The following is a 68,563-nucleotide window of genomic DNA, read 5'->3' on the forward strand; positions in this document are numbered from 1 at the left end:
TATGTGCTAAACACTAAAGCTGGTGACGACAAAATCGCAGAATTCGACTGACTTCTTTGGTCTGAAATAGATGAAACATGATCAAGATTCATTGACAACGGCTGGCAATTAAAAGGTGAACATCAGAAACAAAGAGGAAGACTCAGACTCACTTGAATCAGCATTGAGTTGACTACAGCCTTCATCAACCCTACAGGGCAGGCTAGAACTGCCCCGTGGGATTCCAAGGCTGTACATCTTTATGGGAGCTGAAAGCCCCATCTTTCTCCCTTGGAGCACCTGGTAGTTTTGAACTGCTGCCTTGGCAGTGAGCAGCCCAACTCCGTAACCCACAATGCCTCCAAGTCCCCAGAGGCAAAGCGTTGGAAAGTTAGTCTTGGTGATAGAAATCAAGCTGGAATTGCATGGTAGAATTTTAGCCGAGCAATGACTTCTTCATTGCAAATACATTTTTGGGGGGTTTGTTTTCAACCACATAAATGGTGACCTTGCACACGCTTTTGCCAGAAGGAACGCACAGGACTCGAATCCACTCCTCTGTGGGAAGAGGGAGGAAGAAGCTGAACACAAGCAGTGGAAACGAGACGAGGGACCGACTGTGACACAGAACCACTGCTCGTACGTGAGTCCAGGTTGAAGTAGATTAAAGCTAAATCATGACCTTCACTATACCCAACCTGAATGTCAAGAGACCCTCCAGAACAAACCGGATACGTGGAACACTAGTGACAAGACCTGACCAGCTGTGAGGTGCTATCAAGACCATCACCCATGAAGACAGCAGAAGGACATTAAACACACACACACACACACACACACACACACACACAGCAACGACAGACAAGATCAAAGCAGACGTCAGGAGAGACTCTGAAACTGGCTCTGGCACCAGGAATGGCTAAAGCCAAGGGGTAGAAAAATGATGAAGTGGAAGAGCCGAACCGAACATTCCCAGCTGGAGCGGATAAAGGGTTATTAACTAAATGTGATTAAGTACGCAAAACCTGGAGTTAGAAAATCAAAAAGGTAAAAAAAAATAAATTAAAAAAAATGAAGAGCACGCTCAGCAAGCATGAGCTAAAAGGAAAAAAATTCAAACCTTGAGTTGTGATTCTGAACGATCCTATGGGCAACACATGGCACGGTGCAGGAAGCGGCGACGGACGAGAGAAGGAATACACAGTCACAGTGCCAAGAACCAGTCGCCCGCCATGCCGCCGGATCAGGAGGAAGCTACAGGATCAGGAACCAGCGGTGCTGAAGGACGGGGTCCAGCTGCACTGAAGGCATCCGCCGAAAGCAAGGCTCCAGGAATTGTCGGAACACTCTCTGAAATGTTTCAACCAATGAAGAAAGCACTGGAAGGACTCACGGTGTCCAGAAATTTAGAAACAACTATAGTGGCTATAGATATAGCCACTATATATGTGTGTGTACATATGTCCACCATATATGTGCACATATATATCCACTATGTGTGTAGTACGTATATCCAGTATGTGTGTGTATCCACCATATATGCATATGTATATATATCCACTATATGTGTGTGTCCATATATATATATATATATATATTTGATCTCATGGAGGCAGCAGTTAAGAAATCAAAGGACGCATTGCACTTGGGCAGATCTGGTGTGCGAGACCTCTTGAAGGTGTTGAAGGATAAGGAGGTCTGACCCAAGCCCAGGTATTTTTTTTAAATAAATACTTTTATTGGGGGCTCTTACCACCCTTCTCACAATCCATACATGCATCCATCGTGTCAAGCACATTTGTACCTATGTTGCCATCATCATTTTCAAAGCATTTTCTTTCTACTTGAGCCCTTGATATCGGCTCATTTTCCCTCCCTCCTCCCCCACCCTTTCTCCCTCCTGAACCCTTGATACAGTATAAATTATTATTTTCATATCTACATCATCCGCTGTCTCCCTTCACCCACTTTTCTGTTGTTTGGCCCCGTGGGAGGGGTTACATGTGGACCCGCGTGAAGCCAGGGTATTCTTCGTCCCCGGCGGGCACACCAAAGCTGTGCGGCCGTCAGGACTGCAGGTGAACTGGTGCCTTTGCAGCGTGGTGCTGGTGAGGAACAGCGACAATACGGGAGGCTGCCAGAGGAAGGGAGGCTGCCAGAGGAAGCAAGCCATCTGTCTTGGAAGAGGGACGGCCAGAGCAGCTCATCTCCCCTGCTTTGGATGGTGGTCAGGAGAGAGTTGAACCTGGAGAAGGGCACGGTGCCCGGCCAAGCAGAGGGTCAGTAGAAAGGAGACGGACGGACACAGTGACTGCAACTAGAGGCCCCCAGATAATGAGCACTGTGAGGATGGGGCTGGATGAGGCGGACTTTTGTTCCGTTGTGCACGCTACCGATGACGACGACAACTATCACGTGACTTGAGGAATTCTGACTGGGGTCTGGCCCTCTCAGTCTCATGGGGACTCAGCGTAGCCTGTGCCTCTGTTTTATTGACACAGGATCCACATAGCTTACAATTCAACAGCTCAGTCATATCAAGAGTGTACCCTCAGCACCACAATCAAGTTTAGAGCACTGTACTCACTGTTTTGACGCCCCCCTCCCCAATCCCCAGCCCCTCCCCCGCCATATACCTAAGAAACCATTCATCTAGTTACAGTCTCTATTGGCGCACCTGTCCTGGATCACAGACACAGAAAAGCATATACCAACGACCAAAACCTAACAACAGTAACAAAGTAAAACTGAGAAAAAGCTCAATCGAAAGGAAAGAAGAAAATATTAAAAACCAGAACAAATTTAAAACGGGCCAAAAGGGAGATCAAATTGATAGTTTGTTTTTTCTAAGTGTTGCATCTGAACCTATACATCGGCAGCAGTCCACTTCCCAACGCAGTCTGCGTGACAGCAAGGCTGCCACGGGCCCTGGTCAGAGGGGATTCACCTGTTTCCTCCTCATTTATTAAAAAAAAGTTCTTTAATGTTTTTTCCTTCCCCCACCCCCTTTTTACTTTATAAAAAAACGGAACGAAACTTTTAAATGGGTCAAAACGGAGATCAAACAATTTTGTATGTTAACCTATTTGTACCATAATCTGCTTTACCATGCTGTCTGACAATAAGCGTATTCACATCTCTCCAGAGCCTCCTGTGAACCAGGTGCTCACACTTTAACCTCTGATGCCATTCATTCCCACCTCCAGATATGGATTTTATTATTTACAGTCCATGGGTCGCACAGGCTGGTGTGCTTCTTCCATGTGAACTTAGCTGACTCCTTCCTTAGAGGGCAGCTCTATTTTATTTTCTTGCTTGGTTGTCACTCGCTGTCAACTCCAACTCCAGACGAATGAATGCGCTGGCTTTAAATATCTCATCATGGTTTCAACAGCTGACTTCCCCCCAGCATAGGGCCAGGCCTCTCTCTCACTGCTGAGAGCCCGCGACAGAACTCTGCTTTTGACAAGCTCAGGCCAAATCCCAAGCCAGTTTCTTGGCTCACCTTAAAATATTGGTGATTTTGTTCATTATGAACAAGTTAATTTTTGCATTTGTGTTAGTCCACGTTGGCTAGAGAAGCAAATTCATACACGCTTATATATGTACAAGAAAGAGCTTTATATAAAAGAGTAAGATCTATTGAGAAAACATCCCAGCCCAGTCCAGATCAAGTTCGTAAGTCCGATATTAGGCCATCTGTCTGCTACCAGTTTATAAATTCCTCTTCAGACTCGTGCAGCCATGCAATAACACCAAATGCAGGAAGATCACAGGCCAGTGGGAAGATTGTCTTGTGGATCCAGTGGCAGGCGAAGCATCTCAACTCTGACGTGGGTTTCTATGTGACTCCTCCAGCTCCAGGGCTCTGGCTCCATCAGCATAGCTCCAGGTGGCTTGTCAAAAGGAAGACGAAGCAGAGTGTGTCCCACCTCCAGGGAGGAAGACAGGAATTCCCAGAATCCTCAGAAGGCCACGCCCACACACAGAAGCCTCATTGGCTATGACCTGATTGACAGGCTAGGCCCCGCCCCTTTGCAAGTTGACAGGATCTTATGTAACATGTATCTTGGGTTTTAAAAATGTACTCTCATATTTATCTCAACTCCAGAGTTGTTGGGGTTCCTTTTTTTTTTTGGTTTGCTGTTGGTGAAAGAATCCACATCAGATAAGGTCCCATTCAACACTTTCTACCCATCTTATTCACAGTGACTTGGGTTCGTTAGCCTTCACATTGTGTCAATATTCTCCTTTCGTCTCTAGCCTTTTCAGACCCATGAATTTAGGACATCTTGTTTTGTGAAGTAGAGAGAGAGGGTCAGTGTAAAGGAAGTGTGTTAGGCAGGGTTCTAGAGCGAAACAAAACCAGGACACTTATGATTATATATGTATATATAAATATATACATTTGTAAAGCACAAAGGAATATAACAGCTAATTAGTCCACACAGAGGGCTCAGTTTAACTCACTTCCGTGGAACAGTTAATATACTAAAAGTCCTTCAACTTGGGCTACACGGTCTAAGGTCAAGGAAGCAGACAGCTGAGTCTTCCTTTGGACAATGCAGGCAGTCTGCCCACAGGCAGCAAGTAGCAGGACGGGTCACCAACAGTCAGCAGCTCAGGAGCTTAGTGAAGTAGGCCCTGAAGGTTATCGAAGACAAGCAATGCAAGACGACAGGATCCACCAACCTCAAGCTCAATCGATGCAGCAAAGCAGGTCTCAAAGGAACCTCAAGCTCTAGCAACAGAATCCACGGGTTGACTATCCCACAGGTAGTGTAGCTCACAAGTTGAGGCAGAAAACTAGTTAAAGCAGCCATAGGTTGGTCAGATCACCAGAGAGCAAGAGAGAGAGGGGCAGGCCTTGCCGAGTAATTTATCTCTTTGCCCTCCAATCAAACTGCGACCCTGATTAATCCCACATGTTCCTACTGAGCAGGTTGGCACAATAAACCTACCTATCACAGGGAGCAACATGACTCTCAATAAGATGGATTGGCGAGGTGGCTGTCCTGAGCAACTCAGATCTAGCAACAATTTCGGGGGATGGTTCAGGAGCCAACAATGTTCTAGTAACATTCTGTTACCTAGAGTAGCTATACAACGAAGCGGGATCTATAAAAGCAAACTTAAAGCCACGGAGCCCATGAAGATTCCTAGCAACCCCATAGGGCCGGGTAGGACTGCCCTTGAGAATGTGCCCTCTTTCTCCCGAGAGGCAGCTGGGAGTTTCAAACTGCTGACCATGCAGTCCAGTGTGTAAGTACTATGGCACCAGTGGTCCTCGCTACACCTGCCCTAAGACAAACTTCAACTCTATGTCTTCATGTTGTGATTATCTGTTGGGTTTCATATATATTATATATAAATATATATATATATGGATGTGTATATAGATGGAAGACATTACTTACTTTTTGAACTAGAGTTTTTGTTGTTGCTTAAAAAGTGACTTCGGGGTAGTTTCTAGGTTTGAGGAGTAGATTCCAGGGCACAAGTCCCAGGTGTCTCTCTAGCCTGCATGGGTCCGGTTCATTATTTGGGAAAGTGAAGTTCTCTTACGCTTCTCACTCTCTCCCCCCACCCCCACCCCCTTTCTTCTATCAGGATCCATCTATTGTGTCCCAGGAGGAAGGCTTTGGTAACAGTAGCAGAGCACCACCTAGTCATGGTCTCACCTTAGAGGAAGCAGTGATTCCAGGTACCTGCTTAATTCGGTGACTGAGAATTAGACTCTCAGGGGGCAGGTCTAGAGAGAATACAGTTTTGTCCCCGTTTTTTGGGGCGGGGAAGCATGAGACCCACTGCCTATGGGCACCGGGAAAAGTAGGGGTGGGGGTGTCCAGATTGGACGGGGGCTGGCTTGCAAAGGGATGCAGGTTGCAGGAGCTGCGGGTAATCCGGGCCGGGGTCCAGCTTTTCTCAGGCGAGGCAGGCCCTGGGGGCCGCAGAGCCCGCCCCGCGACCGCCTCGCCAGGACCCGGATGTGCAGGGTGTGGGGCTCCGGGGTCGGGCCCGCGCGGCGAGGACAGGCGCCGGTATCATTGAACCACCGTCCCTTCCCCCACACTGCCGGGCGTCCGGCCACGAACCTGGTGGTCGGCCTGCGCGAGGCGCCCCAGCCTCTGGTCGCATTGTGATCTGCGCCGCCGCACCAACGGCCCCTCCGTCCCCACATGGGCAGATGCCTCGTACCCGCCCCCACCCGCGCCGTGCGCCCGTCCCTTTAAGAGCCCAGACACTGCCGGGGTGGGCGTGGCCGCCGCGGGCGAAGGAGGGGCGACTTTGGGCTTCTCTGATTGGTCCGAGGTCCGGGCGGCGGTTCTGCGCGCAGGCGTAGCGCGCGGGAGCGCGAGCCCCGGGGCAGGAGGTCGCGCCGCTGCTCATTGGCTCCGGCGGCGGCCCCGCCCGCGAGTGGCGGGCGGTCACGTGACGCGACGGCTGGGGGCTCCCGGCGCTGGGGACGCTGGTGGCCAAGATGGCGGCGGAGCTGGTGGAGGCCAAAGTGAGTGAGCGGCGGCGGCGCTGGCCCGGGCGGGCGGGCGAGGGGGCGGGGCACGGCGGGGCGGCGGACCCGGGCCTACATCTTCCGCCCCGGGCCCCACGACGCTGCCCGCCGCCCCGGGTTCCGGCCCCGGCCCCGCCCCCGCCTCCGGCCCGGGGCGCTGGGTGCGGGCGGGGGCGGGGAGGCCGGCCGGGGGCGGGGCCCCCAAAACCTCAACGGGCTATCGCGCCGGAGATCGGGGTAACCCCCACTCTTCCACCCGCCACGATCGGTCGCTGTCCTGGGCTCTGGAAGCTCGGGGCAGGCCGCACCTCCCAGTTCGGGGCAGGACCCCCTTGGGAAGCGTGACCGGTTGGGGTGCTGGGCTCCTCCTTATCGATCCCCGCCGGGGCCCATGCTCTTCGCCTGCGTCTCCCCCAAACGCCCATCCCCATGGCACAGAGCTGAGTCTCATCCACCCGCGCAGTGACCCGCAGCTCAGATGGGTCCCGGACCCTCGGCTGCTGTCACCACTTTAGGCCGGGGGACCGTGATTTAGACCACCACAAACAGTTTAAACTGGCGGGTTTGGTTCTCGAGCCCCTGCTTGGGCTACGGCCTGGGTCCCAGGGCCCCGCCCCCTTGTTGGTAGTCAGCCCACCCTGTTGGTGGTCAGGTCTCCTAAGATTCCTTCTCAACGTCCAGTCCCTTTCTGGGACGCTTCGTTTCTCTGAGGACAGCATTTGGGAGATTGAAACCCCAGCTGAAGCCATCGAATCCTACTTCTAAACCGCCCCCGGGTGCTCTCAGTAGCGAGCAAACTTTGGGGCCACCTGGAACAGACTGGCCCCTCCCAGCCCTAGGACTGCCCTTCAGGGGGTTCACATGTGGCATCTGAGATTCTGTGTCTCACATCCATCCTTGGAAGGTCCCAGCTGGTCCCAGAGGGCCCGCTCCTCGTGGCTCATGCCTTGAGCTGCTTCCCCTACACTCTTGGTCCAGGGGTGCCCTCAGACATCCCTCTCTGCGATGGAACTTAAGAGTCTTGACTCTAGCAATCTGACTTATCCCAGGGCCACGCTAGGGCCAGGCTCTAAGACACATGCCTGGACTCAGGAGGATAGAGTTCTGGGCCTGCCACCTCCTTGCAGGCCAGTTGCCCTCTTTTGTGCTGTCCCCTGCCCCCGCGTCCTGACCTGCAAATGCCCGCTTGCTCCTCATCACTCCTCCGATTCTACCTCCTTCCCAGCTGGGGTCTCACTACAAGTCTCCTGTCCTGGGATTATAGCCTGCATGCTCCCCCTCAGCAGATTGCACCCAGACCCCACATGTTCCTGCTCCTTGGGGTGTGTGTGGCAACTGAGCGATTTCCTTGCCCTGGAAAGGTGGCATGCACCTTCTCATCAACCCCACCCCCCACCCCAGAGCTTTGAAATCGAACTGCCTCATGGGGCCATGGAGCCGTGACCCTGGGCCCCTCTGCAGCCAGAGGGTGGGGTCTGCACTTTGGATGTGTGCAGGGCTGTGAAATGTGATCTCATGAACTCTGCTTGACCCTCTGCTGGCTGGGGTCCCCAGGCCCCAATCAAGCCCCATAGGGGGGCTCCCTTGGGGAAAGGGGCTGCCACCAAATTGCCCTAATCCCTTTCTCCTTAATCTGGTGTGCCCCCCTGCCTTAGTGTACCTTAGGTGCAATGGCAGTGCCCCCCTTTTTTCTGGAGCCCAGGGCCTCCTGAGACTGCACCCCTCTGCCTAGAACTGCTTCTGGAGTGGGAGACTGGTTTGGGGGTGCCTTGTTGACACTCTTTGAAACCTGAGCCCCTCGGAAAATTGCAAGGCTGAGTGGGCTGGGGTGGCAGGGGTTCCTCAGCAGTCTTGCTCCGCTGTTCTGTCTTCCTGAGCGAGGGCTCACTGCTACCCGGGTTGCTCAGGAGCCCAGGCTCAGCCCAGGTTCAGTAGGACCGGCTCCAGGGGGCCTGTCTACGAGCCTCGCCTCGCCCCACAGCCTCCCCACCCAAGCCGAGTGGAGAGTACCCAGCAAGCTGCGTAAGGGCACAGCTGTGGCTGACAGGCGGACGACGCTCAGGATGAAGCTGCAGCCGGAAGTACTTTCACTGTGGCCTGTGGGCTTCTTCCTGAACTGCCGTCCCTCACCCCACCCCCACACCCCCCACCTGCACTTAAGTGCAGGCTGCACAGTGGCTGCGGCAGCAGCAGGGGCAGCTGCTGGGAAATCTGAGTCGGGAGCATATGGAAGCCCGAGGGGTGTGCTGCAGCCTGCTGCGGCCCTGACCCTGGCCAGCCTGACCTCGACCCGTGGGTAGCCGCCGGGGCTGGGGTCACACACTGTGCCTGACTTCTCCCCTTCACTGGATGGCTTCCAGGGGAAGGAAGCCTCAGCTCTCCCATGGCCAGCAGGTCATCCCGGAGCCCAGATTGGGCATCCTGGTGAGCCAGGGTCCCACAGTCCACAGGCAGGTGGGGAGCTGCCTCAGGAGCCACTTGGATGCGCCTTCCTGAGTCTCACTTCCTCACCTGTGTAGTGGGTACAGTTGGTAGGTAAGGGGGCCAGACCCATGCCATTGGAATCTGCCCAGACACAGGAGGCCCATAGGATGCAGAACCGCCCAAGAACATTTCCGAAGCTGCAGTCTTCATGGCCACGGACGGACAGGGGGTACCTCTCTCTCCCACGGAGCCTCTGTGCGTTCACCCTGCTGGCCTTGCTGTTGTCTGCCCAGCGCTTCACTCATGGCGCCACCAAGGCTCCACTGCCAGGGAGCAGTGGCGTCAGAGGGCCCGTCCTGGGCCGGACTGGCTCTGAGAGAGGGACCCAGGGTAGCCCCTGGCTAATTTTTGCAGTCAGCCCTGGGCCGCTCTGCTGGCCTGGCCCTGTCCTTGGAGACTGTACCTGCAGTGGACCCTGGCCTGTAGAGCCAGCGGACTCCTAGCCAGACTAGCAGACTCAGGCCTGGCCTCCAGCTGGGGGCCAGCTGATTGGGTTGGCTTGTAATTGGAGCGCAGGACTTAAGATCCTCGGGGTCGTGGTCAGTACATAAGCAGCCATGTGGGGTTGCTGCCTGGCCCCACTGTCTGTGTTTCCGAATCTTCCCAGGGGAATTGACTCTCTGCCTGGTCTGCCGGTTTTCAAACCTTCCATTCCCCTACCCACCCCTGGTGGCATCATGGTCCTGACTGGGGCCACTGGCCGCACGGTCAGTGCTCCTCGGGGAAAGGTGACGCCTGCGGCTCCTGTAAGAGTCCCTTTCTTAGAAGCCAGGCACCCTGCTGTCCCCTATGGAGTGACGGCCGTGAGTTTGAGTTTTGTCCTGTCATCGCCGGACTAGTTGGGCACCCAGCCTGGGGTCCTTGGGACCATGCTGGCCCATTCCTCTTGGAGGGGTGTTCTCTTGGCTTCTGGGGGTCCCCCGGTGGGCAGACCCCCACCTGAAAACCACAGCCACTGCCATTGGGTGGGTTCTGATTCATACAGGGTTTCTGGCGTTGTTAGGCTTCGTGGTGCATTGACACCACCAGTCGCATACAGTTAGCCGTGAAATTTTTAACGCACAGCATCACCCCCACCCCCTCCTGCACCCCAAATCCAATGTGGAGAGTGAGTGCTGTTTGATTGGGGTCAGGCGGAGGGGTCCCGTATGGCAATGGATGCGAGTCCTTTCTGTCCCTCACCTCCTGCCTCTTGCCCCCAGACTCCCCTGGGCCTATGGTGCCAAGGGACACTGCTGGTTGTCATGGTTTGGGTGGTGGGTGCCCCTGGCATTGAGTGGGTGGAGACCACGGATGCTACTCACCTCCCAGTACACAGAATACCCCATCCCGTGTCAGCAGCCGAGGGAGCAACCCTGCCTCAATTCCTTTGGAAAATAAAATAGGGTCCCAGCTCAGCCCATCCACCAGAATAAACCCCCCAGCCCCTGGGATATCCCCCCTCCCCTCTCAGGGTGTGGACATCAAGTGAGTGGTGTCCTAGGATGGATATCAGGAGGCCAGGGGACCAGGGGATGCTGTCTCCCCGGGGCCAGTTGGAGCCCCTAGCTCAGGGCTCCTCATGGGGGGGCTCCATCCCACTGGGTGGTGCATTTGCAGTTGTTACAGAGGGGAGGGCTTGCTGCAGCCATAGACCTGGTGGAGACCAGGGATGCCACCCCCAAGCCCCAACCCTGTAGTGCTGCTGCGCTAGAGATCAGAAGATAATTCAGAGGCCGGATAGGGGCCCATCCTGCCTCCTCACGCTTCTGCGTCCTCCCAGAGCGTGGCGCAACACTGGGCTCGTAAGGGGGCTGTGGACTCAGAGCCGAATGCACCTGCACGTGGCCCAGGCCTGCAGGTCTCATCACCCAAAGGGGCCTTCACGGAGCAGTGGCTGAGCATTCAGCTGCTAGCGGAGAGGTCGCTAGTTCAAGTCCATCAGCTGCTTTGTAGAAGAAAGAGGAGGCTCTGATCCTGTGAAGACTGCTCTGCCCTACAGGGTCGCTCTGAGTCAGCATCGACTGGACAGCTGTGGGTTTGGCTCTTGGTGGGGGACTGTCACCCAGTGGTGAGTGATGGTCTGGTCGGTGAGCACTCTCTGCCAAGTGCTTCGTGTGTGTGTGTGTGTGTGTGTGTGTGTGTGTGTGTGTGCGCTATTGTCACCCACGGTGGCCCAGGGAGAGGTTGAGGGTCCTGAGGCTTCTGACAGGAGCTGTTTATGGTCCAGCCTGATGCCGAGCTTCTGCCCCAGGGATGCTTTCGAGCTGGAAGATGGGAGCCGAGAACCGAAAATAGAAGCCGAGGGTGGGGAGGGGAGGGGAGCCTGGCTTTTGCTGTGTTGGCGTACTGAGGAAGGCTGGATGGGAGGGGGGAGGAGGAGGAGGAGGAAGGCAGGCTGAGTGAGGAGGGGGAGGGGTGCCAGGGGTAGCCTGCGCCTGGAGCCTGTGAGTAGGGAGGGGGTGGGCCAGGAAGACTGTTGACTACTTTTTCAGGAATGGGAACCACTTAGGATCTCTGGTGGTGCCAGTGGCAAAGTCTACGGCACCTGGGGCCAGCGCTCCAAACCTCTCCTGGAAAAACGCAGGCGCAGAAACCTCAGGGCGCAGCTCTGCAGCCCTGCCATGCTGCCACGAGTTGGCATCGACTCGCTGGCAACACCGGGTTTCTGCAGGTGGGTGCAGCTAGGTTCTGGGGAGCGCCTTGGGTTTGTCTGTCTTTGACGACTGTTCTAAAGGTGGACCGTTTTCCAGCCTGCCCAGGGACACAGCAGAAGTCAGGCCTGGTGACCCGCATCCAGAAGGACAGCTGGGAAGGGTGCACAGGGGCGCTGGGTGGCGGTGGGCATTGGCGGGTGGGCGAGGCATCCCAAGGGGGCCTCTCACACTGGTGTGTCTGTGTGTGTGGTTGCCCCCTGCCCCCCCAGAACATGGTGATGAGTTTTCGAGTCTCCGACCTTCAGATGCTCCTGGGCTTCGTGGGGCGCAGCAAGAGCGGACTGAAACACGAGCTGGTGACGCGGGCCCTGCAGCTGGTCCAGTTCGACTGCAGCCCCGAGCTGTTCAAGAAGATCAAGGAGCTCTACGAGACGCGCTACGCCAAGAAGAACGCCGAGCCAGGCCCGCAGCCCCACCGGCCACTGGAGCCCCTGGCCATGCACGCGGCCTATGAGCGGGCCGGCGCGCTGCCCCGGCCGCCCCTCACGGGGCCCAGCCTTGACTACCCCGTGCTCTATGGGAAGTACTTGAACGGACTTGGGCGCTTGCCCACCAAAACCCTCAAGCCGGAGGTCCGCCTGGTCAAGCTGCCCTTCTTCAACATGCTGGATGAGCTGCTGAAGCCCACCGAGCTGGGTGAGTGCTGCCTCCAGCCGCCCTCTAGGGGCCTCGCGTTTGTCGGCTGTGGCCTCGCAGTGAGGAGGCCCCAGGTTCACCAGCTTAGAACGGCAAGTACACGGGGTATCGCGTGGTTCCTGGGTCAGGCGGCCGCTGGGGACCCGGGGTTCGGCTTGGGGTCTCTACAGGTGCGGTCGTGTTGTGGCCCCCTGTGTCCCCGTCTCATCTGAAGGCCTGACTCGGGCTGGACCAGCTGCCTCCAGTGCTGTCATGTGATATTTGACTACTCTGTTTTCTGGGTGGTTTTCCCTTTAAGTGGGACTTTGCCACAGATGGCCAGAGTGGTGGGAGGCCTGTCTCACGGACAGACAGACAGAACACATGAGTGTGCACAGCCACAGTCTCTTTATGACCGCTTATCGAGGCTCAGCTGCACAGCTCTGAGTTCTGATGATTGATACCCTGGCGCCTGGGCGAGGGGCTGGTACAGGCTCTGTACCCAAGAGGCAGGCAGGGGTGGGGTGGGGGTGGGGCTGCTGGATGCTGCCTGTTGCAATGGAGTCAGCTCTGGATCTCGGAGACAACCTCCCCCACCCCCCAGTGCTGAGGTAGACCTATGCTCCGTAGTGGACTGTTACCCGTGGCTGGTTTGGGTGCTCCCTGGTGCCCTGCACCTCTCTGTTAGCAGCCAGGCTTGCTCCCCATTTGCTTCCCCTCCTGCAGACTCTCCTGGGGAAAGGGACTGAGGATCCTCTCTAACCTGGCTCTTATGTGCCGGACACCTCTCCCAAGTTGGCAGGTCTGGGTGCTGCTGCCTCAGGCCCAGGCACAGACAGGGAGGGCAGTAGACACTGCATCCCCTCAGCTCACTCCTTCCCAATGTGGCTGAGCACCTGTTGGGTGTCGGGACCAATGAGGGCAGGCCACCCGGGTGAGGAGGCCAGGCGTCAGCTGTCAGGGTTCCTGCGAGCGAGCATGCCCTTGTTCATTCACACATGCATGCACGCGGCATCCGTTTCAGCACCTGCTCTGGGACACGGCTTCTCCCCCGACACCTCCATGGGAGCCAGCTCTGTGGGTTCTGCCACCCTGCAGCCACCAGAGGGTTCGCCTCTGCCAGCCCAGCGGCCGGCCCAGGTGTTTGGGGCTGCGGCTGGCCTGCGTGCTATGGCATCCCAGGGGGTCGCGGGGGGATGGTGGTGGCAGAAGACACAGTCTCTCATGCCTGTCCATGACCTCCAGCCCACGTGATAAGGTGGGGGATGCCGGGGCCCTGGGCCATGCTCTTGAACTCCAGCAGCGCCCTCTTTCTTTGTGGCTGGCTGTTGGGTGTAGTTGTCAGGGACTCATGCAGGCAGGTCACCCCACCCCATCCAGGGGTGGATTGCATAGTCCTGACCCTTGAGGCCTTCCCTGACACCTCCAGTGGGTCCCCCCACCCCTGGCCTTTGGGACAGCCAGAGTTCTGAAGGCCCAGGGCAGGCAGAGCCGAGGATGGCACTGCTGTGAGCTGCCAACAGGGGTGGGAGTGGGGGCGGGGTGGAGGTGACTTTGAACCTGGGGCTGGCCAGCCACGCCCCCTCCACCCAGAGCAGCTTCCTTCCTGCCCAGTGAGCAAGCATGGAGGGCCTCCTGGCCCACAATGCCCTGCGTCATGCGTGGACCCCCGGGACCCCAGTCACCTGATCTCCGGGAGCTGCCCTGCCTACACTGGGAGCCACTGTGCAGCTCAGAACAAAGGCACAGGCCCCACCCTGCCCCCAGCCCCATCTCTGTCCCCTGGCCCCATCCTTTTGGGGGCTGCTGCAGACCCCAGTGATCTGATACCCAGTAGGAGGCAGCGAGACACCCCGCCCCTCCTTGTCTTGGACTAGAGACCGGACCCCAGGTCGCTGGGCCCGACATGACACGCTTGCCTGCTTCCCTGGAAGCCGAGGGCAGGCGGTGGACAGGGACATAAATCACAGTGCCGGCATGTTCTGCTGGGGGAGGGGCGGCCCAGAGAAGCCACTCGGCTGGGGTCGGTATCCCCACTGGCCAAGAGATCTGCTCTGCTCATGGTCACGTGGTGGCTCCATGTCTCCACTGCCCCCACACTGCCTGCACCCGCACCCTGTAGGGAGGCATTCATGCTGAGGCGAGGGACCTGTTCTGGGCCCCAGGGAACTCGATAGTCCTTGCCCCGAGGCTGCCCACCTGCCCTGCTGACACCCGAACCAAGGGAAGAGAGGCCATCACGTGACAAGCAGCCAGCCACTGAGGGGCTTCCAGATGTTGGGGTCACAAGTGTTAGGGGGCAGGCCCAAGGCTGGTGGGGCAGGGCGGAGACAGGAAGGCTTCCTGGAGGCAGCAGCATCAATCTGGTCCTCAGCCAGGGCCTAGGCAGCAGTGAGCTGGCAGGGGGTTGGGGTGCGTTCCAGGCTGAGGCCAGGCAGCGAGGGAGGCTGAATGGAGGGCATTGTGACCCAAGGGTACTGTGCCTGGAGGGGGGCACCTCAGAGCGAGTAGAGAGGCCAGAGGACCCAGGGTGCCATGGGCCACAGGGAGGAGGAGGGAACAGGCTGTCCCCAGGGCCCAGCAGACCTGGCACTGAAGTGCCAGGGTGCCGCCTATGGCCTCATTGTGGCTTTGAGGAGGATGTTGTGCCCCATGTTGTCAGGTGCCAGCGAGGTGCTTGCGACTCAGAGTGACCCGCCCGTCCCGTGCCATCCTCTCCGCCGTTGCTGTGCCTGAGCCCCTGGTTGCCGCCACTGTGTCCCTCTGCCTCGTCAATGCTGTCCCGCCACTTCACTGAGTACGCTGTCCTTCTCCAGGGACTGGTCCTTCTGGGGCAGGGGTCCAAAGTGTGCCATCCTTGCTTCCATGGAGCCCTCTGTTTGTCCTTCTGCCGGCATAGGTTTGCTTGTTCTCCGGGGAGTCCACGGACTGCCTCGTCTTCCGCTTCAGCACCGTAGCAGCTGGGCTCCCACTCTTCCGTTGTCTTCCTGTCACAGCACGTGAAGCGATCGGAAGGCCCTGGCTTGGGTCAGGCGCATCTCAGCCCTCCCAGTGCCATCCGTGCCTGAGCAGATGGCCCAGTGCCGTCCCTGGCTAGCACTTCCGGGCGAGTTGATGTGGATCCCAGGAAATTGACCTCCTTGACAGCTTCCGTCGTCCTCTGTTGACGGTGGTCCTGGTGTGAGGATTTTGGCTTTCTCCCTGTGGAGGTGTGGCCCCTACGGCAGGCTGCAGGTGTCTGTCTTGCTTGGCCAGCGCTTCAAGTGCCCTCTGCTTCCCGCCAGCAGGGTTCATCCTCTGCCTGGCACAGGTTTCCACGCGCCTTCCTCCAGGACCTGTGCTGGGCCCTTCAGCCCACCCAGCTTCCTCGGGCAATATGCCCAGCAGCCAGCGGCCACACTGAATATGTTTGCTGAGAGGATGCCGCCCCAACACGCGCCTGTCCGGTTTTAAACCCCGAAGCGACCCTGGTTCTGTTCTTGCTGCCTCCCTCCTGGCCTCACGAAATCACTTCTCCCTCCGTCAGAGCCACCGTGCCCCGTGCTGCTCCCAAGTGGAGGTGGTCTCACATCTGGCTGGGGCCTGTCTTGCCCTGTACCATGTCCCTGGCAGGATGTCCCCACGGAGGGGCCGTGTCGGGGCTGCTGCCGATACTGGGGAGTCCTAACAGGTGCTGTGGGAGGGAAGTTGAGCCCTAGGGGCTCAGTCAGCTCCCATGCCAGCTTTGCTGAGGGGGCAGGTGGGTGGTGCTCCTTCACAAAGCCCGCCTCCCTGCCCCATCTTGCCCACACCTGGCTTTCCCGCCTTTCTCTCCTCCGACCCTGCACCACCCCCTGCAGGCCTCGTCCTGCCTTCCTGGCACCGGAGAAGGCGGCCTCCCGTGTGCACTGGTGCCCAGGAGCAGAGGGACCTGTAAGGGCGGCGAGGACAGCCCGAACATGGACCTCTCTTCTCGCTCTTGCTGAAACTTTGGTCAAGTGCCGGGTTGGTCATGGGATACAAGTCTTTGGCAGCACCGCCCCCAGCCTGTACCCCAAGCAGACTGACAGAGCGCCCCAGTCTCTACCTAGGCCTATACCCCAAGCAGCCCAGCCCTGATGTGGCCTGCCACTTGGCACGTGACTGCAGGATGACTGTCCAACTGGCTGCTGAGCCCAGCACCACCGTTCTCTGGGCTCCTTGTTGAACCTCAGCTGCTAGGAGTGGGTCTCTCCCCTCGGGCTTTGGGGTGCCCGTGGCCTCCGGGTGGACATGGGGTACCTGTGCTAACGTGCTTGCACGCTCGTTGCCTGGTGAGCCGGGTCCCATCCTCCTGCTCCACCTGACAGGGCCACCGTGGCGGGCACCCCTTGGTCCTCGAGGTGGGAGGAGCCAGAGGAATTGGCAAGACCTCCAGGCTGGAGGGGAGTAGCACGTTGCCCGCTGTGTAGTGCCTGCTGTGGGCCGGGCCTGGTGTTGCTTTGGGGTAAGCGTTGGGTGCCACTAGCCTCAAGTCAGCGGTTCACACCCACCAGCCACTCCGTGAGAGAAAGATGTGCCTGCAAAGATGAACAGCCTCAGAAACCCTCTGGGGGAGCAGAGTCAGAACCCCTCAAGGTGGTGGGTGGGTGGCTCAGGCGGCCCGCAACACCGTGTCCGTCACCTGAGAGCATCTGCTTCAGTGGGCGCGGTGGCGGAGACAAAGCGAAAGAAGGTTCTGGAAGGTGATGGCAGTGCAGCAAAGTCCAGCAGAGTGGTCAGGGGCTGCAGCTTGTGCTTAACAGCTGTACTGTGGCTGGAAGGCAAGGGACTGGATGCCATGGAAGAAAGGCTTCCTTGTGGGTGTGGAAAGGCCATGAATCCCCAGCTGCCTCGGGCCGAGGGAGGTCGACAGGCCTTACAGGAGGGCATGTCCCTGCGGCATTTTACCCAGGACGCTATTTTAGAGTGCTCTAGAAGGCCCTGCGGCCGGTGTTTTGGAGGGCGTGACCATCTGAGGCCGGCAGGTGGGAGCTGCACTAACAGGCCACAGAGTGGGCTAGGGGAGCGGTTCTTTACGGACTGGCTCTGGGTGGTGGGCTTCCAGTGGGCTTGGGGTAGGCCTGGTTTTGAAGGAGGTGTGGGGTTTTGATGTGAGGGCTGCCCGCCCAGGTTTGGGGTAGGGGGCAGTTCTGATGGTGGAGGTGGGAGGGCCACATCTCTGGTTTGCTTTGGGGAGCCTGCTGAGGACCCACCACCCCCACCTCCCAGACCCTCGTGTACACTTGCAAGGCTGGTGATAGAACCTTCCAGGCCCAGTGCAGAGAGATGCCCCACTGTCTCCCCAGAAACCCCTCCCCCCTATCATGGACACCCTCCTGGGCAGCTCTTTGGCCTGCAGTCACTGAGTGGAGATGCCTGGACAGTGACAGGCTGGTGACCTAGCTCTGAGGTTTCCTTGGTCCCCACCTCCCTCCCCATAATGACTCTCCAGGCCCCGGGGGCACATCGGAGCTGTCTGTGGGCTGCCCAGGCACACTCCCCTCGCCCCAGTTACGGCTTCCGCAGGGACGGCTGCACGCAGCAGCGGCAGCCCCCAGGGACCTGCCTTCGTAAACAGCAGCCCGCCGCCCAGCTAGTGCAGCAGTGGTGGCTCTGCTCAAGCATCGGGGAATCGGGGTTCATGTGGGGTGGAGGGTGCGCTGGTGGGGCCTGGGCCACCTGCCTCCAGACCCCCTAGTTTTCAGTGAGCCAGTCTGATGGCGCACCCCACTCGCATTTCTAAAGCAGGGTCTTCAAATCAGGGCCTGAGGACCAAATCCCAGGAGCCACCTGTTAATAAAATTTTATCGGCACGCAGCCATGCCCACCCGCTTACTGAGTTCTCAGTGGCGGCTTGTCTGGCTGGCTCTAGAAGTATAGAACACTTACATTCTGGCCCTTTACCAAGCCTGCACTTGCTCACGCTCACACACACAGTTCCACAGCCGGTCCCCAGGCACCTGGAGGCTGGCACCACCTGAGCCCGCGCAGCTCCCAGGGATATGCTACACCCATGTGAGCAGACGTGCAGAGGCCTGGCCTCTGTGTGTGTTGCGCAGGCAGGACCTCCTTTGCCATGTCTGTGTGTGTGTCTTTGCGCCTTTTATGTTCGCCATTGCTGGGAGCAGACACAGAACATGCAGCCATTCACGCTTCTGCACACGAGTCCCTGACCACACGGGCCACCCTCCTTGACCTTCAGCTGCCACCAACCTGACATGACATCGTTCACACCCTGGTGTCATTCTGTCTGTCTGAAAGAGCTCACCTGCTCCTGAGTCTAGACTCGGGGTGGCTCGAAGGGGCTTCATGGGGCTTTGGGGTGGCCTCAGGGCATTAGTTTCAGGGTACATCCTGGAGGTGGTTCCTTGGCTGGCTGATTCCCTCCTGTCTTTTCCTGGGCGTGCTAGCCTGCTTGTATTTTGCTTGTTCTTTTTCTTTTTCACATTTTAGTTTTATTGGAATACAATTTGCATTCCGTGCAACTCAGTGCTTCTAACGTAGTGGCGAGAGCTGTGCCATCCTGTCCAGGGGTTCTCGTCCATTTCTTACGGGCAGAGGAGTCTGTGTAGCATGCGGCCTCCAGCCTGTGGCCTCGCACACGTGTGTGAGTGTGTCTGTGGTGGTTGTGCCGTGGGGGGGTGTGTTCCAGCTCACAGCGACCCCACGTGCACCACTGTCCCCACGGTCGCTGTTGTGTTTGAGCCCACGGCCAGCCCTCCTGGCCACACACGCCATCATCCCTCCCCAGGTCTTTCTACCATGACGCTGTCAGTGGTCTCAAACTGCCACCCTTTCCAGTCGCAGCCGAGCCCTTGACCCTGTGCTTCGTGTGTGTGTGTGTGTGTATGTGTTGAAAGTGACCAACTACAGCCACCACAGGTCCCTTGTTCCAGGAAAGAGACACACACACCACACACACACACACAGTGGTCTTCATCAGTGGCATCTGGGGAAGCAGACTTCTCTCTCTCTCTAACACGCGCACACACACACATACACACACAGTAGTCTACATCAGTGGCATCTGGGGAAGCAGACCTCTCTCTCTAACACGCACACACACACACACACAGTGGTCTTCATCAGTGGCGTCTGGGGAAGCAGACCTCTCTCTCTAACATGCACACACACACACACACACAGTGGTCTCCATCAGTGGCGTCTGGGGAAGCAGACTTCTCTAAAGTGGAGGGCGTCACGGCAGTGAGTGGAAGTCCGACCCTGCAGGCAGCCACCGTACTGATCGCCGACCCACAGGTGAGTTTTAGCAAGGCCTCGTGGCGCCGTGTGTAAGCAACATCCAGAGGTGGGCAGTGGAAACCCACCCAGCGGCTTCATGGGAGAAAGGTGGCAGCCAGCCCCAGAGACCCCACAGGGACTTTGACTTGTCACGTGGATGGCCGTGAGGCTGAACCTTCCTGACATCCCCCCCAGACAACGAGCGGCCCTGCCTGTCCCAGAAGCAGGCGTGGACGCAGGAGCTACGGGCCCGCTCCCCTCAGCCTGCATGTGTGTGGGGACAAGGGTCACTGTTCTTCCTGTGGGTGGGAATTCAGCGGCTTTTCAATGAGGACCCCCAGGAATACATTTTCTATAATGTTCTTTAAATTCTTAAGTCATATTTTCTTATGCTTTGGGTTCCCATTTGGTGACTTTGGTCCTGTGACACTTGCCCCCCTCCATGGCGTGTCCCCACCCATGACTGCATTCTTGGGGCTCCCTCCTGTACTCTGCCTGCCAGCCCCCTTGCTTTTCCCCTCGGCCTGAGTGTCAAGCTTCCTACAGATGGGGAGGGGCTTTTTCTGGGGAGCCCCGTGGTATGCGTTACATGCTGGGCGTGACCAGCCACTCCATCACATCACCTCAGGCTGACCTCTAGGCAGTTTGGGTTCCAGGCTGAATTCGGTCTTCTCAGGGGGGCCCCTCACATCTCCCCCAGGCAGGGTGTCCAGCGTTTTCCTCCTGTGTTATCAAGTGGCCCTGATCAGAAGGCTTGGTTGTGTGAACCGGGCACCACCTAGTTCTCCGGGTCTCAGGAGAGGCCGGGGCTCCCACAGATGTACCTCCTGTGTGCGACTCCTCCGTTCCGGGAGGGTTGGGTTTCCTCCTCTCTCCCTCTCCCTCCTGACGAGTATGGACCAGTAGCTGTCTCTGATATGGCTCCTCACAAACTCTTTACCCATGGAAGCTACTTGCTTCAAGACGGCGCGGACGTGAACTTGTGAGCTGTGGCCTGGCAGCTGACTGAGTCACACGCCACGAGCCTTCTCCTGCATGGTGCCTTGTGGTGACGTTTCCGTTTGCCGTGGGGCTGGTGAGTCACAGGGTGGAGCTGTGTACCGGGCTTCGAAAGTGTTCCGAAGGGGTCAGGCCTTGTTCCACGCCCCCCGCCCCGCAGTGTCTGCGAGTCCCCTGTCTTCGCGGCACTTGCATGCGCCCCTCTGTCTAACTGGCCGTTCTTGCCTTCCTGGGGCACAGGCACAGCCTCGCCACGCAGGCTCCGGGCATTAGCGTAGGCGCCGCGCACCTGTGTTCCTAAAGGCCAGGGCACAGGTGATTTTGACCCATAGGGACCCTTGTAGGGCAGGGGCATCCCCCTCCCCCCATCCCCTGAGGCACATGGTGCACACACAGGCTACCTCTCTGGGGGGCTCACCTGCCATCTCCCTCCTCCCGCTCGTAAAACGAGTTCTTTCTAGTCGGAGCTCCGCGCTGATTCTGGACCTTTCTTGTGGTGACAAGCCGGTTACGCCGGTTCTCCTGCCCTCTGTGCTGGTCAGTGGCTTGTCCTCAGTGGTAGTTTATTTCTTCTCAGCTGGCACTGTGTCCTGGGGACGGGAAGACTGTCGGTGGCATCTCCTGCCCATGGCAGGCGCAGGGCCAGGGCAGTGTCGGGCGTCTGGATTTGGTTTTGTATCTTGTTTGTGTCCCATTTCCTTCTTGCGGGAGATCTCTCATTTGGTAAAAGCCCCCACCCTCCTGAGGACCCTGGCGTTTACTGGCACCCCTTTCCTTCTGGCTTCTCGGGGGGACAGCCTTGATCGATTGTTGGCCTTATTGAGCCCGCCGCCTTTTAGGCCATAAGGCCCCAAAGCCTTGGCTGCCAAGACTGCCCACCACAAGGGGCCCTGGGGCCTTGTCGGGTAAGTGGTGGGCTGTAAGCCAAGAGGTCAGTTGTTCAAACCTGCCAGCTACTTTGTGGGAGCAGGAAGAGGCTGTCTGTCCCCAGGAAGACTGTGGGGCTCAGTGCCTGGAGGACTGGGGTGGGTGGGGATTGCAGGGGGTGGAGGGTGGTGGCGGGTTCCACACAGCAGCTTTCAGAATTCAGAAGCCTCTCCTCTTGTCCTGGTGCGGACTCAGCCCGTGTACCTCTCTGGGTGGGAAGAGCTCAGGCTCCACCTCACCTTCAGACTACTATAACCAATAGGTGATGCCTTGTTGGGCCCCCTGCCCCCACCCACAAACACACACTCTGTGAGTCCGCAGCGAGCTGGCCCTTCTATTTAGATGTTGGTGTGGCCACCCCACTTTGTGAGCAGCCTTTCTGTGTCTCTACCCCTCTCTTGCCTCCACTCTTCCTCCTGCACCCCCAAAATGCTGGCCTGTGTCATGTGCCTACCTCCCCTAGCCCCACACCACTGGCTTGGTCCTGACTCAGGATCACAGGGCCCCAGGGCCACAAGACGAGGGCAGAGTGGGCTGCCTGGGCAAGCACACAGCCCGCCAGCGCTTTCCACCATCCCTACTTCACCCTACTTCTGCAGCTCTGGGGAGGCCTTATGCTGGGAGTGGCTTCAGACGGGTGGGGGAGGAGGAAGAGGAGGTGCAGGCCCCTACCCACACCCCTGCCTTCAGTCCCACAGAACAGCGAGAAGCTGCAGGAGAGCCCGTGCATCTTCGCCCTGACGCCGCGGCAGGTGGAGCTGATCCGAAACTCCAGGTACCCTGGCAGCCGGCAGGCTGGTCTGTTCCAGACTGTCCTGGGCAACAGTGGGAAGAGGGAGGGTAACCCTCTAGAACCTGCCCATGCCCAGGGATAGGACTTTCCTCCGAGCAGGCTTCCTTGGGTGAGGGGAACCCACTGACCCCCCGAGAGACTGAGTTCCATAGTCCCTTGACTCCTGCAGTACTACTGCCCACTTTGAGGTCTACTCTGAATGGGGGTGGCAGGAATTATGACCCCTGGGGGGCCCACAGTGCTGCTCAGGGCCTTCCTACTGACCCTCCTATCCCCACAGAGAGCTCCAGCCCGGGATCAAGGCTGTGCAGGTGGTTCTGAGGTGAGTGTACGGTGCTGCAGCTCCCCCCTCCCAGCTGACACACACACAAAGGGTCCCCCTCACCCTCCAACCCCTGTGCTCCAGACCTGGGTCATTCCTACCCCAAAGCTGGAGGGTCCTCTGTGACCCTCAGACCCTCCAGCACCAAGACCCCTGTGGCCCCGCCCGGCTCCAGCCATCTCTCAGCCTGGGCTCGCTCTGCTTGCAGAATCTGCTACTCGGATACCAGCTGCCCTCAGGAGGACCAGTACCCGCCCAACATCGCCGTCAAGGTCAACCACAGCTACTGCTCTGTCCCCGTGAGTTCATGGCTCTGCCCATCAACCCAAGCCAGGGCACTGCCTCAGGGAGAGGGCAGTAGGGGGTGGGGGTGGGGCCCTCTACCACTCTGGGCCTGGGTGCTGCTGCCCATGAGGTGGGTCTGCTGCTGGGTGGGGTGGCCGGGCAGCCTGGGTGCTGAGTCTCTGGTTGTCTGACCCCAGGGCTACTACCCCTCCAACAAGCCGGGCGTCGAGCCCAAGCGGCCCTGCCGGCCCATCAACCTCACCCACCTCATGTACCTGTCCTCCGCCACCAACCGCATCACCGTCACCTGGGGAAACTACGGCAAGGTGAGCCTGCCCTCTCTTCCTCCTCTCATGCTGCCTGCCCTGAGCCTTGCCTCCCCCTCACCACCACCCCTCACCACCCCAGAGCTACTCCGTGGCGCTGTACCTGGTGCGGCAGCTGACCTCCTCGGAGCTGCTGCAGAGGTTGAAAACCATCGGGGTCAAGCACCCGGAGCTGTGCAAGGCGCTGGGTGAGAGCGCACGCCCACTTGGCTTGGGGAGGGAGGTGGGCAGACGGGACGCATCAGTGCCCTGGCTGGGGCTGGGGTCTTGCTCTAAAGGCCCTGAACAGCCCCAAAGGGCTGAAAGTCTACAAGGTAAGGGCAGGGTCTGTGGGCAGTGGGTGGGCCTCTGGACATGAGGGTGCTGTCTGTGGGTGGGCACCATCTCTGGAGGCAGGAGGCTGGCTTCCTGTGGCCCAGGGCAACCACAGGACCTGCCTTTGCCCATAAAGAACGCGACACAGACAGGCAGAGGGGGAGGTGGGGGGAGGTGGCATGGCATAGAGCCTGTGTGCCCCCGACCCTACACCCACCTCTGACAGCGCCCGGTCCTTTCCACAGTCAAAGAGAAGTTGCGCCTGGACCCTGACAGCGAGATCGCCACCACAGGCGTGCGTGTTTCCCTCATCTGCCCGGTGAGCCTGCGCCCCGCCCACCCCCCCTGTCCCCCATGCTGGACGCTGTCTGTGTCCCAGCTAGTGAAGATGCCCTACTTCCTAGTCCCTCTGAGGGCAGGGACTAGAGGTGGCTCACCATGTGTGTGTCCCTGTTCCACACTGGGCAGCATCCTCACTCACTGTGTGCCCACCCCCAGCTGGTGAAGATGCGGCTGTCGGTGCCCTGCCGCGCGGAGACCTGCGCCCACCTGCAGTGCTTCGATGCCGTCTTCTACCTGCAGATGAACGAAAAGAAGCCCACCTGGATGTGTCCTGTGTGTGATAAACCTGCCGCCTACGACCAGCTCATCATCGACGGGTGAGTCCCAGGTGCCCGCCTATCTCTGTGATCCTTCTGTGAGAGCATCCTGGGGTCCCCTCCTCCTGTCCTGACTTTCTGAGGCCAGGTGCGCCCGCAGGCGGGGCTGCTGTCAGAGGCAGGGCATGCGGCCCAGCTGTGCTAGCTGGGGACGTACAGGGTGGGGTGGTGTCCCAGGTGGGGCATCATCCTATGTCAGCAGATACTCTTCTATGGGGCCTAACGTGGGTCATGTTGCTTGCTGTTCCCTCGGAGTCTCTGGGCTGACCTGGGAAAGCGGGGACTGTGAGCACCCCAGACTTGGGATTCATCCCTGCAAGCAGACTGAGTTCCCTATCCCCATTCCTGGTCAGTGGCAGGCTGTCCAGGTCATCCCCCAAAGCAGCCGGCAGGGGGCTAGCCAACATGGATGGAAGGAGCGCTCTGGGCCCCACAGGGAGACTGCCCTCAGGTTTTAGGTGTCCTGAAACCAGACTCGGGTGTCCAGAGCACCTGACCTGGCTCCCGCCTGGCCTCCCCATCCCCACCCACTGCCCCACCCTGGGCAGCAGCGGGCACACTCCTGGTCACAGTTGGGGTTCTAGGCCCCTGTCCTTGGTCCTCAGGTGACCTAGATTGCAGGCACAGGGTGGGAGCAGAGCATCCCTTGCAGAGCAGCACCCCCACATCCCAGCCTGGCCTGCAGGCTCTCACCAAGACCCCCCTCCTACTGCCTTGGACAGGGAGACAGGCTCCCCACTCATAGGCACTGAACCCAGAGTGGCCAACCCCAAGCCTGGGTTCCCTCCCCGGATGAGCCAGCCACCACCCCTCACTGCCCAGCCTGGGGTGGTGTGAGGAGGCCTTTAGGGCCCGGCCCTAGGGATGAGCCTGAATGGCTGCTCTGTTCCCGACCCAGCAGCTGTGTGCCCCCTCCCCCACCCGGGCCTGCAGCGGGTACCCAGCTTGGGATGGCAGCTGCCCTGATGCCCGAGGGGCTGGGAGCCAGGCCCCACACAGCCCAGGAGGCCAGGGAGGCTCCCTGGAGGCAGCATCTGGCTTCCCCCTCAGCTCCTGGGGAAGGTGGGGGGCAGGCTTTAGAGCCTGAATAGGTTTTCCTGTTGCTTGGGGTAAGGACTGACGGAGGTCACTGCAGGCAGGGGTGACCCTGAGGGGAGGGGGCAGTGCCCTGGGGAACCCTCGTTGGATGGGGTGGCACTGTGACCAGAAATGCCAGAACCCAGGGGTGGGGCTGCCCTGGAGAGCCAGGGTAGGGGTGGGGGTGGGGGTCATCTCTGGCCTCAGAGTCAGGCCAATTACCTTGCAGAAGTGGTGGGGGTGGGGCAGAAAGCCCCGTCTCAGTGGGGGACCTGACCAAGCACTTAGCCAGTACTAGGCTGCTCCCCTCTTCCCTGGGCCTCTGTGTCCCTGAGCCCATGGCACTGACAGGCCTGGACACCATGTAGGGCCAGTGCCCACTAGACACAGGTGGACGAGCCCCCACAGAGTGTGGCGATGCCCCACCTGCTCCGTCTCCTCACTGGGTGTAGTGCGCCCAGATGCCGTGGTCACAGGATTCTGAGCCCCGATGGTCACAAGCTGACCATGACCTTGAGCAAAGTCATCTCAGACGCCTGTGCTCTGTGTGCAAAAGCTGAGACAGTGGTGGAGGGGTAGGTCTAGAGCCGCCCAGTCTGACACTGCCGCTGCTACGTTGGCAGGATGGGCCTGTGGCCTGGGGGGGGTCCCCATGGATGGCGCTGCCTTGCCCCCCAGGACCCACTCTACCCCCCCAGCCCTGGTGCTTCCTGAAACTGTGGTCTCAGGGTCAGCAGCTCCAGCGTGCGTGCAGGCCCTGCCTGGGAACTGTGTGTGAGGATGGGGGTTGGGGTGGCGGTGGGTGTGGGACTCGGCGCGCATGCGTGCTATGAGTGAGCAGCCTGCTCTGCCCGCCCCCAGGCTCCTCTCCAAGATCCTGAGCGAGTGCGAGGACGCGGATGAGATTGAGTTCCTGGCCGACGGCTCATGGTGCCCCATCCGGGCAGAGAAGGAGCGCAGCTGCAGCCCCCAGTGCCCCATCCTGGTCCTGGGTGAGTGCCCCGCCTATCAGCCCCTCCTGAGAGTCCTGCCCACTCTTACCCATCTTTGTTCAGTACCCTGCTCTATCCCAGGACCTCCTAACTGCCCCAGCCTGGTCCCACCCCACCCTAGACCTCTGGAAGGCTGTGTCTGGGTCCTACCCCCTGCTATCCTCTTAGATAGACCCGCGCCTGCCCCATCCTGGTCCTCCTGACTGCTCTGCCCCCAGCCCCGCCCTACCTGCCTGTGGGAGGACCCCCCAGTGCCCTGCCCTTCCTCCAGAGCTGGTCCTGCCTGAAGTCGGGGAACCACCTCATTTATAGTCCTTAGTAAAGCAGCCCCCCTGGGGCCCCGTCCACCACCTCCTGGCCTTGGTACCCACAGGTGCCAGTCAGGGTGGGGGTGTCTGAAGACTTGCCAGTCACGGGGTCAGGCTGCGGCCACAGGGCCTGTTGGCAGCTGTGTGCTGCTCGGTGAGGCGGCTGAGGCACATGCCCGGACCCCAGGCGCCATTCTAGGTCAGCTGCCCACCTGAGGGCTGCCCCCTCTCTGCCCCTGCAGGCCCGTCTGACGCCAACGGGATCCTCACCGCCCCCAACGTCAACGGAGGTGGTGGCATCAGTAGTGCGGCCAGCGGTCCCAGTGGTGGGGGCAGTGTGGCGGGCGGAGTGGAGAACGGGAAGCCTGGAGCCGACGTGGTGGACCTCACACTGGACAGCTCTTCATCGTCAGAAGATGAGGAGGAGGAAGAGGAGGACGAGGAGGACGAGGATGAGGAAGGGCCCCGGCCCAAACGGCGCTGTCCCTTCCCAAAGGGCCTGGTGTCGGCATGCTGACCGCCGCCCTGGACACACGACTCTCCTGGTGCTGACCACGCGGAGGCGCAGGCGGCCCGGCCCGGGGTCCCAGTGTTCTTCCCACTGCCCTTCCTTTGTCGCCCCGCCCTTGCCCCCTGGCTCCCGGCACCTGTACCTCTGGACACCTAGCGGAGGACAGACAGCTAACTGACGAAGAAGGAAAAATAAAGTGCGAACGAAAGAAGAGACCGCAAAACAAACCAGAAATCACAACTCTTAACAAACGGGCGAAGCGGCCCTCCAGCTGAATGCCGCGTGGCGGGAGCCGCTGCCCCCAAACTTGAGCGGGTGGGGGCCAGGAGGGGGCCCCTCCGGATTTGCTGCCCCGCCCCTCTCCGAGGACCATTCCCGCGGCGGGCGCCCCTCCCCAGTGACAGCCACGTCGTCGTCGTCCTCGGTTCCTTTTGCTTTTCAGTTGTTTTTTCCCCCCTTTCTGCAACTGTGTCCCCACACCCCAGAGCCCCTCGCGACCAGCGAGCTGTTTTAGCCAGAAGCCATGGAGGGGGAGGGGGGTTGGGGGCGGGTCCAGCCACAGATGGGTTGTATTTTTGGAAAGTGCAATAACTCGGTCTTTGGGAGCCAGGCCTCCCCGTGGAAGGCGGGGGCCGTGGGGTGGCGCCCCGGGGCGCAGTGGGGGTGGGGTCTCAGTTTTCTAGCCAGCTACCTCGGTAACTCCAATTCAGGTTAACGTCCCTACGGAACAGTGCAGATGCCCACGGGGTGGCCACGCCCCGGGGGGCAGCGGGGACCCCTCCCACTCCCTCCCCTCCCCTCCCCCAACCTGGGTTGCTTCCTTTTCGTTCTTGCTCTTGGGTTTTCGGGCGGGTACGAGGTTCACCTGGCGCCCTACCCCGGGAGCCTCACCCATGTCTTCCAGCAGGAGCACCTCCCCACTGGGCTCCGGGACCCCGCAGCTGGGTGCTAGCCCCCCCCAGCCTCCCGGACTTCCACGCCGCCCTTGGGGTTTGCTTTGCTCTTTCTCGGCCCTCCCGCCCCGCCCCGGCCGCCGCCCCGCCGGCCTCGCCCTCCAGTCAGGAAGCAATACCGGGTCCGGTCTGGGAAGGGCCGACTCCCTCTCACGACGAACACTCGGGGCGCAGGCGGCCCCCCCCTGCCTGGGCAGCCGAGGGCCACTGTTTTCTAATATTTGTATTCTAATTTAATTGTTTTTTAAAAATGCAAATAAAAACAGTCACGGCGACGCCAGCGCGGCGGTGTCCCTTCTCTGCCTGTGCGGTCGTGAAGCCGGGGGCGGGGGGGGGGGGGGATACGGGGGTGTTAGGCCTTTCGGGCACTGCCCACCTACCTCTGGTGGCCAAGGCAGGGAACGCAAAGCCACAGTGGGGTGCACAGGGCAAACGTGGAGGAGGAGGGGCGGCCACTTGGAGCAATGTCGGCCGGCCGGGGAGCTGCTTACCGCTGGCGCCCAGCTGGGGACGGCTAGGAGTACAACCGCTTTTCGAAACTCGACCCAGCAATTCTCCCGGCGGCTTCCACCCCAAGCCGGAAGCAAGGCTTCGAGACGGTACAGCAGCGTCCACTGCGGCAGTCTTCCCGATGGCCCACAGGTGGGCACCACCCAAGAGCCGGCCGTTCACACCGTGGTGCAGCCGGACAACGGGGAGGAACTCGGAGCATGAGCTCAAGACGGGCCAGACCCACGGGTCCACACAGTATGATCCCACGCACACGAAACGTCCAAATCCGGAGACAGAGAGCAGATTATCGGTCGCCTAGGCCATGGAAATAAGAGATCGATGGTGGGCAGAGCGATCCTTCTAGGAATTTTTATTTACTGTACTTGTGTGTGCGTGTGAGACCTCTTTTGAGGCGTTGAAAATATTGTTTGCATAACTTTAAAGTATAGGAAGTCCCAATTTAGTGGGGGGGAGGGGGGGAGCAGCGTCCATCCAGGCAGTCGGTTCTGATGCAAATTGAATACCTCTTTACGTTTTCACAATTGCCTTGTATCATCAGTATCTTGAGAAATCTCATCACTGTCTCTGCGGGCTGGAGACATTTACACACGGACATACAGATATAGTTTAGCATTTGTCCAGACATGGTTCCGATGCGTGGTTGCTCATAATATACGTCAGAGACTCCTGTACTGCTCACTTCATTTTAATGGGCCAATTTTAATGGGTGAAATCTAAAATTAGCTCAATTAGAATCAAAACCACCCTTCCCTTCAAGGGGTCCTGGGGAAGAAGCCCCTGAGGACTCTGGTTCAACATCCAGCGGCCACTTGTGTCCTGTGACCCACTCAGTTCCCTGCCAGGCCCCTGGTGCTGTCAGGGGCAGGGCTGAGATGTTAAATTTGGGGGTATGGTTCTTTCCGAGCCCAATCCAGAGAAGGCAGCAGGAATCCTCGTGGACACAAACTCCCTGGGCAGTGGTGGGCAGACCACTGGGTGGGTGTGTCGTGGCTGCAGGCCCACTCTACCATGCAAGCCCCCATTGATCCTCCTTGCCCAAGGGATGCCCCCAATCCTCCAGTGGGCACATTGCTCAGGCCATGGGCCCAGCTGACGGGCAGGGCCCTGGAGGTAGCTGTTTGGTAACCCCAGCCTCTGGTCCCCCTCCCTACTGAGTGAACCCTGTGAGGGCTGGCTGGGTGGAATGGCTCCAGTGGTTTCTGGGTGCTGGGGCCACAGCCACCCTAAACCAGGGCCTCTATAAAGTTTGAGTTGGAAGGAGGTGACCCAAGAGGCCTAGGCCCTGATCACTTCAGCTCACAACCGGCTCAGCCGGTTCTCCCGCGCTGGTTCTCTCCTGGGGACACCTCCTCCCTGGGGGCCTCCAGGCCCTGAACTCCCAGACCCTCACTCCCACTGCACTGGGTTGCCGGACCAGAGTCCCTTCACCACACCCACCCCTGCCTCCCCAATCCCACACAGCCCAACCCAGGCAGGGTACATTTCAGTTCTCTCTGGGCCCCCCGGAGTCAGCTCCTGAGTGGTGTGACCAAAATCCAAGTCCAGGATTACGGCGCTCTGGAAGCTGGATTGGGAGCAGCTGAGGGAAGAGGTCCCCTAAAACCCTCCCCACCACACACATCCCACACCCCAAACAAAACACAAACAACAGCAAAATCAAGCAAACAAGGCAGCAGAGGTCGTAACAGGCTGCGTTTAGTGGTTTTTATGTACAAGAAAAATGGTTGTTGGTTTTGCTTTTTTTTTCTTCTGGATTTTCATCAACTTTTGTCTTTTTTCATTTTTTGTTATTTTTAAAATTATTTTAAAGCTTCCCCCCCGCCCCCCCCAAAAAGTGCATTTTTTATCCATTTATTTTTGTCATCTCCCACACGTTATAAAGACTCTCAAATACAATCTGTGGAATGTCTGCTCTGTGCTGTGCCCCCCCCACCCACGGGTGCTGCCCCAGCCCCTCCCCATTTGCCAGGCCTAGCCCCCCCCAAAGTCCAAGGCACCTCAAGTCCAGGCCAGGGGCAGGGGAATCTGGGCCTCAGGACCCCACAATCCATAAATGGATGAGGTCCCCCCCAGCCCCCTCTAACTCCTAGCCCTCCCCCACCCCACCCCCCAATGTAAATCTATATATTTAATGCAAACTAGTCTTCTCTCTGAGGTTGTGACCCTTGGGGTGCTCTAGCCCCCCAGGCCCCTGACCCGTCCTGTGCCAGCCAGCCACCCTCCTACTCAGATCCGGGAAGGCTGCTTCTTCAGCTTAAATAACTTTTTAAAATAAAACTGCAAATATAAATATCTTTCTTTCTCAAAAAATAGGATTTTTGGGTGGTTTTTTTGTTGTTTTTTTTTTTAAAGATTTTTATTATTTTTTTTGTCCCATGGGTTTTTTGTTTTGTTTTGTTTTTTTTGTCTTTTCAGTCTCTCCGATTTGCCTCCTACCATTGCGCCTGCAGGGGCGCTCCCAGTCCTGGGGTGGAGGTGGACCACGGGACCCTAGGCCCTGCCAGTTTCCTCCATGGGCAACACGCAGCTCCTGTTCTGGTCCAGGGTCCAAGGAGTGAAATGAACCCTCTAGGAGGAGGCGGCTGGGGGTGGGCAGGGACTACCCCCCCACCAAAGGTCCCCAAACTAGCCGGCCGCGTGGGTTCTCCGGGCAGTGGCCGAGGGGTCTGACTTTGGTATTGCCCGGCTGGTCACAGAGCCACACCCGGCATGTACATTCACGAGTTATAATACATTTTTTTAAGTTTTTGCTTTTTTTTTCCCCTTAATCTCAAAAGGCTGAGGAGGGGGGCAGGGGGGGCTAGGCAAAAAGAGCAGCAGCAACAGGAAAAGAATGTCACTCTCTAGTTGGGAGGGGATCCTCAAACTCTGGTCACTGCTGCGGACAGGGCTATGGCCCCTGTGTCTGACCACACCCTCTCCAAGGACGCCCCCTCCCCCTGGAGCCCCCACCTGCAGCCCAGGAGTCTGGGTACACGCTCCTGTCACACACGCACGCACCCACCAAAGTCCGTCAAGATGATGGAAATAACAATTTTGCTTTTTTTTTTTTGCTTTTTTTTGTACCAGGCAGTTAAAAAAAAAGAAACAAAAAACACCCCGAAACAAAAAAGAAAACACAAAAAACCCCACAAACAACCAAACAATAACAAAAAGAAAACCCCAATTGCTGTCCTTTCTGACGAGTCAGCCCTCCTCAACGTGATTATTATTGTGTCCGTTCGTTTGTTTCCTGAAACGCGAGAATTCAGCAGTATCTTTGGCAACACTTTATCACGACCTTAATTTAAAGAATAAAAATAAAATCGATCCATGTCTATATACAGTATGTGATTGCGCGGGAGCTGGGCGGCGGGGGTGGGGCTGGGGGCTAGGAGGCGGGGAGGGGGCACAGGGGGTCCCCGCTCTGGGCCCATGCAGAGACTGTGGCCCCTAAGAAGGCCCGCAGGAGGGGAGGTTAAGGCAGAGTAGGGGTGGGCTGGCGGAAGCTGAGCACGGAGCTGGGGAAACGGTTTAGTGCAATTCCCCCGAGGAGGTTTGTGGTAAAGTGTTGCCTGGGGGGGCTGCAGCCCTGGTTTCTACTTGAAATCCCAGAGGGCTCCGTCCCCCAAGTCTGGTCGCCCCCACTGGCCAGGACATCTGTGATTTTTGTTTCAATTGGTTTTATTGCGAGGGGGTGCATGGGAGGGGGAAGAGGTCTTTCCCCTCAGGGCTCACCTTTCTGGGTGTTGGGGGAGGCAGCAAGGAGGTTTGGGCGCAGCCTCTGGGGGGGGGGAATCCCTGTTCAGCATCCAGAAAGAGTCCCCTAAAATAGCTCGCCCTATCACTTTCAAGTGTGAAGGCCACAACCTATGGCCCCCTGGTTCTGCCCCCCCTCCGCCCACCCCAGAGGGAGGATCCTGAGACTTGGGGGTAGGGGGGTTGGGGGTTAGGGGGGAGTAGTCTGACAGGCTTGCTTGAAAGAAGGGAAGAAAACAATCCCATAGAAACCATGATGAAAACTGCCTTCTTAAAAAGTTTCCCTTGAAGAAATGAAAGAGGGAAAAAAAAAGACAAGACACTGTTGGGCACGGGAGGGGGAGACAGGCTGGCAGCTGAGGCGGGGAGGGGGGGCAGAGAAGACCACCCCCCACCCTCACCCCACCCTTGGGCTTTGACAAGAACTGTCCATTTAGCAGTGTCTATTTACAGGGTCCCACGTCAGGTTTTGCATATGCAAGAGGGGTGGGGGTGAGGGTGCCCTGGCACCTGGCAATGTCATCCCCCCAACCCTGGCCCCTATCCGTGGCCTGAGGCTCGGTCCGCACCGGGCCTTTTGGGAGCCAGGTTGAGGGGAGGCAGGTACCAGCCCCCAGAGTACAGTCAGTGCCTTTGAGTAAGAAGGGGGGGTGAAGGGGAGGGGGTAAAAGGCCCTGGAGAGGTAGGGCTCCCTTGTGTGGCCCACCTGGATGGAGACAGTGCATCCAAGAGGGAAGCTCCAGGGGGAAGGGCAGCCATGTTGGAAGGAAGCCCAAGTGCAGGCAAGCAGGCGGTGGGGCAGGGAGAAGGAAGGTGGAGACGAAATGACTCTGGCTGGTTGGAAGGCCAGCCCTCTCTCGGGGCCCTTCCCTGAGATAGGGGATTAAGGAAGGAGGGTCCCCCCTCCATAGAGATGGCCACTGGTATGGCTAGGAAGGGGTGTGTGGGGGGGGGTGGGGCCGGGGATATGTCTGAGACCTTCTCCACATCAGGAGGGAACAAAAAGAACAGAATGGAAGGGCATGGACAACACAGGAAACAAAACCCCACGGTCCTGCCTGAAATTCCAGCTTCTTGAGTACGCTCCTTCCCCAAAGCCTACCTGACCCCGCCCCCTCGGGAAACAGAAGTGGATTCTTCGCTCGTGGTGGGTTTTCTTTTTATTATTTTGTACAAAAATAAATCGGCTTTTAGGAATTTCTTTTGCGCTCTCTCTCTCTCTCTCTCTCCTCTCTCTCTTTTTTTTGTCTTTTCAACTTTTCATAGAAGTTGGTTACAACTTGTAAACATGTTTGTTTGTTTTTTAAATTAAGAATTAGTACCCGTTCCGTGACAAAGTGCCGAGACTTCGAATGTGGCTGGTTGCCTTTTCTGTGTTGCTATGTGTTTTGTCTGTCTTTTACTTTTGTGAAATCGGTTGGTTTTTGTTATTGCTTTTTTAAAAATGTGTGTGGCATTGTAACTTCTAGACTTTGCTCCTCTCCTCCCCCCTGCCCTTCCCTGGTGGTCCATTCCTGCCATCTGAGACCCTCTGCTCTCAGCTATACCCCACCCCCCTGCTGTCTGCTCCTCTGAGGAAAAGTATATTATATATATCTATATATATATCTATATATAAATTTTGTTTTTAAAGAGAAACGGGAGGGGGGGCGGAATCTAAAAAGTGCTTTCTTTAAAAATTGGGAAAAGGGGTCTGGGGAGGGAGAAGACCTACTAAGTGTTGACTGCCCCAGGGGCTGGTCCTCAGGGGGCCCTGCCTGTTGTAAGTGCCGTGAATGGAAGTGGCAGGACCCCAGGGGGGGCCATCCTGGTGGGGGGGGCGCCCCCTCCCCATGTCTTAACCCCTATCTCTCCGGGCCCGAAATAAATAGATTTGTGTCTCCTTGGCCAGGAGACAGGGGATGGGTGAGAGGCCAAAAGCAGGAGGGAGGTGGGAAAGCCTTTGGGGAGATCGTCAGGGGGAGACCCCCCCCCTTAGTAAGTGCCCTGAGGAAGGAGGGTGGGGGGGTCGGGGGCCATTTTAACGTCCGCTCACAGCGGACAGAAGCATGTTTAAGGTCTTGTCTAAAAGACCCGCACACACCAGAGCGCAGAGGGAAGCATTCAGCTGTCTCCAGCAGCCCCCCCTTCCCCAGCCCCCCACTCCAGCCCAGGGCCCGGCCTGGGTGGCTGTGACGCCCAGGGGGGGGAAACGGGGGTCACGAGGGCGGGGACTGGAAACCCTTGTGCCCCACGAAACCTCCCAACCCAGACCCCCCCGCCGCAACCCAGCGACAGGGGCAGGGGACCGACCGGCAGCGAGAGGGTCCCTGTTTGGGGAGAAAACGTCATAAAGGAGAAAATTCTAAGAAAAGCACTATCCTAAAATCTGTGATGTTTCATATATATATATATCTGTATATATATATAGAGATATAGATATCTGTATATAGATTTTCTTTTTTTGTGTTTTTTTCGGGGGGTGGGGTGGGGGATTCTCTCTCTCTCTCTCTCTCTCTCTCTTGGGTTTCTGGTTTGTCTCGCTCGCTCGCTCGCTCGCGCTCTCTCTCTTTTTGGTTTTTAAGCGAGTCCGGCCGCTAAGTTGCCCTCGGTGGCGCCCCCGCCGCCCCCGCCGCCCCCGCCGCCGGCCCCCGCTACATTCAGCGGGCCCAGGCCCTCGGCCCCCACCTCGTCCTCGTCCTCGTCCTCCACCTTAAAGTGCTTCTCCTGGCCGTTGCGACGGGCGTCGGGGGAGCTGGGCGTCGCGGGGGTGCCAGGGGGCGCGGGGCCGCCGGCGGGCGCGGGGTCGGGGCCCCCGCCCCGGACGCGGGGCTTGCGGCCTCGGCGCGAGGGCACCCCGTTGCAGCCGTCCTTCTTGAGGTGTCTGTGCAGGTGGTCCGAGCGCACGAAGGTCTTGCAGCAGCTGTCGCACTGGTAGGGGCGCAGGCCCGTGTGCACGCGCATGTGGTTCTTCAGGTCGTAGTTGTGCGCGAAGGCCGCCCCGCACTGCTGGCACAGGTACGGCTTCTCGCCCGTGTGCTTCCGCATGTGCACCTTGAGCTTGTCCTGCCTGGGCGGGGGCGGGGCGGGGAGGGGCGGGGTCAGCGGGCGGGCGGGCGGCGCCGGCCCCGCCCCCGGGGAGGGAAAAGCGGCCCCTGTGGGTGCCACGCCCCACAGGCTCCCTTGGCAGTGCAGACGCACCGGGTGCCTCTCGGAAGAAAGGCCTGGCGATCTGCACCTGTCTAGCTGGGGGCCACCCTGTGTGGAGGGGTGCAACTGGCCCCTATAGAGACACTGTATGGTTACCCATTGGGCTGCGAACTGCAAGGTCAGAAGTTTGAAACCACTAGAGGCTCTGTGGGAGAGAGGGGCAGCTGGACACTCTAGGAAAGCGTTAGCGTCTCAGAACATCGCAGGCCACTTCTACCCTGTCCTGTTGGGCCACTCTGAGTTGGCATCCACTCGATGATAGTTTGTTCCTTTTTTTGGGGGGGGGGCGGGGGCGGTGTATACAGACGCCGTCCAGGTAAGCACGGGGCTGCTGAAAGAGGGGCCGCCGCTCCCAGAATGACCGACAGCCCTGGGAGTACAGGATGGCTAGGAGTTGGAATTGGCAGGGGGGTTGCTTTTCCCGGTTTGGTAATCTCTGTGGGAGCACATCACCACGTTCGTCCGAGGTGTGCCTGAATAGGCTGGCACTGGCTCTGGTGGGCTGCAAAGGGCCCTGGTGTCCACATGGGTCAGGCATGGGGCTACTGCTAAGGCAAGGTTGGCAGTTCAAACCCACTGGAAAGCCCGAGGGAGAAAGATGAGGCTCGTCTGACAGCTTCAAAATCCACGGGGAATGGTTCTGCCCGACCCTGCCGGACTGTGGGAAAGGGCTGCGTGCACAGCAGTGGATTCAGTTTTTCTGATCCGGTCATCTCAAGGAGGGCCTCTCTTCTGAGGTGCCCGTGAGTGGGTTAGGTCATAGACAAGGGCTAAACTGAGTCACGCAGGGGCTCCTGGGGGGTGGGAGGGGGTTGCTGAGGGTTTCCCAGGAGTGGGGTCCGGCATTCAGGTCAGACAGTTCCAGGCGAAGGAGGCCAATCAGGGCAGTTTAATGTCCTGAAGGCAGCAGCCGGGGCCTGAGAGAAGCCTTCCCAAGGCTGTGGACCCCGCCTCCCTGCCGATGTGGCCTTGGGCAAATGGCTGAGCCTGTCCTGGTGGCCTGGGTCTGAAACTGCACTGCACTGGGCTGACCTTTAGAGGGAGCTCGCCTGGCCTGTCCTTTGAAGCACCTCCCGGTGAACTCAAACCGCCCGCCTGCCAGTGAGCAGCTGAGCGCTTCACTGCCTGTGCCACCCAAGGACCTCTGAACCCAGCGAAGGGCAGGTCTGCTGGCACCCAGCTACCGCGGGGTGGGGTGTGTCAGCTATAAGTATTGATCCGGTGCCCGCTGAGCCCTAGGCCCTGTTCCAAGTGCTGAAAATGCCGAAGGGAACAAGATAAGCCAAGCCCCTCCTTGCTGCCTTGTCCTGATTGGTGACCCACAGACTGACCAACTACACAATGACTGACCGCTGGTCCCCACATGCTCAGGACTTCCTCATCTTAGCCCTGAAAGTCCCTGGTCCCGGGAAACCCCTCAGCTCGGGTCAAATGGAGACAGTTGTGTCTCCCTAGAAATGGAGGCCCCACCCCACCCCAAAGCCCTCAACTGTCCCCTGGGCCAGTTTCCCTCCTTCCTTCAGTTCCCTCCACAGCCCAAGCTTCCTGCCTGCCAGCACATTCAGGCACACAGCTGCCCCAGGGCCTTTACACAAGTTGTCCTGGATGCCGGGAGCCAGCACATTCTCCTTCGGGAGCCTGGAGAGCCAATCTCAGCATGAACACCACCACTGAGCAAGCCCCAGAGAACATCAAATGGCCCGTGCGTGCTGCTACTGGTCACATGCTCATGTGATAATCGTTTGGATCGATAGGGCCACATAGAAATACATGGTTCAAATCAGTGTCACCTGCTGCTGGCCTTTGTCTTTTTATGGAGCTGCCACAATATTTAAAGTTATGGTATATAGCCCACCTGGCATCTCTGTGGCACAGTCCCAGCCTATACCCATGAGGGTAGATTCCTGTCTGGAACCCCCAGGGCAAAGGCAGGGGCCAGGGTCTCTCATGTCCAGGATCCAGTCAGCTCCTAGCTGATGTCTCTTATGCTCTGGGTCTCTTCCTTCTCAGGCAACACCAGACTGTGAGCAATCTTCAAGGCTTGCACTAAGGCACTCCTACTCATCCTTCAAAACCCTACCACAAATGCCCTTCTTCCTCCAGGAAGTATTTCCTAAACCCCAAACACTGACACACCCCTACTCCTCCTTCAAAGCCCTACCAGAAATGCTCTTCCTCCTCCAGGAACTCTTTTCTAAACCTCAAACAGTGATGAACGTCTACTCTTCTCCAAAGACCTACATCAGATGCCCTGCTTCCTCCGGGACGTCTTTCCCAAACCCTAGAGACCTGGCACTCTTCTGAGCTACTCTAGTTCCAGGTCACGCCCCTCAGTGACAAGCCTGACCAAAGGGAACTCAGCCTGTGTCCCTCTTGGCTCTAAGCAGTCCGTGGCCAGGCAGCTGTGCCTGACAACAGAGCCACTTGGTCGCCTCGCCACCCCAGCATGAGCTGACAGAACTGAGCCTGAAGCAAGCTCCTTCCTTGCTGCCTGGCCCGACCAGGACTGTTATCAGTCGTGGGCCTGTGGCTTCAGAGGTAGCCAGGTCCTTTCTGCCACAAAGCCTTCTCTTGTTTGCAAGTGTCCTGTCCAGCCTGGGAAATAGGGAACTCGGTCTTTGCTGGCCTCGTAGGGAGAAGTCCACAGCCAAGCACCCCAAGCCTCAGAGAGGGGGTCTGGCTTGCAGGGAGGTGCACAATGGGCTGGGGGCTGAGCTGGGGCAGCAGGGGCGGAAGCAGCCAGGCTTCATCACGGTAATTATAGCCCTGGTGGCCACAGGCCGCACTTACTCAACACTCGGGCGTGACTCAGAGGGGCCTTGGGGCTCCCGGGCCTGCAGGGAGGGTGGGGGCTGGGGCCCTGGGTGCAAGACCCAGAGAGCCAAGTAGGCGGGTGGGAAAAAGGCCAGGTCATGTGGCCCCCTCTGGGCCTCAGTTTCCCTGATTGTTAAACAGACTGTTCCAGAGTGAGGTTGGTGGCTGTGAAAGGAAGCTCCTAGGCCAGGGCCGGTTCAGGCCCTGCTTTCGAGCTGGTCCCATTTCCAACCTTTGTTCCAGTCTACTCCCATCTGAAGGCCCTGGACCACCTGTCCTGATCTAGCCCCAGAGACCCCCAAGTTCATCATCACAGATTTTGCCAACTTGACTGGCTCCCAACTTGCACGCCCTTTGACCCTACCCAGTACTCCTGGGCCAGGGATTCCGGGCCACTCCCTCTCTTGGCCTGCCTAGGCAAGGGGGTCAGGGGGTGCTGGAGTGTCGATTGGCCCCCAGTTCACTTCTCTGTGGGGTGGGGCCGGGAGGCTGGGACAATGGCCTCTTTCTTCAGCCTGAGTGGGTGTGGCTGGGGGATCCCCATGGCGGGCGGGGGGCAGGGTGATGCTGAGTCACCTAGCCTGGCCAGGCCCCTGGGTGCCAGCCCCCACTGGGCTGGCCCGCCCTAGGTCCACATGGCCTAACCAGCCACCTCTGAACTCGGCCTTCCAAACAGCCCTCACCTGACCTGGGCCTGCCTGGCCCAGTGAGCCCGTGGCGCCAGCTGCTCCTTCCTCCACTCACCCCCAGTCAACTCTGCCACTGGGCCTTTGCACGGCTGGTGCCTCTTCCGGGAACACCCTTCCCTGCACATGTCTCCACAGCTCCCCCTCTTTCCTGCTCAGTGATCAACCATCACCCCCTCAGGGCCGCACCCTGGCAGGGCTCCTGCCTGCGTTCTCACCTGAGAAATGTGCATAACACACCTACCCTAGGTCCTTATGCAGTCCTGGTTATGTGGGGCTGCTAAGTTCAAAACCACCAGCTGCTGGCTCCACAGGAGAAAGACTGGGCTTTCTATTCCCATAGAGTTACAGTCTTGGAAAGCTCACAAGGACAGTTCTGCCCTGTCCTTTAGGGTCTCTATGAGTCAGCATCGGTGGCAGTGAGCTTGCTCTGTGGGCTGGGTCCTTGGGCATGGTCCACCACCCAGGTCTTGGAGCAACAGCCCAGCCTGGGTGGACCCCTGCCACGTGTTCAGCACCTACAACCGGTCTGGACACACAGTGGACGCTCAGGAAACACTGGAAGATCACAGCATGATTCTGGGGCTGGACCTTCTAAGACAGCCTCATCTTTCCTCTGCAGAGCAGCTGCTAGGTTTGAATGGCCGACCTTGTGCTCAACTACCTTAGTAGCTTAACTACCTTAGTGCTCAACTACCTTAGTAGCTCAACGTCTAACCAGCAGAGCTTCCTTAGCAGGCACAGGATCAGTGGCCATCGAGTGAGCCCGGACTCATGGCAACCCCTGGTATGCATTGACAGCCTGGTTTTTCTCCTGGGGTTTTCAGTGGCATGCGGCCAGGCCTTTCTTCTGAGGGGCCTTGGAGTTTGGCCTGAACCTCCAAACTCTCAGTAGGGGTGTTCAGCATCAGTAGCACACAATGCCTCCAGTCTACACCAAGTCCACGACAACTGGCCTGGGCCATGCCACTCTCACCAGAATGTCACCAGGGTCGCAGTCTGTCTAGATCTTTCTCAAGGGGTGCCTAGGAACCCAGAAATAGAGGAGGCATGCCTCTAGGTCAGCTTTAGGGAAGGGAGGAGGTTTGGGCCAAGGGTCCAGTAAGCTGGGTCACTCTGACCCCCATCCACCTCATATTGGCCCTACCCCCAAACCCCGACCCACTGAAATGTGTCAAAGGTAAAGATGTCACTTGGAGGGCTGAGGTGTGCCTGACCCAAGCAGGCTATGGCATTTCCAGTCGCGGCCTCTGCCTGTGACAGCCAGACGGTGAGTAAGAAAGAGCAGCACGAACTGAAGGACGTGCTGGCCGAGAGGGCAGAAGCATAGGCTGGTCTCTCTCGGGAGGAGAAGTACAGCCAGAATGCTCCTTAGAGGCAACGGTGGCCAGGCTGCATCTCATGTACTAGGGGCCACTGTCGCTGGAGCAGGACATGTGCTGAGCTAAAACTACCGCACCAGTCAACCCAAACTCTCGACTGCCACCGAGTCATTTCCGAACCTTTGCGACCCTACAGGGCAGACTAGAACTGCCCCTGCGGGTCTCCGAGGGGGCAGGTGGCCCCTTCATTCTCCTGGTGGGGCGGCTGGCAGAGGGTGTGAGCTGCTGGCCTGTGGTTGGCAGCCCAGCGCGTAACGGGCTCCATGTGAAATACAGGGTCAGCCAGCAGAGATGAAGTGACACCGTGGCCTCCAACAGAACCGTGTTTGTGAGGATGGGGCAGGGCCCTGTACTGTTGGCAGTGTTTCTTTCTGCTGTGCGTGGCGGGGTCAAGAGTCGGAATCGACTCCAAGGCACCTGACTGCAGACCTCTCCCGCTGGCCCCGCCCCTTCCCCACAGGCCCCTCCCGCTGGCCCCGCCCCTCCCGCTGGCCCCGCCCCGCCGGGCTCACCTAGTGAAGCGGACCTTGCAGATGTTGCACTCGTAGGGCTTCTCGCCCGTGTGCGTCCGGATGTGTCGCGGCAGCTTGCCGGCGCCCTGGATGACCTTCTCACAGATGGGGCACTTCTGGAAGGCCTTGGCGCGGATCTTCTTCTCCACTTTCTGCGACCAGGCCGGGTACGTGTCGCCGTCGTGGGTGGCGCTGAAGTACTTCAGGTAGTAATCCATGACGGCCTTGTCCTCCGCCCGCGACTCCTCGTCGCTGTCCCCCGCCGCCGCCGCCGCCCCAGCCCGGCCCACGGACGACATCATCTGCTGCAGCAGCGTGCTGGCCGCCAGCCCGTCCCCTTCGGGCCCGTCGCCGTCCCCGTCCTCCGCCGCGCCCGACAGGAAACCCGGGGAGTCGCTAGGCTCTGGGGCCGCCTCCGAGAGCGAGGCCGCCTCCTCCTCCCCAGCTCGGCCGTAGTGGCCGTTCTGCGTGGCGCCCGGCGGCGGCGGGAACAGGCCCCCGGGGGCGTCCTCGTCCCGCTCAGGCCACAGGCCTGGGTTGCTGTCGCCCTCGTCGCCCTCCCCCGCCGGGGGCCGCTCCCCCGGGGGCCCCGGGCCGTAGAAGTCCAAGCCGTTGCAGTCGCCGGCGGCCACGGCGGCGGCCACTGCGGCCACGGCCTCCTTGGTGGCGTCCAGGTCATCGTCGGACGCACCGAAGGCCGACCAGGGAAAGGGGGCAGCGGGGGGCAGGCTGTTGATGGGGTTGCTCTGGAAGAACTCGAGGTACTCTTTGGCACGCAGCAGGTTGCGCTGGTCGATCTGATCCACGAGGTCCAGCTGCCCGGCGTCGGTGCCGGCGTCGGTGGCCAGGATCTGCCGATCCAGCAGGTCGGCGCAGACGTGGCTGACGGCGGGGATCTCCAGCAGGCGGGCGGCACTCAGGATGTCGCCCACATTGGCCGTGCTGACGGTGAGGGTGGCCGTGTAGGCGAAGTCCACCAGGGCGGTGAGCGCCTCGGCGCTGACGAAGTCGATCTCGTACACGTTCTGCTGGTCCACCACGGCGCCCGACGTGAACAGCTTCTTGAAGTACTGGCTGCAGGCGGCCAGCACCGAGCGGTGCGTGGGGAACTCACGGCCCTCCACCAGGATCACCACGTCGCACAGCAGGCCCTGCGTCCGCTGCTCGTTCAGCCCGCTCAAAATGTCGCTGCTGTGGTCGGGGAACGGGATCCCGATGGGGCCGTCCACGCCGCCGGCCATCTTCCGCGCCGAGACCTGCCACATAGGGGAGGGGTGAGGGAGCCGTGGTGAGGACATGGGCGGGAACGCACATATGGCCCCACCCCGGTGGCCCCAGAGTCTCCGTGGCCATTTGTGAAATGCCACCAAAGCAGGCCACCAAACCAAACCCTGTGAGTTTCTGCGGCTGTCACTTGATGGGAGCAGACAGCCTCATCTTTCTCCCAGAGGGGCTAGTGGGTTCCAACCGCTGACCTTGAGGTGAGCAACCCAACTGGAGACCCACCACACCAGCGCGGGTCAGCCCACAGTAGGGGCTTAAAGAGCACGGCACCATCGCTGCCACTAGAGGGCCCTGGAGGAACATCCATCAGAGGGGGCCTTGGGGGCTCTTAAGCACACCTAAGGAGCTGGGCAGGGCCTAGGCTGGCTGTTTCTGTTACTCTTGAGAGCCACCCAAGTCCCATATGCAGGAGAAGGGAGCTTGGGAGGGCTAGCCTGTCCCTGGCCCCACCCACCGGGAGGACAGATACTGGGGCTTTGGACCCTCAAGCCTGGCCGTCCTGCAGGGGTCCAAGTCAGCAGGAAGGGATGAGGCTGGCTAGTGCTCCCCCATCCCCACACACAGGACGAGGCTCAGCCCTGTGAGAAAAATTGAGGACCCAAGCCACCTGCCGTCTGCCTAGCTGTCGCCCCTAAAGTGAAGCCTACACCTGCCTCCCCAGAGATCCTCCCCCAACCCTCAGCACCTCCACCAGGCTGTGCAGCTCAGCCTGGCCAGGCCCTGGTGCTCTCTGGGACTCAGGCTCTCCATCTGTCTAATGGGTAGGGAGCTTTGAGAGGGCTGTGCCCTGGGGGGCCTGACTGACTGACCTGCCCCCTCTCCCCCTCCCTCCTTTTTCCGCCTTCTCCCTGTGACTCATCCACCCACTCTGAGCTTGTGTAACCCTCTGGCTGCTGTCCCCACCCCTCCACCCTCTCCAGGGAGCCCCTGGAGGCCCCCAGCCACCCCGAACAGCACATTCTTTCGGGCTGGCTGCGGTGCTCGAGCTGGAGTAGCCTCTGGACCAGGTCTCCAAGGAGAAGCCCAAGACTGTCCAGCCTCCGACTGTGGAGCCGCAAGCCCCTCCCACCTGGTCTGGCTCGGACCACGTCTTCCTGCTCTGCGGAAGATGCAGGTGGCCAGCCTGGTGCTATTCCGATTCTGCTTTCCTACCCAGACCTGGTTACTCTGGCTGGCTTGGTATGGCTGGGGTGGGCGAACTACACTTCCCAGGATGCCTCTCTCCTTGTGGCCCACGCCTACCCACCCTGGATCCTGCCTGGGCCCAGCTGCTCAGCCTCTGCCCCACAGCCAGCCTGTGTGTGTGTGTATTTGTAGAGAGTGTGTGTATGTGCTCAGTAGTGGCTGCAGGAGCAAGGAGGATGGGGTGAGCCCCCTTTGGCGGCTGCCACCATCTGCCGTCTAGCCGGATCAGACAGCCTCTGGGGGAAGGAGGGGGTCTTTGACCCAGGCCACCCTGGCCTTGCCAGGCAGCTGCAAGCAAGTTAAGGTGCTGCCTGGCCTCAGGTGGGCCTGTCACATCCCCTGGGCCCTCTAGGTGGGGACCTGGCAAGTGCAGGTTATCCCAGCCTGTGTCCCACCCCTTCTTGGCCACATGTGGCAAGATCTACCTTCCCACAAAGCCTAGGGTCATGAGACCTCTGGCAGAAGGGGCAAGCCTGGGCCCGGAACTGGGTGTCCTCTGCCTGGGTCCCCAGCGGCTTAGCCCCTGGGTCGCCGGGGTGTCCTGTGAAACCCTGCCTGCCGAGGGTGGGAAAGGGCTCCTATTTCATAGCCGGGAGACCAAGGCCTAGAGAGGGCTGGCACCCGGGCCAAGGGTACGCACAGGTGCGAGTGGAGGCAGTCCCACCCCTCCCCCGAGAGTCCCAATGTCACTGGAAGCCCACTCTCCAGAACTCGAGAGGGAGGACAGCATCTTGGTTAGCCCCCTTGGCAGGCGAGGCCCCTAGCTGGCCCTGCACCCTATAGGTGCTCAAGAAGTGACAGTTTAGGGTTTAGTTCTTAACAATCGCAAAAGCCATTCTCTCCTCTGGGGGGAGGAGGGGAGGCATGCCCCTACCCAACAGCCTTCATCACAGCCCCGCCCCTGCCGACACCTCTGCAGGATTTCCGGGGTGCCTGGTGCTGACTCCGCAGCCCGTGAGGGGCAGGCCCCGGCAGGCCCCTCCTGGTCTGGAAGCTGGGTGCCCTTCCCACAGAGGCACACAGTAGGGGCGCAGCAGATGAACAACCGGGTGGACCCGAAAACTGAAGAAACACCCTGCAGAGCCCACGCCCAGCCCCACCCACCTGGCTGCTGGGGCACACCCAGTGTCTGTAAGGTCCCACCTCTGATCTAACCTAGGGTCAACTTGCTGCTGCTGCTTTCCAAGGCAGCAGGACCCAGGGCCGATCTCAGTCCTCTGGGGTCCTCCTCTGAGAACTTTCTGGAATGAAGGCAAGCTGTTCCTTGGGATAAGAAGCTGGTCATTCTCAGGTTAGCCACTCGACCTCCCAACAGCTCTGGGAGGCTCAGAGGTGTAGGGGTCTGGCCAAGGTCACCCAGATCTGAGCTCCTGTCCCTCCTAGGGGAGGGGTAGACTTGGCATGGCAGGTGTCACCCAGGAGGAAGCTGGGAAATGGGGGAAAGCAGGGAAAGAACACACAGGAAGCCTGGGGCTCCCCAAGGTCACCTAAATGGGTGAGGGGTGAAGCCCAGTCTCCTGCCTCCCACACTCCCTGGGAAGGGTTGGTAATTGCCACCAACACCTTCTAAGAGTCCTGGGGCACAGCTTAATGAGGGGTTAATGGCCCCCAGCCCCCTCCCCCCACCAGTTAAATGGGTACACCTGGGAGTCATACCATGTCCCATACTGGGCTATCTGGGTACAAAACCCACTCCTGGCCCAGGGCCAAGCAGCATGACCTTGGACCTCTCTGTGCCTCAGTTTCTCCAGGGGCAGGGACCACACCCAGAGCCTCAGCCAAACTTGTCTGAAGCCCTACTGTATACCAAGAGGCCGCCCCCAAAGGCACAACGCTGTTCTTCCAGCTTCCTTCTGGAACTGTCACTCCAGAATCCAGCCCCCTCTCCACCTACTATGTGGCCAGGAAGTGGGCAGGTAGTCCTAAAAGTAAAGACTAGGCTCAGAGAGGGTGGGTGGTGGGCCCCAAGACACACAGCAAGTGGGGCACCCAGGTGTGGCTGCCAGACCTGTGACCGCTGGCCCCTGCCCCCTCCCAACCCTGGGACTGTGTCGCAAGGTCTGTGCAGACTGGCTACCCCACCCTGACCTGGTGCCAATCCCTGCCTGGCCCGGGCCGGCTATAATGGGAAGGAATGTGGTGCCCATGGAGGGAGGGGTAGGGGGACTGTCTGCCTGCCTGCCCGCCCGCTGGAGTGGCTGCCCCACTGCCTGCCCACCCCCTGTACAAGAGGACCAGAGGGCCGCAGGGCCAGATACCAGCAAACAGGCCCTCGGCCATTTTCCCTGTCCATTTACTGCCCTAAATGGGGAGGGGCTTCCTGCCCAGGCCTTAAAGGGCCAGAGGCAGGAAGGCTGCCGCACAGCGGGAAGTGTGAGTGGGGAGGGTGAGGAGGCCCTGGGGACCCCATCTGATTCCCAGTTCATGGGTGAGGTCGGAGACCACCCTGTTCCCACGCTCGGGGTTCAGCCCCAAGACCCAGGTTCAGAGGAAGCTGGGGCCGTCCCTGGTGGAAGCAAAGGACTGAGTTTCTCATCACTGGGGGTGAGTAAAGGTGGCTCTGCCCACGCCGCCCTTGGCTCTGCCTGCACCTGCTCACACGAGATGCCTGGTCTCTCTCTCTCTCTCACACACACACACACACACCCCACCCCAACCCGCACGCACACAGGCCCAGTCCGAGCAGGTGGAGACTGGAGCCTGGGAAGCCCCCATGGAGTCTGTGCCCACGGCACCGGGTCAGATGGGAGGTGGGACCAGGCCTTGTTTTCCAGTCAAACCAGAAAGGCGTGGGTGGGGACGCTTCCACGGAGAGGCTGGCCTCAGCCTGCTGGGGGGACAGATGGAGGGGCTGTGTTTTGGCCACCCTCCTCCCCAAAGTGTAGGCTTTTCTGCCAGAGAGCACCTTCTGCACCTGGGGGCTGCGAGCTTGGGGCTGGGCTGGGGGACTGGTCCTTGGGGCACCCGTAAGGGAAGCCAGGTCTGGAGCTGGAAACAGGCTCTCCAAGAGGGCAGAACCTTTCCTGTGGTCATGGTACTTGCTTCTTAGGGTGCCAACTTCCCTCCATCACCAGTTCCCCTGCAGGTACATATCAGTAGGGCCCACCCCCCATCACTCTCAACACCACACACACACATACAAACATCCCCCCGACCCCTCCACGCTCAGGAGCTGCCTCCCTGAGCAGAGAATCATGTTACCTGAGGAGCCTGGCGCAGACCCCAGCGTGGAGATGGCATGCGATGCTGGGATGGGGAATGAGCCCCAACTAAATCCCTCCCATGATCCCTTTCAGCTCTGGTCATCTCTCCAACACACAGACGGGGATCCTGAGGCTGGTGGAGGGGTAGTGGACTTCATATATGGACTTCATGTGGGGCAGAGGGCCAGGAAGGGATAGGGGAACCTTCACCCAGACCCCCAAGCCTGTTCCTGTGGTCTCTGCTGTTGCCTAGGGCTGTCACTAGGCGGTTTATGGTCTGTCTAGTGCCTGGGGCCCCAGGTGACCTTAGAGTGGGGCCCAGAGTCTTGGTCATTTGGTGACCCCACCCTTCATTCCAGTAATACCCGGAGCAGAGCCAGGGGCTCCTGTTCTACAACAGGTAGACAGAGCCCATCTCTGAGGGGAGGAGTGATGTCAACAATCAAACCAATATACTGAGGTAGGGGTGTGTGTGTGTGTGTGGGTGTGTGTGTCAGAGAGAGAGAGCGCACGCGCGCGTGAGCGAGCAGGAAGCAGCCCCTCTAAAAGCGGCGAATGTCAGCGTTCCCTTTGGCCACCAGGCGGTTGGGACTAAGTGGCCCTGGCTCTGAAACAATAGGACCATAAACCCAGACCCCGCCTGCCTCTGAGGGCCAAGGTGCGAGCTAGTAGCTCAGGAGGGGAGCCCATAAACGACCCAGCCAGGTGGGGCTGAGAGCCAGGAGCAAGGGGTGGGGTTGGGATAGTGGGGGGAGCCGATGTGTGACCTCAGGAATCTTGCTCACCCTCTCTGAGCCCCAAAGAGGTTTAAGCCAGGCAGTTGCCAGCTGCTTGAGGAGTCTAGATGGCCGACCTCTAGCTGCATGGAAGACAGGTGGGCAGGTGCCCCTCAGCTGTGTTCCAGGGAGGATCCTGGCCAAGAAGCAGGATCTCAGGAGACAAGCCCAGCTCCAGTTAGGTGACCTTGGCTTGTCTCTGGCTCCCTTCTTGCCTCAGTGTTCCCCAACCAACTCACCACCTGCCCAGGAACTTGTCAAAAACCCCAGGTTGCCCCAATGAGCTGCCCTTCTAGGCCTTAGTTTCCTATTTGGCTATAAGGGCAATCAATGCCACCTGCTGGTTCTAATATCCAGAGAGAGAGGCCTCAGGAAATAGGGGGTTGGGAGGTGACACCATCAAGAACCCCACCAGCACCACAGAAAATGCCCCTCTGGGCTGTACCAGCTACAAGCCTCAGTTTCCCCCAACAGAAACAAGCCCCGAGGCACCATGTGTGGCTGACAGTCATCTTCGAAGCCAATCACAACTGAATAATAAATACCCCCCCAAAGTGACCCATGAATTAAATTTTCAGTGTCCCCAATGGCTCCTCTTTCCTTCATTAGCCATGCAGAGCCCAGGGCTGGCTCCCGCTCCCCCCTCCCCCAGGCTTTGGCGTCACCACAGCAATGGCTGGTGGTAAACAGAGCCCCGGGCCCAGCATGCTCCAGGGCCCACCCCTGGGGAAAAGGCCCCCTGCCTGGTGCTCTGGACAGCCCCACCGGCCTAGGCCCTGACCCCTGCCCCAGTTGCCAAGGCAGAATGTGGGACCTTGACTCAACCAGACCCCTCCCCTGGAGCGTGTGCCAATAGGAAGTGGTCGGACAGGGTGGGGAGCCCCCACTAAGTGGGATCTGTGCACTCGGGGTTACGCCCTGGCCCTGCTGGAGAAGGGGGTGGGGGTTACACGGAATCCCGGACGCAGAGAGCGTCCGGCTCCGGCTCCCGGAGGCAGCTGGCAGGGAGGGGGCAGTGGATGAGCCAGGTGGGCACCGCCCGGGCAGGGGCACCAGCACCCCTCTCTCACTTCCGCCGGCTGGCTGGAAAGGGTGAGGGGGAGGAGAAGGGTGTCCTGCCTCTCTGCGGCGGCGGCGCCACCAACTCCTGGCTGCATTCCCCACGCACTTAGTGGGTGCCCACTGTGTGCCCTAGCCTAGTTGGTCAGTACCCTCCTCTGCGGCCCACCGGGCTCCCCCTCAAGCCTGCCTGCCCGACTGCCAGCGCGGGCACTATCTCCTGAGTCCCGCCAGAGCCCGTGGCCTGGGGTGCACCGGCTGGGTCCCCGCGCGACTCAGCCCCTGTCAGCTACTAGGCCCGGGACTGGGGTGGGGGATGGATCCCACCAGCTCTCCCCCAGCTCCGCCCGAGCTCCGGGTTCGCACGTGGTGGTGGCGTCAAGGGGAAAAGGGGGGGACCAGGTCCGAGAACAGGAGTCACGCGCTTTGGGGGCGCGGGCGGGAGAGGTGGGGTGCTTACTCCCCGCGACCAGGGGTCGGGAACCAGCGGCCGCGAGGGCAGGCGAGGGGCCCGGCCGGTCCCCCCACCCAGGGCTGAGTCAGGACCGGGCGGGGGCAGGAAGCGGCCCCCTCCCCCGCACCGGCCGCAGCCCACAGCCCCCGCAGGGTCCGCGGGCCTCCGCCGCGTTGCCCGCGCGGGGGCTCCTACCTCCTTCCCGGGGCAGCGGCGAGGGGGCCCGGCCCCGGCGGCGGCGGTGGCGGCGGCTGCGCTGGCTCCCTCCGAGGGGCCGGGAGGCGGCAGTGAGCCTGGCCCCGCGCCACCCCCCGCCGCCGGCGGCCAATCCCCACCCGGGCTGGGGGGAGGGCGATGCAAATTACCCCGGATCTGGGTCCGCCCGCCTCCCCCACGCCCCGGCCCGGCCTGCACTAGGCCGCGCATCCCCGGGGTCGCCTGTGCCGCGCGGCCGCCGGGGCCGCCGCCCTCCCAGGGGAGCTCGGGTGGGAGGGGGGGACCGGGGCGAGGGGCTGAGGGGAGGGGGGCTGGGGCCGGTTACACAACCAGGTGGGGAGGGGCCCCGGGGCGGGGAGGGGGCCGGACCGCGGGCCGCGCAGCCGGAAGCCGGGGACCGCCACCGGCCCCCGGCGAGGGGAGCCGGGCTCTAGGCCCCGCCTCAGAGCCGGCCGGGCCCGCCTCCGCGCTGCGCCAGCATCCCGCACTCATTGGCTGGCTGGCCCGCCGTTCACCGCCCCTCCTCCGCACCGCCCCTGTCCGCGGGCCGCCGAGCGCCGCCGGCGCGGGGAACCCTGGAACTTGTAGTTCACATTGCAGGTCGCCTGCCAGTTGCAGGCGGCGGAGAACTACGACACCCAGAAGTCCTCGGGGTCCCGCCCGCCCACCCGGACACTCCACCCCTTCCCCCTCCTTTGCAAAGCCCCCCTCCCTGTTTTTTCAGCCCCCTCCCCCCCATCCCCGATAGAGCTCAATCCTGGCCAACTCCAACGTATGCACGCAGCGCCAAATAGGCCCCCGGGGGGCGCGAGCGCCCCCCGCACCCAGCTGCAAACTTAGCACGCGACGCGCCCCCCTGTCTCCCCACGCCGGCTCCCCTCACCCTCAATGCAGCTCCACTTCCCCTCCCCCCTCTCCCCGCGCGCCCCGAAAAGCCATGCACCCGGGTGGGGGGGGGGCTGACGCACAAGACCATGCACTTCGCCCCCGATCATCCCTCCCGGGCGGCGCCCCTTCCCCGCGCCCGGGATCCGAGGCACCTCCAGTCCGCGGGCAGACAGCAGACACCCCCTCCTCGGAAACTTGGGAATGGTCCCCGGATCTCCAGTCCGCAGAGGGCAGAGTGGTCGCAGCGCCCCCGGCCCGTCCCCGCCTGCACCCAGTCCCCGGGGCTGCGCGGGGCGCCCACTTACCTCGCAGGGCCGGGCCGGGGCGCGCGGGGCCGGGGCCCGGGGTGGGGACTGGGCTCCGGGCCGCTGGCCTCCGGGGTCCGGGCGCTCGCTCGCTCGGCTTCCCCTCGCTCTGCGCCTCGCTCGCTCCGGCGGCGTCGTCACTGCCCCTACAGTAACCGTACAGTACAGCCAAAGCCCCGTATGATGCTCGCGACTCCCTTCCTGGTTTCTCCGAGGGCAAGAGGGGTCCTCCCTTGTCTTAAAGGTGCCGCAGCCGCCGGCCCCCCCCCCACCGCGCCCAGCCCGCCCCCCCCCCGACCGGCTTGGAGCCTGGAACAGGCTCGGCAGGTCCCCTCTTGCCACGTCTCTGCCCTCCCGTGGGGCTTCGCCCGCTGCGCTGGGGAGCCTGGCGGTTAGTAGGTTTTGTCAAGTTCAAGGGGGGGGGTCCGGCCCGCCCCCGGCGCACCCCCCTCCTCTGACCTCTCCGCCCCGCGCCGCGGCGCCGTGCCAGGTAGCCAGCTTATCTGGCCCCAGAGCTGCCCGGGGCACTGGGGGGAGCGGGCCCCCCGGGGCGGAGGGGGGTGGGGGCCTCCAGATAAACAGGCCCCCTGCCTCTGCGGCGGGCGGGGCGCGGGGGGGTCGCGGGCTGTGCCCCCGACGCCCGGGGCGTGGCACAGTGGCAGCGGGGGCGGGGAGGGCTGTGCGCTCGGCCAGGACGCGCACGGGCGTGGGTCTCGGCTGGCCTGATCGCGCGGGCTGGGGGTGCGGGCGCGGCGGGCCTCAGTTTCCCCAGCAGCACGGGAGTGCTGGGAACGAAGGCTCGGGCGCGCCTGGATGCCCTCGGTTCCTTGGCCAACCTGCCCTCCTGCGATTATATAAAGGAGTCTTCTCCACCCGCTGCGCCAGGGGCGTAGCGGAGGAAGGGGTTGGCGAGGGGCAGTCAGGGCGGTTGTTTTCCCCGGCTTGGCCAAGCGCCCCTACCCTACTGCGGGCTGCTGGGCGGGCCAGGGGACCCAGCCCGGGGCGCCTGGGTGCTGCGGGCCGCTCCCGCTGGGGTCTGCGTGGCTGGAGAGGGGCGGAGGTGGGGAGTGGGGAGGCGTTGGCTCGGCCCAACTTTCTTTGCCTGTCTGTTTCTCCCACTTCCTCCCCGGTCGTGGGAGAGGTCCTGCAGGGGAACGGGGGAGGGGGAGGAGAGGCCGAGTGGTGAGAACAGCCGGCCAGACCGGCCGCCCACTACATCCAGTAGGCGCTGGGGGAGGGTCGGCTTGTGTCGTCAGCTGCCTGGAGCCTCCGGGCCTCAGTTTCCCCCTCCCTCCAGGCCTGGCCGGAGACTGCCGGCTCCCGCTGGAACTGACCCTTCCAGGAGTGCTTAGCGGCAGCTGGCTCTGTCCCGGGTCCTGTTTAATACCGGAGTCCTGACAGCCAATCCTATTGTCACTGTTATGGTTATTCTGATTATTATTAGAAGTCCATTTCTACCTTCCAGAAAAACAAACAAACAAATAACGTGCCCGGCCGAGGTTTAAGATCGGCCCTGCCGGTCCTTTTCCAACTTCAAAGCCTTCCCTTCCCCCCACCCCCTTCATTACCTCCCAGCCCAACGTATTAAAAGCACCTTTCAAGTCCTAAACGGGTTGTATTGGCTTTTGTCATAATAATTTGGCTTCATGGGGAGCCCGCTGAGGCCCCCAGAGGGGAAGCCAGCGGCCCCCACGCCTGGAGCGCTGCAGCCCGAGGTTCCGGTCCGGGTGGGTGGAAGGCTCTGGGGGAGGGGCCGCCGGCCCATGATGAGGGTGGAACCGCGTGGACTTTGTTCTAACGACCCCGCCTGGGTAATATTCGCCCTTCTTCCTGAAAGTGCCAGGCCACCCGCCTGGGGCACACGAGTCCAAGGAGAAGGCTTCCAGGGCTCCCCAGCGCTGTGCTGGGATCCCCCACGCGCGCGCACACACACACACACCCCAGAGAACAGACAGGCCATCCTCAGACCTAGTTGGAGGGACGGAGGGGGGGGACCGGTAGGGGGACTTCAGATTGCAGTATGCAGGCCATGACTCAGTTTCCCATCCTTCCCAGTCTGTAATCCTGCACCAAGGACTCCGAGTTGCTCCACAGTTGATATTGAGCGCTGGGTGGGGCGGGGCGGGCACCGTGCCTCAGTTTCCCCTGACGCACTCATCCCCCGATCACAGGTTCAGATGCACCCAGGGACTCTGTGGGAGAAGGCTGGTCGTCCTGCCTCTGTGACAGGCGCCCCAGAGACCCCTGTGTGGCAGCCTCACTTGGTCAGAAGGGCTGGGCAGACACAGAGTACCCACCTCCAGTTCCTCTTGTTACTCTGAAGGGGACCAAACTGGCTTGTAAGCATTTAGCAGCTCCCTGCCCCTTCCAGTGGACATGCTGCAGCAAGTTAGGGCTGTCAGTCGTTAGAGATTTCAGAAGTCCACTGCCAGGCGTTCCTTCCAACGTGCTTCTGGGCGGGACGGAACTGCCAACCTTTGGGCTAACCAAGAGACGTGGTCACCATTTATACCACCCAAGGGCTCCTCTGTAGCACGCACCAGAGTTACCGAGATCCAGTGCCTCCTGGGCAGCAGGAGTTGGGAGTCGCCTCTCACCTTTGAAGAAACAGATGCCCAGAGAGGGGCACTGGGTTCTGCTGGAAGGAGTGATCTGTAAAGGGCCCTGGAGTCATGCCAACACACAGCCCCTTCCCCATACCCATCCTTGTCCTTAGTACCTAAACAGAATGGGTACAGGGTACAGCGGTGTCCTCCCTCCCAACTCCCTCCCCACAAAAAAAAAAAAAAACCCAAAAAAACAAAACCGCCAGTCAGGTAGATATATATTTTCATGGCAGTGAAAATATACACAATCAAATCTGTTCCAAGTCAACAGTGCCCATTGGTATAGTGGTTATATGGTGGGCCACTAACTGCAAATTCAACAGTTTGAAACCACCAGCCGCTTCCTGGGAGAAAGAGGAGTCTTTCTACTCCCACAGCGGTGGGGGCTGGGGGGGTCCTACCCAGCCCTGTAAGGTTGACTGGCTTCATGGCAAGGAGTGTCACTGATCGATCTAGTTGCAGACACTGAAGACATTGTTCAGGTGGTGCCAACCATTCCACCACCAAGAACAGAAACCCAATGCCCCCCTGCTCCAAACAACCGCTCCCTCTCCCCCTCTGTCCACCCCACGCACAGCCCAGCCCCGGGTTCCCAGGTAGTTGTTGATTTCATTGACGCGAGGCCAGGCAGTATTCGCCCTAATTCTGCTCCTCCTGGTCTTCTCTCGGCTTCTCCCTGGCTAGCTGGCACCTCTGAAAACTCCCTTTCTCTTTCCAGCTGAATCTTCCCCTCTCCCCCTCCCTCCCTCCCACCCCCGGGGATGAACAATGATCTCCTGTGGTCTGAGGGTGTTTGCTTATTTCAATATTTGTCCCTTCATCTCTACCATCTTTTCACTCCGTGTCATGGTTTTGGGGTTCATCAAAGTCACCGCTAGAATCCCAACTTCTTTGCTCCTTCCTAAGATGTAGGGATGGCCAGCGCTCAGTAAAAAGGAGGCTGTCCGCTCCCAGAGAGTGACAGTCTGGGAAACCCACGGGGGCAATTCTACCCTGTCCTACAGGGTCAATGGGAGTCCTCGTCGTCGTCCTCGTCCACTGGATGGCAGTGGGTTTGGGGTGAGTTGGTTTTTGTTTTTTTTTTTAACCAGAGTCTCCATGGACACCTCCTGACAGAGCTGGTGAAGTGACTGTGTGGCTTTGGGCAGGATCCTTTACCTGTCTGATCCTGAGAGTCCTTTTGAGAGGAGTCTAGAAGTGTCCAGATGAAGAGAAATCCCAGCTTCGTCTGTGCCAAAACGTGCACACAAAACCCTCAAAGCAGTATTGTTATTTATTTTATTTTTTAGCAGTATTATTCTTAAGAGTCCCGGAGTACAAACGACCCAAATGCCCCTCAACTGGCGAAGGAAAATGAGGCCTATCTGTCCAAGGGAATATTAATAGCTGTTCACTGCCCCCGCGGCTTCCATCCAAGGCTGTAACTCTTTATGGGAGTAGAAAGCCTCCTTTTTTCTCCCACGAGTGGCTGGTAGTTTCGAACTGCTGATCCTACAGTTGGCAGCCCAGCACGTAACCACTATGCCATACACACACAAAAAACATCAGTCTTGAGCGAAAGGATGAGTGGACCGAATTAATGTCGGTGGACTGTACATCTCTATAATCTTCCCCCCACCCCCAATGAAGTCGTGTGATGGCGTGGGTGGGTGTCCCCCGGAAACATGATCCTGAGCGGAAGAAAGACCGTGGTGTTTTGTTTGATCCCACTTCCGGGAAGGAACTACCACGTGTGGAATGGGCAAATCCGTAGCGGTAGAAACTGGATTTGTGGCTGCAGGGGTTCTGGGGCCACGAGTGCTGATGAGTTCAGCTCATGCTGAACCAGGTGGTGGTGGCGGCCACACAACCTGCCGATGGAAGAACACCATTGAGTTCTAGACTTCTAAAAGGTTAGTGTGTAGGGATGTGCTTTATAGCTCCATGAACACGGTGAGACATACACAAATACCTATTTATAAGTAGAAATACATCACCATCATTATTCTGTGATCGAGAAACATCTGGCAGCGTACAGCACACACGTTCGTCGACAGAGAATACCAAAAAACCAAACTCACTCCCACTGAGTCAGCTCCGACTCATACAGACCTGATGTGCAACGGAACAAAACACTTCCCGGTCCTGCTCTGGGCCGCTGTGCCGGCACCCACCACAGAGTTAATCCATCTCGCTGAGGCCCTGCCTCCTTCCTCTCCCCCGCCCCTGCTTTACGGAGTCCTTCTCCAGGGACTGATTTCTCCTGACAACGTGCTCCAAGTTCATGAGATGAAGTCTCACCATATCGACCTTATAGGACAGAGTAGAGCTTCTAAGACTGTAACTCTGTGTGTGAGTAGAATGCCTCATCTTTCTCCCCAGGAGTGCTCCTGGGTTCGAACTGCTGATCTTGAGGTTAGCAGTCCAGTGTGTAACCCACTCACTGCGCCCGCCGTCAGGGCTCAAAAGAAAACACTGCCATGGAGTCAATGTTGACTCCCAGCCACCTGGTTGGATAGAGTAAATCTGCCCCTGCAGGTTTCTGAGACTGTAACTCTTTTTTTTTGTTTTGTTTTGAAAATGTAACTCTTTATGGGAATAGAAAGTCTCCTCATTCTCTCTAGGAATGGCTTGTAGTTTTGAACTGCTGACCTTCTGGTTAGCAACCCAATGCATAACCACTAAGCCACTAGGGCCTCCTTCAGGGATCTATCTATCTATCATCACTACTCACCTGTCAGGTTCTCATCCGTGGTGGCTTAGGTCTTGCTTGCTACTGAAGAAAGCTTTTTAAGCAGGCTTGTGAGGTGTCCCCTGGGAAGCTTCTTAGAACCCTCCGGATTCAGTTCCCATGAGTTCTCTTGCTCTAGAGGTCAGGGGTCGCCAACTTTTAAGATGGAAGAGCCAATCCTGGCTCTCATCACAAGTTAATTTGAGAGCCATAAATATATTTTTACAAACAAATGAATCACCATTCTCCTTTACATTTTTTCAGAGGCACACATACGTCCTGGAAAAGGCTGGCGAGCCCCCAGCTTGCCGACCCTTGCTCCAAGCTATGGCAAGGGAGCAGGGCCCTGGATCGAGTGAGTGGCTGGGTAGCAAGGCGCCCACAGGTTCTCTAGCCATATCCTCCCAAGTTGAGTTTCCCTAGGGTCCCTGGCCAGAGTCCAGTTTGCCACGGCCCATGGTGGGAAGACGGCCTACCTGAGGCCCTCATGTGCTTGTGTTCTGACCCGGCCCTGTGGTTCGTTTGTTGCAATGTCCCCCACTGACACCCGGATGCCACCACCAACCAGGCAAGTGGTGAAGTGGAATTGGGCTGGGGGTTCAAATGCCATTTGGTTTTTGCAGTTGGGAGAAACTAAATTGATCTCAACCAGGACCCCAGAGAGGGGGAGACGGGGCCTTCCCTGGCTTCTTGGAGTGCATCTGGGGCTCCAGACCCCTGGGCCCCCACCCTGACTTCTTGATAGAGTTTGCACGAGGACTCAAGTCCTTGGGAATCAGAGTGGCTATTCCTGAGAGCCTGGGAGAGCAAGCCCAGGTGAGCATTCCAGTTCTGAAGAGGAAGCGCAAACATCGATTCAAGACCCCCGTTCCCTGAGCTGGACTTGGAACCCATAACCATTCTAGAACATTCTATGTGACCCATGTTCCACCTGCACGTCCACATAGCATAGCCAGCCCCCTCCTTCCTGTCAGGGGCCGGCTGTGACCAGGAGGCTCCCAGGAATTGGAGACCCCGTTCTTTTCCCGTTTATTTATTGGCGGAAACAAATAGGTCCTTATGTTCTAGTGGAAGACACAGATAATAAGCAAGTAGATTAATGAGTCTAAGAATTTCAGACAGTAATCGGTGCAAGGAGACAATAAACCAAAGGAACCAATGATGATAGGGCCTAGGGCTATTTATATGTGTGTGTAAAATATTTAAGAAAAAGTTTGCCATCTTAACTATTGTCAAAAATTATATATATATGATACCTAGGGCTCAAGTAGAGAGAAAAGAAAATGCTTTGAGAATGATGATGGCAACAAGTGTACAAATGTGCTTGGCATCATGGATGGATGGATGGATGGATGGATCATGATAAGAGTTGTATGAGCCCCCAAATAAAATGATTTTAAAAAAAGGAATAAAGCCAAAGTGGGAAATCACGTAGCTGCCACAGATTTAAAACAAACAACTGCTAAAAAGAAGCAAAACAGGTATGAATGGAGCCTGATACCTTAGAGCATCCAGGAGCACAGGAGAAAGTTAAAACCATGCTTGCAATGGAATGGGCCTCACCCGAATTAGAAATCTGTTTAAATGGCGAAACATACACACACACACACAAATAGACACACGCTTATTGTGCTAGAAATATACGCATATGCATTACAAATCGGTTCCATTATACTGTTCGGGCCATCGATCATATTCCTCGCACCAAGCCACCAGGACCATTATCCAAACCAGCCCTCTACCTCATTAAGAACTACTCATTTCTGCCTCTTGGCCCCTTGGTAACCACGAGGCCCTGTCAGTATCTGGGGCTGTGCTTCGTCCAGATATTTCTTCTTTAATGGGGACCCCACCAGCTCTGTCCTGTGCGATCTGGCTTATTTCACACAGCGGCATGTCTTTGGCCACGTCATTCTCCTCCGTGGCTGGACAGTATTCCACTCTGTGGCTTGGGTCAGAGCATCCTGTTCCCCCACTCATCCATGGACTGACACTGATCTGGGACCACCTTCCTTCTGGCTGCTGTGACTAATGACATTGCTATGAACGTGATTGGTGGAAGGGCTATGTGTTCTTTGTTGTTGAAATCCTCTTTTCTTAAACCTTTTTGGTGTGAATTGGATGCAGGGGAGGGGGAGTGTTACATTTCAGCTCATCATTTTTGTCCTCAACAATTAAAGCAACTCACGAAACCTCCCAGCAGCTGGAAGGACTCTATTTTTTTTTCCCGTGAACGTGTTAAAGGTATTGTTGAATTTAGCAGTGGACGAGGAAACTAGTAAGTTGTTATCACTGGTCCAAGCCTTCTCCACCTTCTTGTTGTCTGCCATCCAGTGGTTCCCAGTGGAACGGGACATCGCTGGTCCTGCGCCAGTCCTGGGCTCTGTCTTGGATCAGATCCGAGGGTCAGAACTGACAGGTTTTCAGAAGCCAATTCCCAGGCCTTTTCCTCTAGTCTGCATAAGTCTGGAAGCTCTTCTGGCCAGTTCAGCATCAAAGCAACACGCCAGACGATTTGAACTCCAGCACCCCCTGAGGGAAGGCTCAGAATGGTGTGGGTTCCGCTAGAGAGACAGGGGGAGTCCTGGTCCGGGCGATGGTTTGGATGAACCTTGAAATCATTGTTGTTCTGGGCGAAAGAAGCCACACGCTGACTGGCTGATTCTATGGGTAGGAGACGTTTTGGAACCAACAGGTGCACAGACTCGTGGCTGCCCTGGGCTGGGAGTGGGGGTGGGGAGGGGTGGGCATTGCTGGGGACAGGCCCAGGCTTGGTCCTGGATTATGGGGTGGGTTGGGTGACAATGTCCTAACATCTGCTAGTCCTGAGGGCCACACAACTATCTCATGGAGATATGAGAAAGGCCGACTATTCTGACCTATGAATACGACCTCAATTAAAAAATAAAAACATCAAGCCAAAACAAACTCCCCCCAAACATGCGACAGGTGCCCAGTCTGGTTCCCAAGTCTGAGCAGTTGCTGGGTACCCAGCGTGTGTGGGCATTCCGCTGGCCCCAAGTGTGGTTCTTTGGATTCATTGTGTCAGAACTCCTGTCTTCCCTGCAAGAGGCCCAGGTTCAATTCCCAGCTGGTGCACCCCATGACCAGCCACCAGCCTTCCCTGTGAAGGCTGGCATGCTGCTGGGGGTCCTGACAGGTGTCAGCAGAGCTTCCAGAGTCAGAGAGACTAGTAAGAAAGGCCTGGCAACCGGCTGTGGAGCATCAGCCCATGGAAACCGTGTGGATGACCAGGTCTGATCAGGGATGGCTAGGATAGCGTCTTGTCCTGCTGGGCACGGGCCACCTCGAGCTGAAGAGAATTCCGCGTTGTGGTTCAGTGCCGCCGAGTCAGGTCGGACTCAGAGCTACCTGATATACAACGCACAAGACCCCGCCCTGTCCTGTGAGTCCAGCCTCCCTGATGACCCGTAACAACCACAATGAGACAGCTCAAGTCAGGGGCATAAAGATGAGGTGAGTGCTCAGCTTGGGTCCCGAACCCAGAAAGGAATATTAGTGGGGAAATGATGTCTGGATCTGAGTTGGCAGTGTCTTAGCCGTGTTGGCTTCCTTGTGACAAAGGACCATGGCGAGAGCCGAGGGTGACACCGAGGGGAACCGGGAGAAGCAAAGGGAGAGGGGCCCCGGTGGTGCGGGGCGTAAGCACTCCACTGCAGACCAGAAGGTCCGTGGTTTGGACCTGCTCAGCGGGAGCAAGGCTGGGCCATCTGCTTCTATCCCCACAGCCCCGTTGTCGGTGCCAGGGCGCCCTTAGGACTCACCCCCATGTGTGGACCACAGAATGAAACACGGGCCGGCACAGCCACGGGGGGCAGTTCTGCTGGGTCCCATGGGGTCACTGTGACTTAGAATCTGCTCCAGGGAGGTGGGCTCGGTTTGGTTTGGGGGGTTGTGAGCAAAGGGTTTAGGGGACTGGGTGGTAGATCTTGGCCCTTTTTGGTGAATCAGAATCTCTCCCAACCTTGGAAACTTGTTCCTTCAGCAGCTGCACTTGAGGCTGGCTGAGCTGGGCCTACATTGCCCACTGCTGCTGGGTCCGACCACCACAAAGGTTGGGGGTGGGTAGGGGGTGCTGAGGGGAGGCAGGCTTCAGACCCAGGTCTTTATTTATACTTTCGCCCCTTAGGAGGCTAGAAGTTGGAATCCAGGAAACTGGAAGGCTTTCTTTCTCCTCCCACTTTGCAATTCCTTGTCCGTTTTCAACTTGGCAAGTTGACCCCTTGGCAAGTCCGTTCGTTGCCTGTTTCTCTTATTGTACTTGGGCTCTGCTGGCTTCATCCACTCTTCTGTCTCAGAGGAGACAGACTTGACACACACCCTATGCTAGCTAATACTGTCCCATTTGCATCACGAAGACAAGCCTCTTTCCAAAGGGGGACAGCTATATCAGTGACCAAACAGAAACCCCCGCTGTCCCGCCCAGTCCAGGTCTCAGAGTGTCTGTGTAGAGCAGAGTAGAACTGCCCCATAGGGTCTCCTGGCTGGCAAAGCTATGGAGCAGACGGCCTCATCTTTCTCCCACAGGGCAGTTGTTGAGTCCAAACCACTGACCTTACGGTTAGCAGCCGAGTACTGAACCGAGGATTGCCACCAGGATTTCAGAGAAAGGGTGGCAGAGACTGATGGAGGGCGGGGCGTGAGGGGCCTTGGCCGGGAATCGAACCCTGGCCTCCAGCGTGGAGAACGAGAAATCTAGCACCGAGGCACCAGTGGCACACCAATCGCTGCCCCTCTCCTTCACCAAGCCTGACGTCCTTCTCCAGGGACCAGTCTCTCGTGACAACACGTCCCAAGTACGTGCGACCATGTCTCGCCCTCCTTTCCTCTAAGGAGCGCGCTGGCCGTCCTCCTTCCAAGACAGAGCTGTGTGTCCTCTTGGCCGCCTGTGGTGCGCTGAAAGCACTGCACCACCACCTGATTCAAACGCATCACTCCCTCCACGGTCCTCCTCGTCGTTCGTGGTCCAACCTTCACATGTGTGTGAGGCAGAGGAGCAGGCCGTGGCTTGGGTCAGGAGTGCCTTGGTCATCAGAGTGACATCTTCGCTTTCCAAGCCTCTACAGATGTCTTGTGCAACAGATTCGCCCGACACACAGCGTGTGTGTGTGTGTGTGTGTGTGTGTGTGTGCCCTTGACCGGCTGCCGCTCCCATGAGCCTTGGTGGGGGATCCAAGCAAAAGATCTTTGCACACTTGCATCTGGTTCCTTGGTTCCCGGTTTCATCTCAATGTTACCTCTCGGTGCAATGGTGAGAATTTTGGTTTTCCTGACATTGAGTTGCCGTCCGCGTGGAAGGCTGTCTCCATGGAGCCCCGTCAGCAAGGGCTTCGAGTCCGCCTCACCGCGTCGCCTGCATAGCGCAGGCCGTTTGTTATAAGCCTTACTCCAGTTCTGATGCCACGCTCCTCCTCCTACCGCCCGGCTGCCCTCGTTATGCTCAGCGTACAGACTGAACAAGTGCGATGGAAGGATACAGCATACGGTCCCCCTTTCCTGGCTGTAAGTAAGCCACGCAGTAGGCCCTTGCTCTGTTTGAACAACTGCCTCTTGGGCTGCGTGCAGGTGCTGTGCGAACACAACGGAGGGTTGGGGTTCTGGTTCACCCAGGAAATGCCTGGGAAGAGTCAGTAAAACACAAATGGACCTTCTTCCTGGGCCTCTCTGCTGTCCGCAAAGATCTGACATCAGCAAAGGTATTCCTTGTCCCGTGTCTTCTTCTGCATCTTGCCTGGACCTCAGGCAGCTCCCTGTCACTGCACTGCCTGATGAGAGAGCGCTCACCTCCTTCTCAGCCCCTCTCCCCTGACGTCCAGGATGGAATCTGGTTCCCAGGTGCCGCTCAGGAACTCAGGTAGGGCTTCCTGGGGGTGATCCCACACTGTTGGAATTTGGAACTCTTGGGACTATCTTCAGCAAAATTTAACTTGCATGTGATAAGAACGGTATTGCTTGGCGGTTCTGTTAGGACCGCTGTGCGTGAATGCGGCTCTCTCCCCGTCGGTTCAAACCCCGTGGGTTGGGTGTGGGGCTGGCAAGTTGTAACGTTGGCAGTTCGAACCCACCAGCCGCTCCGTGGGAGAAAGATGAGGCTGTCTGCTCCTGTAAAGACGCACAGCCCCAGAAAGGCTCTCGGTGGCGGTTACGAGCCAGAAATCGAGGGCGGTGGGTCGGTTGGTTTGCTCGTCTCCAGTGGGTTGGCTCGGTAGCTGTCTTTCCACTTTGTTTGCACTTCCAGCCCTTCATCGGTTTTATTGAAACATTTCAATGGGTTCTCTGTCATTTTTGGAGCCTTGCTTTTTGCTAATCTCTTTAGCATCGCTTCTCCTCTCTCGCTCTCTCTCCCTCTCTCCATTGTGACTAAGGTGGAGGCCTACGGAGATCAACGTTTTGTTCCAACTCATCCTTGGCCGTCCCCAAGCTTGGCGTCCTTCTCCAGGGACTGATCTCTCCTGATGACAAGGACAGACCAGACGGGTGTCCCCACCCTCGTTCCTAAGGAGGATCCTGGCTGCACTCCCTCCACAGCAGACGTGCTTGGTTTCTGGCCGCCCGTGGGGCTTCCTCCGTGTCCACATCAGTCCATCCTGCCAAGTGCGCCTGTCACCTTCACTGGCCTTGTCTCCTTCCCCACACGAGAGGTGCTGCTGCCTGAGAACGTGTCCTAAATAGCCGTGTGCTCGATGCCTCGGAGGGCTCCCAAGGGCCGATCTTCTGCAGGCCTTGCTTCCTCCTAGTCCTTTCCAGTCTGGAAGCTTCCCTGGAGCGACCCCGCCAGTGTTTGAAACCCTGGTGGCAGAGAGCTTATAGCATCCCAGCCACACACAGGCCCCCCCTCCCCCCCGCAGTGGGACAGACTGACAAAGGGAAGAGGAGGAGCCACTCCAGACCAACCGAGGGCTCAGGTATTGAAACGCTGCCACCTGAGTACCCCAAGTGCCCCCTGCGTCCCCTACCTCCCTGGAGCCCAGTCCTTCATCCCCAGAACTTGGTAGGAAAATGATTTTCTGAAGCAGAGACACTCAAGGTGCTCGGGATTTGTGGGAGTTTGGAATGCCTCCCTCATGACTGGTAGAAGTGATACTGTCTCTAAGCCTCACTGCTCTGCAGGGCTCAGCTTTCCCATCTGTACAATGGGCCTGTCCCACCAGTAGCTCCCGGTTCCACGCAGGCCTGCCCACCTGCCTCCTGTCCTTCTCTCTACCTGATCACTGCCCCTTTTGACCCCCTTTCCCCTGACTTCGAAGGGATGCTGGTTCCCAGGTGCCTCTCAGAGACCCAGGCAGAGATCCCATGGGGGTAGTCTGCCCTCTGGGCTTCCTGGGGGTGATCCCACTGTTGGAATTTGCTTAGGGCAGTGGGCCTCCTCAGAGGTAACTGTCCTGCCTTCGTTACTTTGGGAAGGGATTTGGAGTTCAAGCCCTACCTCACACCATTAGAGTTAACACTGGGCAATGGTATCTGGGAATATATGTGAGGGTCATGATTCAGGGAGAGGAGTGTTATTAGCATCAACTGGATGGAGATCTTGGAGGCCCCTCACTACCCCACAGCATACAGGATGCTCCCCTCCCCCACACAGAGAAGGACGCAACCCCTGTGTCAACATTGCTGGAGGTGGGGTGGGGAAGGGACTATGCATTTCTTACTTGGGGAAAAAAATTCGGTAAGGCTCCTGCTTACTCTGCCCATCAGAATAACCCCCCACTGGGTCAGATGGCGTCAACCAGGGGGTCCATCTGTACCCCTGTACTCCTTCCTCCCTCAGTGTGTGGACATCAATGTGGGTGGTGTCTTAGGATATCAGGTGATCACGAGACACGGGGGCCAGTGGTCCTCACCCAGGGTGATGTCTGGGGATATTTGTGGGTGTCACAACTGGGAGGGGGTGCTGCTGGCATCAAGTGGATTGAGACCAGGATGCTGCTCTGGTCTGGCACCGCGCCCCCCATGTCTGCAGTGCTGGGGTCTGGGTGGGGGTGGGGAGTCCTTACTTCTCTAAGGTGTGAGGGAGGCATCTAGCTTCCATTCAGCCTCCTGCTGACTCTGCATTCTTGCCTCTCCTGGACCCTGGACAGCCCTGGTGAAGTGCTTGGCTGTGACCCAAGGGATTGGGGGTTCCAACCCACCCAATGGCTCCTTGGGAGAAAGAACTGGGGAGCTGCTCATTTGATGAAGATGTTCTCCGGATGGCCTGCCTGTCACCTGCGGTCACTGTGAGTCTGTGGACTCAGGTCAGCCAACAGCAACGGCTGTCCCCACCCCCCTGGGCCACCCACAGCCCATGCTCAGGGCTTCTGCTTCCTCCGTGGGGGATCTGTGGGGGGCTGCCTCCCGAGTAAACTGGCACCGTTCCATCCCCCTTTAACCAGGCAGAACCCCACAGACAGCGCCCCCCTCAGAGGGCAGGCCCACCAGAGGGCTGATCTCCAGGAGCAAGAGGGAGGTCATGAAGCCACGTGGGTCCCTTCTCGCCCCAGCCAGCTGGCTTTTTTTTTTTTTTTGGTAAATCGGTCTCAGGCGCGGCCCCTCCCTCAGCCTGCCCTGCCTGCTGCCACGTGGGCCGGTGGCCGCGACCTCGCCCTCTCCCTGCAGGGCTCGGGCTCGGCTGGCTGCGGGGCAGTGGCTTCGGTTTCACTTCATAGTGTCACTGTTTCACTTTCAGAGAAAGAAGAGAGGGGGACAGAGAGGGGAACGGGGGGGGGGGTGCGCAGGAAAGGGTGTTCGCGCCGTGCCCTGCTTCCCTTCCTGCAGCGTCCTCTTGCCTGACCTCCTTCCGGCCTGGACATCCTGGGGACCAAGGTCAAACTCTCCCTGAGTGACCTTGGGCAAAGCCAGGGCCTCCTTGCTCTGGGCCCCTTCATCTCTCCCGCCCCTGCCCCAAGGGGATTGAATTTCCCACCCATGCCGAAGGGGGTGGGGGCTGGGGGCTGGCTCCTAGGACAGGAGTTGGCTCGGATTGTCACAGGAGGTCCCCACTGGGAGGAGCCAGGGCATCCTTAGCCACTAGACCTTTGGTAGAGAAACCTCCAGGAAGCCAGCTCCACAGATGGGCCTGGGGTGAGACTCCTCGTGGCCCCGCTCGGTCCCTCCCAGCTGGGAGGGAGGCTGCTCTTCCACAGCTGTGCCCCCACAGCTGTGCCCCCGCAGCTGTGCCAGGCTCAGAGTCCCCCACTCTGTGAAGGGGTGTGCCTGGCTCCCCAGCCCTTTACCCCAAGGGACCTGCCTGCTCCCTCTCCCCGAGGTTGCTGGGCTGGTGGGTGCCTCTGAAGGGCAGAGACAAGGGTCTTATGACCTCGCAGGGCCCAGAGGTGCCTGGGGACCTGCAGGGAGGACGGTGCACACCGCCCAGGATGAGTCTTGGTCAAGCACTCGGTTGTTCTTGGAAAGGTGTGTAGCGTGAGCCCCCCCAGAGGCTCAAGGGGCAAAGGCCTGGCTACCCGCTCCTGAACAGAGTTGATGTTGGTTCTGACTCAGTGATCCCATGCCTAACCGAAGGAAACACTGCCTGGTCCAGCACCCTCCTTAGGGACAAGCACGTGGTAGCCATATTGATGAATAGCCCAGGAACCCTACTGAAAGAAAAAAAAAAACAACCCAAACTCACTGCCATCGAGTCGATGCCAACTCACAGAGCCCCGTGGGACAGGGTAGAACTGCCCCTCTGCGCTTCCCAGACTGTCACTCTGTGGGAGTAGAAAGCCCCATCTTTCTCTCTCAGAGTGGCTGGTGGTTTCAAACTGCTGACCTGGCAGTTAATAGCCCAGTGTGTTACCCACTGCACCACCAGACTCCGCCAGGGCCATCCAACTCTCCTAGAGGGTCTAGGTCCCAAACTCCAAGCCCCAAACTCACTGCCATCGAGTTCATGGCAACTCATAGCCACCTGATAGGACAGGTTAGAACTGCCCTCCCTCCAGTCCCCCCAAATCATACAACAACAACAACAAAGAAGAATGGCCCCTGTAGGATTCCGAAACGAACTGTAACAGGAGTAGACAGCCTCAACTTCCTCACATGGAGCACTGGTGGATTCAAACCACTGACCTTGCGGGTCAATCCCAAACCCACTGCAGTCGGATCATCACCTTCCATTCACGGTGTATTCTCAGTGCAGAGCAGGGCTCCGAGGGCTTTCTTGGAAAGGAGCACTCTGGTGGCATTCATTCTAAGCGGACACCTTACTCTGACCCACAGACACCCGTGGAACAGACTGGGGCTGGCCCGGAAGGCGTCCTGGGCAGTCATCTTTGAGGGGGTCAATTACTCCATCTTTCCTCCCATAAAGCCCCTGCGTGGGTTTGAACTGCTCGCTCTTCGGTTATCATTGACGGCTTTGAACACTGCCACCAGGGCTCCTTGACCATCAGTCTTTTCCAAATAGAAATCCCCTCAAGTAACAAAATCCTGCCCCCCTACGGCCCCCAGGGGCATCGTTGTTAAAGCACTCGGCTGCTAATCAGAAGGTCAAAGCTTCGAAACTCCCCAGCCCCTTCTGGGTGAAAGCTAAGGCTGTCTCCCCCCACCAAGATCTACAGTCTCTGAGACACCATCTAGGATCCCTGTGAGCTAGCTGCAAGGTCTGGCTGACCTGGAACAGGAAAGGCTGCGGAAGAATCGATGCACCCGAATGACGGAGCTAGGGGCTGATGGACAGGTGCCCGGGCTGCCGGCAAACAAACGGATCTTGTCCCGGAAGGAAGGCAGCCGGGAGGCGAGGCTGGTGGGGCTTCTTCCACGTACTTGGACGTGCTGCCAGGGGAGCCCGGGTCCTGGAGAAGGACGTCGTTGCTCAGCAAACAGGAGGGGCAGCGACAAGAGGAAGGCTTTGCACAGGTGGATGGACCACCGGAGGACGGCGCTGGAGGGGGGCGGTGGTTCCTCTGTTGTGCGTGGCTGAGTGGGGACTGACTCGGGGGTCCCTCACACCATCTACAACAACAACAATAGCTGAGATGGCGAGAGTTCAGACTTCTCCAGACGCGGGGATCCACTCCCGAAATGATGACGGCCTCCCGCCCCCGCTGGGCACCTCCACTCTGGCCTGACATGGGGAGGGGGCGGTCTGCTGTGAGGTAGAACTGACTTGGGGGCACCCCCCACCGACAGACACCGACGGCCATTGGGGGTCCTTGCCCCCTTGGCTGTCCCTACGATGTCCTGGAGAGAGCCCGCCCCCCCAAAGACATTTCGATCTGCACATGCTCAGTTGTGTGGTCACAAATGTCACGGCTTAATCACGGAGACCCGGTGGCACAGCGGCAAAGCGCTCACTGGAATGCCTGGGGCTGGAACGTACCTCGAAGCTCTGTGGAGGAAAGCCAGTCCTGGCTCCCGTGAAGAGGACAGGCTCAGAAACGCCCTGGGGCGGTTTGATTCTGTCCTATAGGGTCATCCCAAGCCAGAACAGACTGCACGGCATTGGGGTTAGTTGAGGGGAGTTGTGGGGGCTCCCCACCTGCTCAAGGGAGGCTTCTGTGTCAGTCACACACCTGCGCCCACGCAGCAGGGCCGAGCTCACTACTCCAGCCTCCCCAGCTGCTAGAACAGTGGTTCTCAACCTTCCTCATGCCATGCGACCCTTTAATACAGTTTCTCATGTGGTGGTGACGCCCCCCCCAACCATAGTTATTTTCATTGCTACTTCATCACTGTCATTTTGCTACTGTTATGAACTGGGCGACACCTGTGAGAGGTCTCGACCCACACACAGATTGAGACACATTGAACCTCTGCTCTAGAAGGTTCTGGCTGTCTTTCTTCACAGATTCCCCAACCCCTGTGGACAGAACAGGGACTCTGAGCCCCCGAGAGGTGAGGGCGCTGATCCTTTTGGCCCGGGAACCCTGAGTTCAACCTAGTCTCCAGAATGACCGGAGCCATCACTGGGTCCATGGCAGTGGGGTATGGGATGGGGGCCCGTGGAACGGAGGCTCTTGCAGGTTCTGCTCTGCCAGGGTCAGTGGGTGGCAGAGATGAATCCAGTGTCCCGCCCCCCACTCCCAGAACTAGGGTCTCGGTCCTACAGCTGACTGCAGGCTGCGGCAGTGGAGGTCACTTCTGCCCTGGGCCACCCTCCCGTGTCTGTCTGTGGAGAAGGTTGATGACCCCTTCTCCAATTCTCCAGAAACTTCTCTGAGGGTGCAGAAGCCCCTCCAAACTCAGGCTGAGTCAGGGGTTAAATTGGGCATGCCCCTCCCCCCAAAACAGGTGTACGGGAGAGACACAGTCTGGAGGGTGTCACTCCAAGCTAGACCCAGCGCTGTCCAGCTGGCAAAGGAGTAGGTGAGGGGGACAGAATTGTTCCCTGGGGCTTTTTCCAAGGCTGGTTCCTCCCACCCCCTTTAAAAATTATTCCTTATTAAAAAAATTATTCCTTATCTCAAACAAAATTGTTCTTTATCTCAAAAACAAATCTCGGAGCCTGGTGCGTGGTGGTTACTGCTGCGCTGCCAACTGCAAGGTCAGCAGTTCCAAACCACCAGCCGCTCGGAGGGAGAAAGCGGAGGCTTTCTATTCCCATCAAGAGATACAGTCTTAGACACCCCCAGGGCCAGTGCTACTTTGTCTCACACGGTTGCTAGGAGCTGCAATCAACTCCAGAGCCTTGGGTTTGGTTTGGGCTAAGCCTGGGTTAGGATCCCACTTGGAAATGAGCTGTCTTTGTGATGCTAATAAGACTGAGCCAGAGTGTGGGATGTGCCTCTTGAGCTCAGGACCCCTGGTGGCGGTGCAGTCACGCCCCGCTGCTAGTCCCCAGGTCAGCAGTTAAAAACCCTCCGCCACCCCGCAGCAGCGAGCGGAGGCCTTGCTCCGGGCGTAGTTACAGCCCCTGGGGAAACCCACAGGGCAGCCCTACCCTGTCCGACCGGAGGCCTGGAGCCAGTCAGCCTCGACTCCGCTGCAGTGTCTTCCGCATTGTCATATACTGCACATAAGCTACAGCCTCACGTCTCCGTCCTAGTAGGAAGATTCGTGCGATCAATTTCAGAACATTTTCAGCGTTATTCGCTCGCTGTTTCCCGCGT

The 68,563-nt window shown here is 58.7% G+C and overlaps 2 protein-coding genes across 5 annotated transcripts; one reads left to right on the forward strand and one right to left on the reverse strand.

The window, feature by feature from the left end:
* Positions 1-6,346: 6,346 nt before the first annotated feature.
* PIAS4 (protein inhibitor of activated STAT 4) lies at positions 6,347-28,274 on the forward strand. Its single transcript, XM_075545078.1, has 11 exons — positions 6,347-6,487; positions 11,880-12,306; positions 22,144-22,228; positions 22,527-22,568; positions 22,777-22,867; positions 23,051-23,179; positions 23,262-23,367; positions 23,740-23,813; positions 23,993-24,153; positions 26,092-26,222; positions 26,773-28,274. The coding sequence occupies exons 1-11, from the start codon at positions 6,461-6,463 to the stop codon at positions 27,045-27,047; spliced, it is 1,548 nt and encodes a 515-aa protein (XP_075401193.1). The 5' UTR covers positions 6,347-6,460; the 3' UTR covers positions 27,048-28,274.
* A 2,586-nt stretch (positions 28,275-30,860) lies between these two features.
* On the reverse strand, positions 30,861-50,464 carry ZBTB7A (zinc finger and BTB domain containing 7A). 4 transcript variants are annotated; one of them, XM_075545081.1, is made up of 3 exons: positions 50,199-50,464; positions 40,829-42,084; positions 30,861-35,294 (listed from the first exon to the last, which is right to left on the reverse strand). In XM_075545081.1, the coding sequence occupies exons 2-3, from the start codon at positions 42,067-42,069 to the stop codon at positions 34,805-34,807; spliced, it is 1,731 nt and encodes a 576-aa protein (XP_075401196.1). In that variant the 5' UTR covers positions 42,070-42,084; positions 50,199-50,464; the 3' UTR covers positions 30,861-34,804. The 4 variants fall into 4 exon arrangements, with proteins under 4 accessions (XP_075401196.1, XP_075401194.1, XP_075401195.1 ...); XM_075545079.1 differs by lacking the exon at positions 50,199-50,464 and adding an exon at positions 48,985-49,267; XM_075545080.1 differs by lacking the exon at positions 50,199-50,464 and adding an exon at positions 46,499-48,925.
* Between the last annotated feature and the right edge of the window lie 18,099 nt (positions 50,465-68,563).

The sequence above is a fragment of the Tenrec ecaudatus genome, chromosome 1, assembly GCF_050624435.1.
Source record: "Tenrec ecaudatus isolate mTenEca1 chromosome 1, mTenEca1.hap1, whole genome shotgun sequence".
NCBI lineage: Eukaryota > Metazoa > Chordata > Mammalia > Afrosoricida > Tenrecidae > Tenrec > Tenrec ecaudatus.

What these genes read in the sequence shown, in the direction of transcription:
- PIAS4 (XM_075545078.1), top strand. Translation starts at nt 6,461, where the DNA reads ATGGCGGCGGAGCTGGTGGAGGCCAAA. An exon ending in GAGCTGATCCGAAACTCCAG is followed by an intron (nt 22,229 to 22,526) that starts GTACCCTGGCAG and finishes CTATCCCCACAG; the next exon opens with AGAGCTCCAGCCCGGGATCA. An exon ending in GGAGCTGTGCAAGGCGCTGG is followed by an intron (nt 23,368 to 23,739) that starts GTGAGAGCGCAC and finishes TCCTTTCCACAG; the next exon opens with TCAAAGAGAAGTTGCGCCTG.
- ZBTB7A (XM_075545079.1), bottom strand. Translation starts at nt 49,215, where the DNA reads ATGCGCGGCCTAGTGCAGGCCGGGCCGGGGCGTGGGGGAGGCGGGCGG. An exon ending in GCCGCTGCCCCGGGAAGGAG is followed by an intron (nt 42,085 to 48,984) that starts GTAGGAGCCCCC and finishes CCTATGTGGCAG; the next exon opens with GTCTCGGCGCGGAAGATGGC. An exon ending in TGCAAGGTCCGCTTCACTAG is followed by an intron (nt 35,295 to 40,828) that starts GTGAGCCCGGCG and finishes GCCCCCGCCCAG; the next exon opens with GCAGGACAAGCTCAAGGTGC.